The sequence below is a fragment of the Rattus norvegicus genome, chromosome 3 (genome assembly GCF_036323735.1).
Source record: "Rattus norvegicus strain BN/NHsdMcwi chromosome 3, GRCr8, whole genome shotgun sequence".
In the NCBI taxonomy this organism is placed as follows: domain Eukaryota; kingdom Metazoa; phylum Chordata; class Mammalia; order Rodentia; family Muridae; genus Rattus; species Rattus norvegicus.
Window position 1 is genome coordinate 161,165,382 of NC_086021.1, and position 56,649 is coordinate 161,222,030.

A 56,649-nucleotide genomic window follows, 5' to 3' on the forward strand; every position below is an offset into this window, starting at 1 on the left:
ATATATACATATATATATATATATAATTACAAAATACTCTTATACGTGAAATAAAATGGAAAAAAAGTTGTTTTGTTGTTGGTGTTGTTGTCATCAATGTTGTGTTGAAATTTTGTTTTCAGAGACAGGGTTTTTCTGTAACAGCACTGGCTGTCCCAGAACCTACTTTGTAGGCCAGGCTGGCCTCAAACTCTGAGATCTTCCTGCCTGTTTCTTGAGTACTGGGATTAAAGGCGTGTGCTACAGTAAGACTCAAGGCGGGGTTGGGGATTTAGCTCAGTGGTAGAGCGCTTGCCTAGGAACAAAAAAAGACTCAAGGCTCGAAGTGAGTCTTAACTACTGGGAGACCCCCACCCCCACCTCCCAAGTGAAACACAAGAATGGAGTTCGAAACGCAAGAGGTTTATTTTCTGGTGTGTCGGGGTCGACCTTCAGTCCCTCGTGGCAAGTGATTGGAAGGTGACTCCGAGTGGCTATAACAAGCAGTTTTTATATTTTTTAGGGGTACAGGTTACATCAGCAAGGTTACAATTTAAACTTATTGGCTATGCATATTGAATAGCAAGCATACGACATGCATTCAAACTCTATCTGGGACCAGAGGATCAGGTGACTATCAGTCAGTAGTACATTCTGTGGTTTTTCAACAATGTTCCTGCTCCTCCTGAGAACTGTGGGTGAAGAATGGAACTTGGCCTAGCCTTGACTAGAGGGAGGAAGCTGGTACTTGACCTAATCTTAACCTGAGATGGTGGGTGTAAAGCCGGTGAAAGCCCTTAGGGTCCTTCACAGGAACTCCATAACCTACCTACTTTTCTCCCTCTTAATAGCTCTTACATTACAATAAGAACTAGGGTCCTTCACCACCAAGTTCAGCCTGAAAAAAAGTAGTTTTAAAAGAATAATAAGTTTTTCTTTAGGAAGTAGTAGGTAAGGGAGGTGTCCACGTCCAATCTTCTTCACTGGAAGATGTCCAGTGTCACATACAACTGGCTTTCATCAATAGAACAAAGCAAAGATGATGATATCGCATTCCCTTGCCTCAACCCCAAGATGTTGTCTTACTTCTACTCTCTTCCCTTTGGAGGATATCACATAAGGAAGCCAGAACTTATTTACTAGAGAATCCAGATGGAGGAGAACCAAGTATTCAGGCCACAGTAGCAGCCATTTCTCAGATACATAGAGAAGGCTAAAAAGGAAAGCACAGCTTACTGATTATAGATGCAGAATGAGCCCAAACAAAACCATGAACCACCCAAGGGAAATACACAAACTGAAGAGGCAACAAACAAGTGGTTGCCATTTTAACTCACTATGCTTTTGCTTGACATGCTAAGCAGCAGGAAATTGATGTGAGGTTCACAGTACAGTAACAAACTCTAATGGCTCAGGCTAGAAAGCAAGCTCCACCCAAGATCTCCCTGACCCTCAGTCTCCTCATCAGAGCAAAGGGATAGTTGTCTTTTTACGTGAGGATTATGTAGCAAAATGAACATTCTGCATACAGCATGAGGTAATATTCTCAGCTTCTCCTTCAGTGGATGTTTTGCATGTAGGTTCATGTGCCACCGAGGGCACAGGGTCTCCTGGAACTGGAATAACAGATGGCTGTGAGCTACCATGTGGGTGCTAAGAATTGAACACAGGTCCTCTGAAAGAATAAGTGTTCTAAACCACTAAACCATCTCTCCGGCCCCTCATTTTTTTCTTTTTTCTTAATTTGTTATTTCCTTTTTATTGGGGAGGGGGGAGGATCTGGGTTCCTGTAGCTCAGAGTGGACTCGAAATTCCCTGTATAACCGAGGATAACCTTGAACTTCTGATTAACCTCTTAAGTGCTGTAGGACTACCACACTTGGTGTTTCTTCCCCTGGCCTAGGGTTTGAGTTCACGCCCATGCTTGAGTGCTTATCCTTGTTTCTAGAAGTCAGGTGCCACCTCAGTTTTTGAGACAGACTAGGCTGCCTGGCGTTAAGCCCCAGGGCTCCGCCTGCCTTTCTTTCCCTTCTCAGTGCTACCATTATGATCCTGTGCTACCATATCTAGACCTCTCTCTCTCTCTCTCTCTCTCTCTCTCTCTCTCTCTCTCTCTCTCTCTCTCTCTCAGGCTCTTCGGATTAAACCCAGGTCCAAGTCCCAGCTCTCTTTCTCCTCCTTTCTTGGGTCTTTCCAGTCATTGCTATGATAATTGCCAGCTATCAGGGCACTGCAGAGTGCCATTTAGCATGCAAATGAGATTGGAATGAAGGTGGAGCTAATCTGGCAGTAACCTTGGCAGCCCTCCTAGATCCAATAATTTTAGCTAATCCACTTGTACGTGATCTTCTGGATTCAGGCATCCTTGTCCTCAGACATAAACAGGATCTGGCAAGTAGAAATCCTGGTAGGTGGTCTGGTAAGATGTCTCACCTAGTGAAGGCACGGGCTGCCAGCTTGACAACCTGAGTTCCATCTTCAGGACCCAAATAGTGGGAGGAAAAAGCATACTCCCCAAGTTGTTCACACACACACACACACACACACACACACACACACACACACACACACGAAACTTTGTTGTTGTTGTTGTGTTTGTTTGTCTTCAAAATAGGAAAGAAAAGCAATCCTGGTAGTTGAGTCTGCACTGAGGTTCACATCTCAGCCTTGGAAGGTTAAGGCATAAGAATTGCCAAGGGTTTGATCCAGCCTGGGCTAAAGGTATGGTAAGATCTTTTCTTTGGGGGAAAAAAAGGTGTGGGGGCAGGGGTTGGTGGCTGGAGAGATGACTCAGCAGTTTAGAGCACTGCTCCTCTCAGTGAGATTTGGTGGCTACGATTCCGGTTGCAGGGGATCTAAGAGGGGCAGGTGTGCTAAGCCCAGGTAAAGGCCTGGCTTCCGCAAAATGGCCCAATATCCTGTCCACTCTCCTCCCATATTCTCAACTCCTATTTCTCTTAGTGCTTTCTACCACAAAGGCAGCCTTTAAATGTAGCAAGCTCTTTCCTGCCTTGGGACCTCTGTACCTACTCTTCCCTTCCCAGAAGGAGCTTCTGAGCCACTCAATACTTCAGAATTACGTATTATTTTCCTTCACAGTACTTAGGGCTATCTAAAGCTTTAAATCTATTTCACATCTACTTGGGTTCCTCCCCCCACCTCCATAGCACTTATTATTAATTTGGACGCAGGATCTGATGTATCTCAGACTGGCCTCAGGCCAGCCAAGAGCTGGGATTGCAGTCCAGGATTATCAAATTCAATTTATTGAATTAAACTGAGAAAACTCTATGCAAACACTGTACCCACTGAGCTACACCCCCAGACACAGACCTCTAGTTTGTGACTGGTCTCAAGCACACCAGGCTGGCCTCAAATAGCTAATCCCCTGACTCCACAGTCCTTCCATGTACTGCCACTAGAAGCATACATCACCAGGCCCAGCTGGGCAACCTTGGGGTCTCCTTTTTTAACCACTTCAGTGCCCAGATGGGAAAACTGAGGATTAGAGAAGAGAGTGGCTTCTCAGACACCCAGATAATTGTGGATACTCAAGGTAATTGGGATCAAATATAACAGACTGGGAGTGGCCTGTAAAAGGTAGCTGCCACCTCTCTAAAGCCATCAGTACATACTGCAATCCACCATCATTCCCATGTCATGGTGGGGGCAGGAGTGTCTCTTTGGGAGCAGAGGTGCCAGTCAGCTGACAAACTGTGAAAGTGGGGCTGGAGAGGGTGGAAAGCCTATCCCTGAATAGACAGTTATTCTGAGGCAGCTGGGGATAATGGCTGGTACAGAAATAACCCAGCCTCCTCACCCTTGTTTCAGCCCTCACACCTCTGCCCTACCAGAGGTGAGGCCAACACTGAATAGTTTTCAGCAGTAGCCCCTGTTTACTAGGGAGGCTCACAGTCTGATGAAGGAGATCAGTTAGAGACCTCCTGCTGCTAAGTTGTGGTGTGTTGGAAAGCAGGTCCTTAGAAGAAAACACGCCCCCCCACCCCGACAAATGCATACAAGTTATTCAATTCACAAGGTAATTGTAGCAGTTCAAAGAAAGGGAGGTGATACTGTCAAGTTGCGGGGTTATTCGCAGTCTTAGTGAATGGAAACATCAGGAACTTTAGAGAAGGCAAGGGACTAGAAAGAAGGGAAGAAATCTGGCCAAGTTTTTTGTTTTTTTTTTTTTTTTTGGGGGGGGGGTATTGAGTATAAAGCCAAGAGAGAATTTTGAGAATCCACAGGAGAAATTTGAACAAAAGGAGAACATAATCCAGTATGCATAGCAGAAAACTGCCCCGTGTCTGTTTGGAGTAGGAAATGGGCCCAAAAAGAGTGAGGATGAGGGTAGATTGAAAGGTGGAAAACACTATGGTATTCTGAATTGGCAATTCTGGGTAGGATTCCATAGAAGGAATTGGGCCTTGTTCTCTAGAAGGTTATTACCACCTTTTCCTAGACTCTAAACTCTAGAGTCACGGCCTCTACGATACCCAACTTTCGTTAGTCTAAACTCCAAGTTTGAGGGTGGAAAAAAAGTGCTGCTGGAAACCTAAACCTAGACTAGGGGTCCGGGCAAGAGAGACTTCAGCTCCCAGGATGCTTCGCGCGAAAGGTCGCGCATGCTTCGGGACTAGCAGGCTGGTCGCTCTCTGGCTAGGCGTAGTGCAGGAAACACGCCATCTTCGGCAGTGTCAAACCATCGTTTGCTTGATGGGACGTTTATGTTTCGTCTAGTCACCTATTACAGGTTCTGACTTAAATGCGCTTCTCTGTTAGAATTCTATTAAACTTTACGATGAACATTCCATTCTGCTTCCAAGTCAATTACCGAACGCTCTCAGATGACACAGAACAAGACGGCGGGGCCCCGCTCAGTCAGAGCCTCCGAGGGCGGGGCGGCACCGCCTTTTCCGGCTCCGCCCCGCCTCTGATTGGGAGGGGGCTTCCGCTTCCGGCAGCGGAGGCTGCAGCCTCGCTCTGGTCCCTGCGGCTGGCGGCCGAGCCGTGTGTCTCCTCCTCCGCCGCCGCCATATTGTCTGTGTGAGGATAGGGGAGCGCGGCTAGTGCCGCTGCCGCTTCCACCGCAGGTACCGTGGGAACCGCGGGCCGAGGTCATCGGGGCGCGCGGGTGAGCCCAGGTCAAGGCAGCAGGGCGCGGTCGCCCCGCACGCTCTCAGCCGTCTCCCTAGCGGCCTGTCGCCTTTCCCTACCCCCCTCGCCGCACACAGCAGCCGAGGCCCCTGCAGTCCATCCTGGCCGCCTGAGAAGGCGCAAAGCGAGGCAGAGGGACCGGCTGGTGTGAGGGTGGAAGCTGGCTGTCAGACTTCAGTTTCTTGCAGGAGGGAGGCTGGACTGGGCGGAGACTAAGGGACAACTTGGAGGTGGGGTGGCCGAAGGGGGAAGGGAGCTGGGGGCCGCGCGCGGACGCTTCACTGGGGAAGCGCACCGAGAGAGTACGGCCTCCCGTTGCGCGGGGCAGCCGCGAGATGGGCCTTGCTATGATTCCTCTGGGCGGGGCTGAACTTCCTACCTGCAGACCCGGTGCTAGGTGGAGGGGGGCTCGGGGTGGGGTTGTTGGAGGGGAAGGGAGAGGGAAGCACGAATTAGGGCCGAACGGGTGGAGTTGGGCTTGAGGGCTCCTTGGGAACCTGGGTGGAGGAGGAGAGGTATGTAGAAGAAGAAAGGTTGGCTGAGAGTATACATGTTAGTGACCTTTTGAAAGAAGAGGACTTTTGAATTTGTTTGATTTTTGCAGTGTTGGAACAGATCTATATTATTAGGTCGGTGATGGATGAGACTTCTGCAGTTTGTTTTGGGAAGCAAAGTCAAGAGTTGGGAGAATTGCTGTCTTGATTTTTTGCTTTTGTGGGGGAAGAAAGTTGTGAAAAGGTGACAGGTTATTTGGAGTAGAATCGATTCTCTTGTAACTGTTAAATTCTTTTGGAAGGGGCATAGGGGAGAAGAAATGAAAACCAAATTAGGAAGGGAAGATCCCTTCCCAGAACCCCCAGAGGGTTGAAGACCTTATTTTGTTGAATGCCTGGCGGTATAGGCCAGTGACAATGAACTAAACTTCTCTAGGTTCTTAAATATCAGAACTACTGACTTAGCAGCCTGCTGTAGACCTTGTTTTCCTCCTTCTAAGATGGTAGTGTTTCCTAGTTTGTAAGTTTGTTAAGGATTGTACAATTTGTATCAAGTGTTTCCTGGAGTGTGTAGCAGACAGTAAGTGCTCAGTAAGTCTGATTTGCTACTAAAGGGGCTAATTGATACTTCGGAATTTCTCTCATCTAGATAGTTTACTGTTACGGGTCACTTCAGCAATCGTCTTTCTAGTTACTACAAATCAGCAGGTTATACTTGCTTATTAGACCTGAGGCTAAAAGTCCCGGACATATACTACCTCCCCTATATACCGTCTTGAAAAGTTCATCTGCAGTCCTACCAGGGCAAGCTTGTCCTTCTCTGACTTTGAAATATTTGCCCTTAGTTTGTTAATATAGGAGCATATGTAACTTGAAAGAAGGAAAGGTTTGGATATTAGATTAGTTTAATTAATAGTTGCAAAGTTAGGTTACTCGTTGGCAACTTTTCTTTGCAACAAACTAAGCATACCATACCTACTTTATTTTGGCTTTTACGGAAAACAACAGAAAAGCAGATACTTAAGGAGGATGGTGGACCAGTTTCTGGGTTAAATGGAAGTTGGGTAACTAAGTGGCAAGAACCAAGTGGCAACATTTCCACCTTATGCTTTTGGTTCTTCTGCTCTTTGTTGCTATATACTTGCTTTTGTGTTTTTAGGCAAGGACTCCTGTAGTCTAGTATGGTCTAGAGTCCGCCTGTCTCAGTCCTTCAGAAGTATTGGAATTACAGGTGCGATCCACCATACCCATACCCAGTTCCTTGGTACTGACTTTATCCCTGAACATAACATTTCATGTGTGCATATGCATTCCTGTGTGTGTGTGCGCGCGCGCGTGCATGTGTGTATTTTGGACTGGGTGAATATGAAAGCCAGAGGTGAATGTCAGGTGTCCTACTCAGTTGCTTTCCATCTTTTTAAAATTATGTATCTGTGTGGGGGTATGTGCACATAAGTGCTGGTGGCCTAGGAGGCCAGAAGAGGTTTAGAGACTTTAGAGCTGAAATTACAGGCATTTGTGACCTGCCCAATGTGGGTGGTGTGAACTGAACATTCATCATCCTCTACAAGAGCAGTACCCACTCTTAGGTACCAGGCTATGTTTTCGGCCCCCACTACCTTATTTTCTTTTACTGATAGTGTCTCACTAGGTCTGGAATTCCATAGTTTAGCTAGAGGGGTCAGCTAGCCAGCCCCTGGGATCCTCTTGTTTCTGCTTCCCACCTATGCTGGGGTTTTTGCCCCTGGATGCTGAAGATCGAGCTTAGGTCTTTATGTTTGCAAAGCAAGCACTTTACCAGCCCTGAACATGACATTTTTGCATCATAAAGTCATTTAAAGGGAAGGCTTTCTTAGAAATTGGATTTAAAAACTTAACATGAGGTTTGGACTTATAACACACAGGCAGGTTATACCCAACCTACATCAGTGTCCATACATAATCTATAAATATATTGATATACAGTAGAAAAGGACTTTGCAGATGTAATTAATGTTTAGACTTTTAAATATTTTATTTTAAATTATATATATGTGGGTGCCCATAAAGCCTAGAAAAAGGTATTGGGTCTTCTGCAGCTGGAGTTACAGGTAGATATAAGCTGCCTGGTGGGGATCCTAGGAATAGAACTCGGGTCCTGTGAAAGAGCAGTACTTAAGCTTATACACTGAGATCTCTCCAAACTCCAAAAATCTTAAAGTAGGAAATTAGCCTGGATCCTGGCTTAGTCATAGATTGATCACATGGATACTTAAAATCAGAGTACTTTTACCAGCTGGAATCAGAGATGGGTAGATGGGAAAAATCAGGGAAATTTAAAGCATGAGAGGGACTCTATTAGATGTTTTTTTAGAGAAGGCTGAAAAGAGAATATGAGATGAAATGTGGGCAGCCTCAACTATCTGACAGTAAAGATATGGACCTGAATGCCAAGATTTTTCTGTGGAGTTTTTAGCAAGCCAACAGCTTTGCAGACAACTTGAGTTTTGGCCTTGAGATACTAACCTGACCAGGCTTACCCAATTTACAACTTATAGGAATCATAAGGTAATAAATTTGTGATAATATAAATCACTACATTGTTGGTGATATGGTAGCAGAACAATAGAATAGGTTTTGGTACCAGGAGTAGGGTGTTGTATTACCTAAACATAGAAGTGGCAGTGGGAGGAGGTTGGAAGAATTTTGAGTAGTACGATAGAAAAGACCTAGAACAGATTGTTAGTAGGAATGTGGATGTTAATGACTTTGCTAGTGAAGGTTGAGATGGTGAGTTATACATAACTGCAAACTGACAAGAGATGACTGGCCAGCAGGCTTAGCTGAAATTGTATCCATTAGCTGAAATTGTGCCATTATGGAAGGCAGAGTTTGCAAGTGTATGTGCAAATAAACTTAGGGGTTTATTTTTGTTTTGTGCATTTGTTTTTTAAGCTTAGATGTTCTAGCAAAATGTTGAAGGTTCAATTTGCTTTAATTGTGAATATCTTTTAAAGAGAGTGGACCCCTGTGAAATTCATGAAAGCCCCATTATTATATATTCTTTATAATTTTATGCCTACAGGAACAATGCTAGATCCACTGAAAGAAGTAGGAGAAAATAAAAAGGATTGTTGAACTCTCTGAAATAGTGCTGCTTTTCATAAAGTTGGGTGTTTGTATACCTGTGCATCTCAAGTGGAACCAAGAGCCTAGAGGATTGGAACTCAAAACAGCAGAGGATTTTCTATGGGCAATGAAATGGAGTCACTTTGGGTGTGTTTTCTTACATTTATGTTCCAGATGTTTTAGTTAATATACTGTGACCCAGAACATTTTATACCTAAATTAAGTGAAGAGATTTTGTTGTTGGTTTTTGTTTTAAGGTAGAATTTTGCTGTGTATCTCTTGCTAGCTAGAAATTCACTATACCAGTCTGGCTTGGAACTTGTCCATCTTCCTGTTTCTGCCTGCTAAGTGCTGGGTTTGAAGTTGTATATCACCACTCCTGGCTGAGATTCCGGCTTTTCTTTTAAAACTGGAAGTATTAGATGAGACTTTTGGACTTGAGGTTGATATAGTAGTTTGAGATGTTGGGGACTTAACTTGGTATAGGATGAATGTGTTTTGTGAGTAGCACAATGTAAATCTTTGAAGACAAAATGACCCCACTAAAATGTTGGATCCCTCATCTCTAGAATGTTGTTATATGGCCGAAGAGACTATGTAATACCACAGTTTAAACCTTCATAATGCTGTGACCTTTTAATACAGTTCCTTGTGTTCTGGTGAGCCAACTATAAAATTTTTGCTACTTCATAACTGTAATTTTGCTACTGTTATGAATTGTAAGTATCTGATATGCAACCCCTGTGAAAGGGTCATTCAAGCACCAAAATGCCATGACCCACAGGTTGAGAGCCACTGATGTGGGGTTGGGGATTTAGCTCAGTGGTAGAGCGCTTGCCTAGGAAGTGCAAGGCCCTGGGTTCGGTCCCCAGCTCCGAAAAAAAAAAAGAACCAAAAAAAAAAAAGAGCCACTGATGTACAGACTTTTTTTTTAATATTTATTTATTTATTTATTTATTTATTTATTATGTAATTATGTAGAAGTATACCGTAGCTGTCTTCAGACACACCAGAAAAGGGCATCAGATCTCATTACAGATGGTTGTGAGCCACCATGTGGTTGCTGGGAATTGAACTCAGGACCTCTGGAAGAGCAGTCAGTGCTCTTAACCACTGAGCCATCTCTCCAGCCCGATGTACAGACTTTTATTCTGTCTTGTTTTTTCCCTTGGAGTGGGTCTTTAAAAAGCAATGAACCTGCTGGATATGGTAGCCTACACCCTAGTCCCAGCAGAAAAACAAATGAGTCTGAATTTGAGGCCAGCCTAGCTTATGTAAATTAATTAGTTTTTTAAGCAAAGAATTTAAGGACTCCATTCTGTCTTTCTGGGATCTGGCAACAGGGAAATTGTGAATACAGCAGAGCAGCCTTGTATAGCAAAGGGAGCTCCGGCTGACCGCTGTCAAAGGAGCCAGACCTCCATTTGTACAACCAACCATAGGAATTAAACCAACAACCTGAATGGGCACAGAGCAGATTCCTCAGAGCTGCCAGCAAGAAAAACAGCTGGCTGATACTTTGAGTTTGGCCTAGTTGGACTCTCAACAAGATAACAGTTAAGTCTACTCTGCTTCTGACTTACAGTTTGTTGGTAATTTGTTACAGGAACAATTGGGAAAGTTTGTTGTAGTAATTTGTTACAGCAACAATCGAAAACTTTACATTGGCTTTTGCTAGCTTTATTTCATAATGTTGGTGTGGTTGATTTCTAGAGAACAAAGGCAGCAAAGATTATTCATAGAATAATGGTGTGGAGTGGACTTTATGCCTTGTGCTTGATTAAATTGTGTGTTTTGCCTGTACATGTGTCTATGTGCCACAAGTGTGTCTAGTGTCCACGGGGACCAGACAGGGTGTTGGTTCTACTAGAACTGGAGAGAGTTCTAGATGGTAGTAAGCTACCATGTTTGTGCTGAAGATTGAACTGGAGTCCTCTTAACAACTCAGTCATCTCTCAAGCCCTTGGTGTTTAAATATTCTTTTCCTGAGTGAACTTAGATGCAGTATGAAGAAGGGAGTAGATAACCTGCGAAAATGCTGGTTCTAGTGCTGAATCACTTTGGTAGGATCATTATAAGTTGATAGTTGCCCATGTCTGTAAAAAGATAACCCTGTATATTAGAAGAGATAGAAATAGAATGCACATTTCAGTGAATTAATGAGACACACTGTGGTCTATTCTTTTACATTCGGCTCTAAGTTGTAACTATTATTTTCTGTTTTTGAGGTTAGATTTAGCAATCATAATTACAAAATGTAGTTTATAGCTTATGGTGTGTGTGCGCGCGTGTGAGTGTGCAAGAGAAAGGATCTTATTTTTCAGCCCAGATTATGGGTGGGGATCTTACTCTTTAGCCCAGATTTTCCTGTAACTCTCAATGGTTCCCCTGCATCAGACCTCCAAGTGCTAATGCTACACATGCGATCCACCATGCTCTGCTTGGCTTTGTTCTTCAATAGTGTGTTCAAGTTGGAATCATTGAATGCAGCTGACAAAATAAATTTTAAGATATGAGGGACTTTTGAGGTTACCTGCTTAGGTTTGGTTTTTAGACTTTACAGTAAGGAGCATTATCTTCTAAAGGGTAACATACATCTCTAGAACTAGACAAAGAATCCTGGTTGAGGCAGTAGTCATGGCTTTGGAACTGTATTCTCTGAGCACTATAATAAAACACCTGGGACTATATATAGTTAGTTCTTTCTGCCTGCTTCTTTGTGACGATTAATTGAGGGACTATATTAACAGTTGAACATGTATGCCCAGTATAGTAACTGTTTATAACGTATCAAGTTTATATAACTTGACAGCTTGTGTGTAAATATTTAGTTGCTGAAACTTAGATCTGATGTGAACTGCCATTGAATTTGCTAAGGGCTTAGGATTTTCAGCAAGAATTAATAATGCTTGTTATACCTGATAGTTATATAATATAAAATATATATAGTATAATTTAATATTATATAATTACATCATTATAAAATTATATTTTTTATATAAAATTATATGGTGGCACGCGGATTCAACCCTAGTAATTGGCATGCAGAGGTGGGTAGATGTCTTGAGAGTTCAAGGCCAGCTTGGTCTACATAGTAAGTTCCAGGACAGCTAATGCTGAACAGAGAAACCCGTCTCCAAACCCCACCACCACCAAAAAAAAAAAAGCCAGCTGGATTTATTCCTTCTTTGGTTGTCACAATTCACTGGGTGACCAGGGCCATGTATCTTGCACAAGAACAGTGTTGACTGCTTAAGCCTGAAAGGTTTTTGGTTCCTGAGATGGAGGATTTCAAAGTGGCATGGCTTTTAATTGTTAAATAATGGATACCCACACCCAACTCCACACCAGGGGTAGGCAGGACTAGAGAGAATGTAGGCAACAGCTTTTGTGTTTATTTGTTGTATGGTTTCACTATGTAGACCAAGCTGACCTCGGACTCATGGCAGTCCTGCTGCTGCTGCCTTTTGAGTGCAGGAAATCGGGCACAAACCACTGGCCAGTTGGTTTGTTCTCTTATTATTTTCTAACTCATTCATCCATTCTTTCCTTTGTTTGTTTTGTGATGGGGTCTTGAATGTGCTGGAATTAAAATTTTTATTAAATTTTATTAAATTATTAAATTAAAATTTTTCACCAATCCTGGCTTATGTGCCACTGGGGATCGAACCCAGGGCTTCATGCAGCCTAACAGCTATACCCCATTAAGAAAAAGTGGCAGCTGCTTGGATTATAGATGAATGTTACTGTGTTTTTGAGACAAAAATCTCTCTATGTACCTGACTGATCTGAGAGATCTGCCCGCCTCTGCCCCGAGGGCTAGGATTAAAGGTTTGTGGCACCTTGTTCCACATTCCTTCCACTTGTTTGGTTGTTTGGTTGATTTTTTTTTTGTTTGCTTTGCATATCTCTTGTAGCCCAGGCTAGTCTCTAGTTCATTGTAGCAGAGGATGACCTTGAGCTTCTTTCTGCTTTGTTTCTCCATCTCCCAGTAATGGGCTGATAGGCCATTTTATTTGTGTCACTTCTCAAATGCCCCTATTGTATCTGCTCTTTTAACACTGTGGTCTTAGGAGCTTTTCTAAGTTGTTTTTATTAGCTGAAACATTTTAGTCTGCTTAGAAAAATAAACAGCTGGGATTTTTTTCCCTATAGAATATAAAGAACTGTTAATTCCTAGCAAATATTTAAATATTTTGTTCCAGATAAAATTCAACAGTTGTTGACCAAACATGTTATAGAAATAAAGGATTGATTCTTTTACATTTGAGGTGATAGATAATTACAACATTGCAAAATTAAGCCAGGAGTGGTGTTCTATTGGCTTTTGCAAATTCTTGGTCTTTATCCTTAGATTTAAAAAACAAAACCTACTTAACAACAGTTGCTATGGTGGGTAAGCGCTTTTTACATTTTTGATGATGGTGTTTTCTTACATGAAAAAATAGTGGTAAGATTTTAGGATTAGTATCCTGGGTAGAGGAATCTTTTATAATTTTTATGTGTCAGGTCTCAAATACCCTTTGTTCTTTTAGCACTGGGTTTTTTGAGTTTTTATTAGCTGGAAACATTTTAGTCTGCTTAGAAAAGTGAGCGCTTGGAATTTTTCTAGTTATGACTAATGCTCTAATGGGCATTTCTCAATTTAGCTGTCTCATTAATGTTCTGTAAATCTTAAGAAAATCATCCTGTTAAAAAAGAATGGGTAGGAGCCAGGTGGTGGTGGTGGTGCCTCTAATCCCCACACTTAGGAGTCAGAGGCTGGTTGATCTCTGAGTTCCAGAGGCTACACAGAGATCTCACCTCAAGGTGCAGGGAGGATAGGTGGCCTGGAGAGATGGATCAGCAGTTAAAAACAGTGGCTACTTTTCTAGAGGGCCTGAGTTCATTTCCCAGCACACACATAGTGGCTCACTACTATCTGTAACTCCAGTTTGAGGGCATCTCATGGCTTCCATGAGCAGAAGATAATCTATGGTGGTTTGTGCCTATGAACACAGCACTGACAAAAGCTTAAGCTGTAGGACCTGAGATACAGGCCAATCTAGGCTACATGGTAGGTCCTGTCTCAAGAAAGATACTCCCTCTAAAACGGGGAGGGCTGGTTTATTAGAAATTTGTCTTTTTTTTTTTTAATCAAAGGAGCCATTTGGACTAGTCATATTTATTCAGTAGTCCCCAAAGGCTTACTATAATTCTGGCAGGTACTATACTAAGGCCCTCTAGGTACCCTTACCCTCAACTTCACAATTGGCTGGCATTTGTCATAATAAATATACTGTGTCTAGGCTTAATTTATTGTTGATGCTACAGGGAACTTACTATGTGCCCTGGGTATAATTTGTAAGACAGCTGGAATTGGATAGGGGAGAATGAGATTTAGAATTAGCAGAAATCGCTGGGCGGTGGGTTCACTAGGGGGCTTGTAGGAAGAACCTCTACTTCTGGAGAGTTGAGGATCAACTTCTCAAGCTTTGGTTTTGTCACCTCTGCAGCTGAAGTAGTAACACCGTGGGAATGACTTATTAATCTCCAGTTTCTTCATCTGTAAAATGGAGTTTGTGCCCTATACCTCAGAGGATTCTTTTTAAAGATTATTAATGAAGTCACCACTAATATCATGTCATTGCTAATATTGCTATACCCTTCTTGGTTTTCATTTTTGGATGCCAAGAGTTCTTACTTGTTAAAGAAACTTTTGGCTTGTACATCTTGTTTCTGCTGTGGCCTGCTGGTCGAATAAGGTGCTGAACTAGTTTAGGTGAGAATATGTTAAGTCACATTCAGTATGTGATTGCTTTAGTTACCTGGGTCCAGTATATGTTGTCTAGTTTTGACAGATCTAAGATTCTTCCTCTTGCAATTTTCCAAGCTCTAGGATTCCCTTACCTCTAGATTGAGTTCATCTTGTTTCAGACTAGGAAAAGTTCTAAGTTTGTTCATCTGTAGACACATTTAAGAAGTATCATTTTCTTTTAAAAAGTTTTTTTTTTAATTATATCTGTTTGTCTATATGAGGGTATGTGCAGGCGAGTGTAGGTGTCCTAGGAGGACAGAGGAATTGTACTGTATTCTACTATGGAGGCTTTATAGCATCCTTTCCATATCCCTGTCTCTCTTGTTTCTTTCTATGTTTTGGGGGTTGGTTGGTTGGTTGGTTTTTCAAGACAAGAGTTACTCTTTGTAGCCCTAACTGTCCTGGAATTGGTTCTATAGACAAGCCTGGCCTTGAACCCAGGGATCTGCCTGCTTTTGCCTCTCAAGTTCTGGGTAGTGTGTGCAATCATCTCTTGGCATGAATCTGTTTTTATTCTGAGTGTTTTGTTTTTGCAGTCCTGACTGTCCCATTATATACACAAGGATGCCCTCAAACTCAGAGATGAACTGCCTCTGCCTCTTGAGTTCTGGGATGAAAGGCATGTGCCACGACACCTGGCTTGTTTTTGAGTGGACTTTTTATATAGTTCTGGCTGGCCTGGAATGTACTGAGATCCTCCTGCCTCAGCCTCCAAACCCTAGATTAGATTGGATGCATACCACCAGGCACCTGCTGCTGCACGCACACACACACACACACACACACACACACACACACACACACACACACACACACATTCAGTATAGGTATTCTGTTACTGAGGTACATACACCTTTGACCCATTTTTGTTGACTCTTTTGTATGGATGCATACTTGTGCAATGGTGTTTGAATGGAGGTTAGAGAACAACATTTGGGATATGCTGTATGGTACCCAGGGATTGAGTTCAGTTTGTTATGCTACAGGTGCCTTTATCCACTGAACCACGCACTATAAATCAGACTGGCATAGTTAATTTTTCAGTGGAATTTTAATGCATTGTCTTTCTGGACAGTTTTCCTCCCAAAATACAGCATTCCACATTTTTGATGTACTAAAGACTATTCAGGTATTATTCCTAAAGAACTTCAGTATCCACTGGCTGCTACCTAGGTTCTTGTTTAGTTAAGTGTAGTTGTGTTCATGGCTTTTGTTTCTACCATCATATAGGACAGTTTCTTGAAAATTTGTTGCAAGATAACTTGTACATTTTTAAAGTGAAGACTTTGTGTTAAAAGCTTCTCTGGGGGGGGGGCGTTGGGAGGGGAACACCCATAAGGAAGGGGAGGGGGGAGGGGGATGTTTGCCCGGAAACCGGGAAAGGGAATAACACTCGAAATGTATATAAGAAATACTCAAGTTAATAAAAAAAAAAAAGAAAAAAAAAGCTTCTCTCGGGTTGGGGATTTAGCTCAGTGGTAGAGCGCTTGCCTAGGAAGCGCAAGGCCCTGGGTTCGGTCCCCAGCTCTGGAAAAAAAAAAGCTTCTCTCACCTCAGAACCACCCCATCTCCACCTCACCTTACATCTCATGTAGCTCAAGGTAGTAGTTTTAGGGTTTTACTTTTTTTTTTTACTTGTGTGTTTTTTGTTTGTTTGTTTGTTTGTTTGTTTTCTTTTTTGAGACAATCTCACTATGTATCCCTGGTTGGCCTAGACCTCACTTTATAGACCAGGATTGGGCTTGTACTCCTAGATTCTGCCTGCCTTTGCCTCCCCAGTGCTGGGATTACAGGACACCCCTCTCCGCAACAGGACAGTGTTTTGGTAGCTGTTAAAAAAAAATCGCTTTGTACCTAGTACTCAGGAAGCAGCAGAGGCAGGAAAATCTTGGTTTAAAGCCAGCCTGGTTTACATAGAGAGCTTCAGGCCAGGTGAGACCCCATCTTTAAAAAAAAAAAAAAAAGCAAAACAACAACAAAGCAGTCAGTTTGTAGAATTTAAGGACCTGGTATTGAATTTAGTATAAAAAATATATTTAAATCTTAAATAGACTTCCCACCTGTTCCTTTCTATTTAGTGTTCTTAGAATAGAGGGAGGGAGCAGAGGTTATTTAACCTCTGAACCTGAGAGTATGCATTTCATTCCACAATGAGTTCCAGAGACATTCAAATGATAACAGTGATATTGTAGATGTAAGTGCTGAGTTCTACTTTAGTTTTCTGTCCCTAGGCTCCAGAGAATGGTGGTCAATGGGATCAAGTTTCACACTAAGACTCATTTTGCCTCTGCTGTCTGAACAGAAGATAAAATATACAGATAATGATTTTTCTGACCATCAGTTATGTCTTTAGGGTAACAGAATAACTTGGTTTAAGTTTTTTTTTTTTTTTTTTTTTGGTTCTTTTTTTCGGAGCTGGGGACCGAACCCAGGGCCTTGCGCTTCCTAGGCAAGCGCTCTGCCACTGAGCCAAATTCCCAACCCCCATAAGTTTGTTTTATGTTACAGATACTTCTGTGTTTTCCGGTTCTTTTTTTTTGGAGCTGGGGACCGAACCCAGGGCCTTGCGCTTCCTAGGCAAGTGCTCTACCACTGAGCTAAATCCCCAACCCCTACTTCTGTGTTTTCTTTTCAAGCATTAATACCGTATATCTTTTAGTTAGGACTAAGAGCAGAAGGCACATTTGTATGCTAGAATTGTAATCTAACGATAAATACCCTGTAGGGTCCCTCCGTCAGTAAGTTGTGTTATTGTGAACCTTTATGAAGTTAGGCCTTACTTTGTAGTCCTGACTGTCTTGTAGTCTTGCCATCATGCCCAACTTTAAAGTAATTTTTTTAGGGAGGTATCTGGGTATCATCCCAGATCCATATATATTTGTTCTATCACTGAGCTACATCTATAGCTTTATAAATATTATATCCTAAAATCAGACCCTTAGTAGAACCAGAGAAAATTTGTTTTGAATAGGAAGTTTTCTTAGTTCAGTATTCAGTTGAAACTTTGAGATTTGAAGGTCAAAGAAATCCAGGGAACTCTCAAAATTTAGTTGTTGGTTTTATTAATCTTGTTTGTTTGTTTTGTTTGAGACGGGGTTGTGGGGGGGCTCTCAGATAGCCCTGGCTATCTTGAAACTCACTCTGAATTCCAGGCTAACCTTGAAAAGAGATCCACCTACCTCTGCCACCCAAGTGCTGGAATTAAAGGAATGTAATGCCACACCTGGCCAAGCAAGCCCACTTCTTTCTTTCTAATTACATCCATCTGTTTACTGTGAGGATGAGGGAGGCACATGAGCCCTGGTGGCTCTTTCCTTCTTCCATGTAGGTCCTGGAAGTCAAACTTGGGTGCATATGGTGCACATATATCCAGGGAAACACTCATACAGAATAAAAATTGTTAAGAAAATATAATAAAGGGGTAGGTGTGGGGTGCAATACCTTTAATTCCAGCACAAAGGCAGAAGGAGGAGGAGCCCTTAGACTGCTATGTAGACTGTCCTGGTCTACATAGCAAGCTCCAGGACTGCAGAAAGACCCTGTGTCATAAAACATCGTCATCGTAGTAATAAAAAATGGGGCTGGAGAGGAGGCTTAACAGTTAAGAACACTTGTCCTTCCAGAAGACCGACCTGGGTTTGAGTCCCAGCAGCCACAGGGTACCTCTAATTCCGGGGGACCCAGTATCCTCTTCTGACTTCTGAAGGCTCTAGGCACACATCCAGAAAAACACTCATTCAAATTAAGTAATTTTTTTTCTTTTTTTTTTTTTTTTTTTTCGGAGCTGGGGACCGAACCCAGGGCCTTGCGTTTGCTAGGCAAGCACTCTACCACTGAGCTAAATTCCCCAACCCCAAGTAATTTTTTTTTTTTCCGGTTCTTTTTTTCGGAGCTGGGGACCAAACCCAGGGCCTTGCGCTTCCTAGGTAAGCGCTCTACCACTGAGCTAAATCCCCAGCCCCAGTAATTTTTTAAAAAATTATTTTTTTAACAGGTGTGTGTGCACATGCATACCCATGCATGACATAGCATTTTGTGAGGCTAGAGGATAACTAGTTTTCTTCCATGTATGTCCTGGGGATCAAACTCAGGTTTTCAGACTTGACAGCAAGCTCCTTACCTGCTGAGTCATTTTGCTGCTCCCTCCCTTACTTAAATTATTTCTTAATTTGTGACAGGGTCTCGTGGAACTCATTGCTCACAAATTCACTATGTTGTTGATGGTGAGGTTTTTGGGGTTTTTTGGTTTTGTTTTAGTTTTAGTTATAGCCAGGTGTGGTGACCCACACTGGTGGGGTGAGCAGCACAGAGGTAGGTAGGTAGATCTCAGTTTGAGGCCAGCCTAGTCTATATAGTGATTTCCAAGATACTCAGGGGGTGACCCTGTCTCAAAAAGAAAATAAAAGCCTGATTATTTTCCTTTTGCTTATGTGTGTGTATGTGCATCACATGCATGCAGTGCCTGTCGAGGCCAGAAGAGGATGTTCAGATTCCCCCAGAACCAACATATGGTTGGGACCCTGACAGGTGGGTGCTGGGAACCCAGGTCCTCCTTATTTTAATTTCTCTGTTTGTCTTTATGTCTCTGCTCTGTATCCAATGCATTCAATGTCCCCAAGGTCAAAAGAGGGCTTTGGATTCCCTGAAACTGGAGCTACAGATGGTTTCGAGTTGTCCTGTGAATGCTATGAATGGAACCTGGGGTTTCTCTACCACTGAGCCATCATCTCTCCAGCCTGACCTTGAGCTTCTAATTTTCCTGCTTCCACCTCCAAGATACTATAGGTATAGGTGGGTCATTGAAACACATAGCAAACACACACACACACACTCACACACACTCACACACTTCTTTTTTTAACTATAAAGACCTTGTTTCTTGGGTCTCCAGAGGCTACCTTAAAATAAGTTAAAATGTATTTATTTCTTCCCCTAGTCTTCTCCGTCTTGACTCTCAGCGTGTGTAATGAACTTCATTTACCCATTAGACTCCCTACCGTACAAGACTTTGGCTTAAGTCAGAACAAGATTTTAATCTTCAGGGATTAACAAAGGGCTTGCAGCTTTCCTTGCTTGCTTTTTTCTCTGAGTCCTATTTTCTTTCCACTCTTAACTATAATTTTACCGTTTCCTAGTCAGAGGACCTAAGAAATACTACACAATGTGTCCAGCATATCTAAAGCCCCTGGACCACCCCTAGTGCCACTTTTTTTTGCTATGTGGCAGGAATGCTTTTCAAGACAGGGTTTTTGGTTTTTCTATGTAGCTCTGGCTTGGAACTAGCTCTGTAGCCCCGGCAGGCCTTAGACTCAACAGCTCACCTGCCTCTGCCTTGCGAGTGCACCACTATGCTGATCCAGTGTCGCTTTTATACAGGAAAAAAGGCAAGCTGCTTCTGGTGATTGATTTGCTTTTCTGGAGGTGTCTGTGTGCTAGGCAGGCGCTTAACCAGTGAACTCTATCCCCATTTCTCATGCTTTGTTTGATGGGCAATAAACAATATTTAAATGGACTAAATAAAACTTTTGTGGTATAAAAACTAGTTTCATTTTTTTCAAGTTCTGGTGTTATCTTTTGTTTTAAACACTAGACAATTCTTCAACAAAAATGACATTAGTAGGAATATGTAACCCAGCTTTTGTAGTTATCGCACATTGGACCATTTCTAAGGTTCTTAGTTTTAGTGGAGTTTTCCTTTAATTTTATTTTATTGAAGAATCGGTTATACAGAGCCATGTAACTGGCTTTGGTGTGGTCAGACTTTATTTAGTAAGAAAGATTTTGAAAGGTTTTTCACAGATTTGTTTTAGGCTAAACTTCAGGCATTAAGACTTAGCAATGTCTTTTGGTTGTTTTAAGGCAGTGTCTTGTTTTATAGCTAGGTGGCCTCATTTCTTAATGATCCTCCTTCCTCAGCCTACTGAGTGCTGGAATTAACAGGCATGCGTGTGCCCCCCCCCCCCCAAGTTATGTTTCAGAGTCAGGCTGAGTGAGGGTTTTGGATTGTAGATACAGTGCCAGGGAATTGTTAGTTACTAAATGGTTGGGAAGGTGGTAATTTAGGATGATTCAGATGTCCTTAAGGTCTAATTTACTGTGCAGTGGTTATAAAAACTGACCCTCCAGATAGCCAATACTCATGTGCTTTGTTAACTTCCAAATAAGCTCTTTTTAAAGTATGGACTGAGAACATAGGTCAGTGGGGTTAAGGGTGCTTGAAGCATGAAGACCTGAGTATGAGTCTCCAGCACTTACATAGAAAGCTAGGGGCATAAACTGGGCAGTGGGATTGCATAGCTTTAATCACAGCAGTCAGGAGGTAGACGTAGGTAGAGTTTGAAGTCAGTCTGGTCTACAGAGCTAGTTGAAAAACCAAAAAAGGGAGAGGGGCAAAAAGAAAGAAAAGGCTGGAGGGCTAGAGAGATGGCTCATGGATTAAGAGCTCTTGCTGTTTGTTCTTCGACAGGACCTATGTGTGTCTTCCTCAGTTTAAAATTTGAAAGGTTATGTGAGACATGGTTCTTGACTTGAGAGAATTAAAGATCCAATAAGAAAATAGGATTTGAAGACTGAGTAGTAATGTGGAAGTTTGTGGCAGGAAGCAGAGAATTCCAGCTGGGCATGGTAGCATACACCTCAAATCCTGGCCTCAGGAAGCCAAGGCATGAATTTGGAAGTTAAAGCAGAAGGAAGATACAGAAATAAAAACCTGGAACTTCAAAAACCAATCAACTTGACTTTGAATCTTACTTTCTTTTGTAGTGGGTATTCTTTGGTTAGTCTGCTGAATTTCTTTAGGCTGTTTTGTTTTTTGTAGTTTAGAAAAGGTAGATTAGAAGGTAATGTTTGGGGCTGGGGATTTAGCTCAGTGGTAGAGCGCTTACCTAGGAAGCGCAAGGCCCTGGGTTCGGTCCCCAGCTCCGGAAAAAAAAAAGAACCAAAAAAAAAGAAGGTAATGTTTGCTTTATAGAACTGTTTGAGTTGGGCTGGTCAGGTGGCTCATTGGGCAGAGGTGCCTACTACTAAGTCTCATGACTTCTGTTTGGTATCTGGGACCTTTATGATAGGAGAGAACTAGCTCCTACAAGTTGTCCTCTAACCTCTACACATGCACTGAGACATGTGTACGTACACACACACACACACACACACACACACACACACAATGGATATTAAGAAGAATTTCTAAGACAATTGGGTATTTAAAGCTGAGAACATCTTTTAGCTCTAGACTTCTGATTTCTAATTGCCCACTCAGAATTTCCATTTGAATGTCTTAAAGCCATTTTAAATTTACATCCAAAACCCATCTTGTGAATTTTTACCTATCCAGTACATGGTACCAACAATGTATTCAAATAGAAATGAGTTACCTCCCATTTCATTTTCCTCTACCCAGAGCTGTTTGTTATACATCAGTTCTGTGCCAGAGGGTTTCTCAGCCGTCTGTGCTGCCTGTGCTGCTGCAGCCTAGGTTGAGCTGGGTTGGCCCTTCTCACTTAGGTATCATAACAGCCTCTGCCTCCTGAACCCTGCATATTCTCAGTCTCTCTCTGCTTGAACTGTTTAGTGAACTCTCTCACCAGTCCACAGGTAAGTCTTTAAGCATTTAAGTTAGTTCATGCTTGATTAGCCTTGTGTTCTCCTGCCTTTACAGATTCAGCCAGTCATGGATTGAAAAACTGTGTTCAGAAAAACAAGTTAAATCTGTACTGAGCAGGGAGAGACTGTTACTGTCTAAACCATATATTCTAACAGCTTTTTATGTAGCATTTACATAGAACTGAGTATTATGTACATTAAACATTGTATTATAATCTGGGAATAGTTTAAAGTACACAGGTAACAAGAAAATTCTGGGTTTTTTTTTTTTAAACAGTCTCATTAGCCCCTGCTAGTTTTGAACTGTCAGTCCTGCTCCGCCTTCATAATTGCTGGGGTTATAGGTATATGCTAAGATACCTAACCCGATATCACTTTATAAGGACTTGGAGTTCCTTCAAAGTTTGGTATTTGCTGGTAGTCGATCCTGGAGCCAATGTTCTGCAGAAGCCCAAGGGAGAACAGTAATCCAAAACCTAATTTCACTTTTTTTTTTTTTTTTTTTTTTGGTTCTTTTTTTTTCGGAGCTGGGGACCGAACCCAGGGCCTTGCGCTTCCTAGGTAAGTGCTCTACCACTGAGCTAAATCCCCAGCCCCCTAATTTCACTTTTTAGAGTGGATTCCTGTGTACATGAGGGTTAGCTATAAGAGGAAATATATGAAGAAACCAAACCAGTAGTTGAGAAACTTGGTCTGTTTTTGTTTCCTTTTGTTAGGTTTATGTAATATACATGTAGAAGTTACAGAGGTGCGAGTGAGAGGTGTTTGGGTGTTCAGATATAGATCATCTGGGTTTTCATGTCCTATTTACCACACCTCTGTTTTTTCAACTCTCTAAACCCCAATCGTTAACTGAATTTGCAGCACCACAATTCAAAAACCCATATTACTCTGATACTCTAGAAAAGGCCAGCCATTGGAAGTTTATGTGGATGTCTTTTTTTTGTGAGAGATGATTTGCTGACTTACAGACAGGATCATCCTCGCTATGTAGCATGGACTTTACTTGCCGTGATTTTTCTGCCTCAGCCTGCTAAGTGCTGGGATTACAGGCTTGTTCCTGCACCTTCATTGGAGGCTATAAACAGTGAACTATTAGTCCTGTCTTGTCTTTGCCTCCTGTGTGCTGTGATTAAAGGTTTACAGTTTGGTTGTCCAGTTTGGAATGTGCTTCATTTCTGTTGCTATGATAAAATATTCAAATGGGGGGTGCTGTAGAGATGCTCAGTGGTTAAGAATTCCTAGCACCCACATGGTGGCTTACAAACAACTCTAACTTAAGTTCCAGGGGAACTAGTGCCCTCCTGGCTAACTGGACACCCGCCATGCATGTGATGTATGTGTGCACAGATGTACACACACACACATATACATATATATGTGTGTGTGTATACAATATATATACTGTGGGCAAAATATAAATACACATAAATTTAAATGTGCTATTTTTGTTGGATTTTCAAGACATGGTTTCTCTGTGTAGGCCTTGCTGTCTTAGAACTTGCTCTGTAAACCAGGCTGGCGGAGAACTCAAGAGTTCTGTCTACTTTTGTTTCCCGAGAGCTAGGTTAAAGACATGCACCTCAAAACATCTAAAAACAATGTTTATAAAGAAAATTCCAAAAAAGAACAATTTGTGTGAAATAGTTTGCTTTAGCTTATAGTTTGGGGTTATAGTGCATCACTCTGCGGGAGTCCCTGCAGCAGGAGTTTAAAGCAGTTAGTATATAAAGTCTTTTAAAGCACCTCACACAAGTCAGGACCCAGTGCCTAGGGAATGGTGTCCACAGTGTCTGTCTTAAGACATTTCTTCACAGACATGTCCATAGACCAACCCTGTGCAGATAGTCCTTTATTGAAACTTTTATCAAAGGACTCTAGGTTATGTGTTTGTGTGTATGTGTTTTGCCTGCATTAATGTCTGCGCACTGTGTGTGTGCAGTGTCCATGGAGAGAAAAGAACATTGAATACTCTGGAACAAGAGTTACAGATGGTCAGGAATGTGGGTGTTGGGGACCAAACTCAGGTTCTCTGTAGGAGTAGTGAGTGCTGTCAATACTGAACCATTTCTCTCTAGCTCCTTCAATCCCCTTCCTCCCTCCCTCCCTCCCTCCCTCCCTCCCTCCCTCCCTCCCTTCCTTCCTTCCTTCCTTCCTTCCTTCCTTCCTAAGGATTTATTTTATGAGTATGCATGGTAACCATGTAGCGAATGTCTGATGCTTGGAGCCATCCTTTCATTCTTAATTTTCTTAAAAAAAGACTTGTGTGAATGGAGGTCAGAGGACAGGCCATTTCTTCCATAGGTTTCAGGGATCCAGACCCAGGTTCTTAAGATCTGTTCTGACAGCACTTTTACCTGCTGAGCCCTCTCCGTGGCCCTTGAAGCATAATTTTCTCAGTTCTTTTTTTTTTTTTTTCTTCCCACATGAAGAGGAGAGGAATAAAGATCAGCCATGAGCAGGTGGAGGAAAGGGGGAGGGGAATGGGGAGAAAAGGGACAGGGACAAAGGGGAAGAGGGTAAGAGAGCAGAGAAGAGCAAAGAGCAAGAGCAATTTTCTTAGCTCTTAATATATTCTAGATAACAATCCTTTGTTGGGTGATATTAAGAGTGGTGATGGAGTTTGAGTTGATTTTATAATAGGTCTGAGATTGGGATTCAGTTTAATTCTTCTAAGTGTGAATGGATAAACCCACTATTTTAAACTTTTATTGGAAATGGTCTCAAAATTAAATGAGACAAAGATAAATAGTATGTGGCACCAAAATCGTAGATAAGCAGAATAGATGATACTCTGGAATAGACATTTCTTTGATTAAAATGATAAAAATGGCCAATAAACACATAAAAGGGTAGGAATATCCCTAACCTTTAGGGAAGTGCAAGTTGGAATCAACACTTGGGTGGCAGAAGTAGGAAGATTATAAATCCAAGGCCAACCTGGGCTGTATAGTGAATCCCATGTCAAAAACCCCATCCAGTAGTGGACTCTAAAGCCCACCCTGGGTGGAAGCAGCACACCCCTTTAATGCCAGCCCTTGGAAGACAGAGGTCCCCACCTCTGGTAATCTGGGAATTCCAGGCCAGCCTGGTCTGCAGTTTTAGGACAGCCAGAGTTTCAGAGAAACCCTGTCTCAGAAAACCAAAAGACCAAACAAAACAAAAAACCAACAGATTACCACAAGTCAATAGTTCTGAACTGCAAGTCAACAGTTGTGAATTGATGGCAAGGTTTCAAATTCTACTGTGCCCATGTGTATAGCAGTATTAGTCACGGTAGCTAAAATGCTGACTCAGATCAAGTGTATGGGCCAACAGATGAGTAGATAAGCAAAGTATACTGCATAAATGCATAGAATATTATTCTCACTCAAGGAATGAAATTATAAGGCATGCTAGAGGGTGAAGCTTGTCGTTGTACTAGAAAATAGACCAAATGTTGTGCAAATAGAGAAGTAAAGCTGATTACAAAATATGGGTGTTTATTTTCAATGGGCACACAATTTCTGTTTGGAAGTTTCTAGAAATAGGTAGTGAATTGATAGCTGCACAAGATTATAAATGTAACCAATGCTACTAAGTTGTATACTTACACATGACTAAAATGATACACTTGTATATTTTTATATTAAAAATGTCTGACAGTGTATAAGATAAATGAAAAAGAATACTGGTGTCCTAGTAGCTCAAGTTGCCCTTTTATGGTTTTGGTTCATTTTGTTTTGGTTTTTGATTTGGTTTGGTTGGTTTGCTTTTTTCTATTTTCTTTTTTTTTTTTTTAAGATTTATTTATTTATTATATATAAGTCACTGTCTTCGGACACACCAGAAGAGGGCATCCGATCTCATCACAGATGGTTGTGAGCCACCATGTGGTTGCTGGGATTTGAACTCGGGACCTCTGGAAGAGCAGTCAGTGCTCGTAACCGCTGAGCCATCTCTCCAGCCCGCTTTTTTCTATTTTCAAGACAGAATTTCTCTAACAGCCTTGGCTGTAATGGGATTCCCTTTGTAGACTAGGCTGCTCTGGAACGCACAGAGATCGACCTATGTTTTTGCCTCCCAAGTCCTGGGATTAAAAGTCTTGTGCCACCACACCTAAGTGCCTTTGTAAAAAAAGATTTGTTTTATGTATATGAGTACACTGTGGCTGTCTTATAGCCACAGTCAATAGCCACTGAGCCATCTCTCCAGCCCTTTAATTGCTTTTGTGTGGGTGTGGGTAAGTGGTGTGTGCTTTGCTTAACTTATATCTCTGTGTGCACCAGTACACATATTTGAGGGTGCACATGTATGTACAGTTGTTATGGTGGCCACAGAATAAATAACTTTGGGTGCTTTCTTAAGAATACATTCATGGGCTGGAGAGATGGCTCAGCGGTTAAAAGCGACGACTGCTCTTCCAGAGGTCCTGAGTTCAATTCCCAGCAACCACATGGTGGCTCACAACCACCTGTAAAGAGGTCTGATGCCCTCTTCTGGTGTATCTGAAGACAGCTACAGTGTACTCACATATAATAATAAATAAAAAAATCTTAAAAAAAAAAAAGAATACATTCACTTCCTTTTTGAAACAGGATCTTGATTTGCCTGGTGCTCACTTTAGGGCTGAACTGGCTGGCAGCAGAGTCTCAGAAAATTTTTAAACTTATTTATTTTCTACACACACACTCACATACACACACGAACACATACAGGCACTCACGCACATACACACTCACACTCACACACTCAAACACACTGTGGCTGTCTTGCTGGGATTTGAACTCAGGACCTCTAGAAGAGCAGTCAGTGTTTTTTAACCACTAAGCCGTCTCTCCAGCCCAAGTCTCAGAAATCTTGACTGTGTCTCCCCCAGCACTAGAATTACAGGCATAGACCACCACAAGTAGCTGTTGTTTTTTGTTTTCTTGTTTTTAACCAAGAATCTGGGAATTGAACTCGGGTCCTTGTAAAGTGCTTTACAGACTGAGCCATCCTTCCAGCCCCTACCCAATGTAATATTTTGTTGTATTTTCTCATTTATGAGTGTTCTCTTCTGTATATGTATATACACATGTGGGCATACCTAGTTATTTCAGGAAAAAATATATATCCTAATGTATCAACTTCATTAGTATAAATCTTTAATTTGCCTCTGTCTAGTTTTGTCAGTATTATTTATGTTACATCTTCTTCTCTGTGACACAATAGTTAAGGGAAGTATGCTGTGTTGAGTTGTCGTGTCTCTTGCTTTCATTTTGGGTTTTGGTGTTTTGCTTTGTTTTGTCTTTTGGTTGTGTGCGATGGTGGTATTGTTTTGACCTTGGCTGGCCTGCATCCTATGTAGACCAGGCTGTCTCTTGAATGAAGTTAGGCATTATGAACCAGAAAACTACATATGTCTCTCTGAAGTTACCACATGGAAGGCCCAGTGTGTTTTCATTACACGGATCAGCAAGTGTTGTAGGGATTTCAGTGGAGGAAGACAGACGTCACGGAGGGTATTTGATTTGATAGCATGGTTATAGAAGTGTACTGATTTTGCCTAGGCTGGCTTCTAAGTTGATAAATAGTTAGGGCTAACCATGAATTTTCTACTTCTTCCTGTGCTTCGTATGTGCTGGGCTCTTTTCTGAAGTTTTTTTTTGTTTTTTGTTTTTTGTTTTTTTTTTTTTTTTGGTAGTTAGTTTGTTTTGTGACATGGTGTCCTGCTCAAGTTGACCTCAAACTCTATATAGCTGATGTTGACCTAGAAATCCTGGGCCACCTTCTAAGTGCTAGGGTTACAGGTGTCTGCTGCCACACCCTATTAGCAGTTTTTATTAAGTTTGTTCCTATAGAAAGTACCAATTTCTGTTTTTAAATTTGAAGTCAAGTTTATCTTAATATTCTGTATAAACAGTGGCGTTGCTATTGCATCTACTCAGTGCTCTTTTTATCTTCTATGCTCTCTTAAAAAGAATATCCAAACATTACTTTCAGATTACAGGCTACTCTGCAGAGTTGATTAGGTTCAGTATCAGTTCTAGCACAGCTGGGATATTTCGGCACAAATTATATTTGAGACCATTATTAGTAGTAAAACAGTTTTCTTGGCAATATACTTTGAAAAATAATTTTTTGTTTTTTGTTTTTTTTTTCATTTTGTTTCTGCAGTGTGAAGAAAAAGGGTCTGAAACAAAGTCTTATCAACTTCTGCTTTTAAACACAGTAACTGCCAGATCTTCCAACATCACGTTCAGCTTTGTCCGTCAACCTGTCTGACATGTCGGGACCCGTGCCAAGCAGGGCCAGAGTTTACACAGATGTTAACACACACAGACCCCGAGAGTACTGGGACTATGAATCACATGTGGTGGAATGGGGGTAATTATTTCCATTTACTTTTCTGCTCACCCAAAGTGATAGACCTTGTAGATTTACTGACCGTGTCAGCAGGCCTTCCCTGAACTTCCAAAGCTCCAGGACAAGGGCAAGCTTGTGATTTGGCAGCCCAGCGTACGTAGGCTGGCAGGTAGATCACAAGGGTGGGACTTGCCTGGGCTTCTGAGGTAAAGGCAAATGTGGTTCCTCAGCACTGAAAACAGGCGAGAGGCTGAATCACCAAACTCTCATCATATATAGCATTTTGGGGATCAGAGTTCTGCCCCATAGTGATACTAAAAGATGAGAAACAGGATTTACACCATCTATCCTTCCCATGTGTCCATCCTAGACCTGTGACGTGCATAGGAATGTACTCCAGTTGCATTCTCAAGAGCTGTTGTTTTCTACCAGATGAGAGGCTTGTTTGAATGTTTGCATTTCCTGTATGAACATGACATTTAATTGAAGAGTTGTCATTTTTGTGATAAAAAGCATTTGATAGTTCAGTACAAAGTAAAGCAATTTAAAAATTGTTTTATATATATGCATACATACACACCGAATATAACTATATACATATAACTGACCACATTCTATAAATGTAGAAACCTGACATGAGCCACATGACTTTGAATTATAGATCAACCTGAGCCAGCAAACTGTGTTTCAAAAATAAATAAATAAAATGTTAACTCCCATAGACTATATTTTATATCTGACTCCATGTGACTTTCTATACTCCTAAGTGGTTAAAACTGTCCCTGAGCTGTCTGTCATAGCACATGTTTTCCACTCTAGCACGCTGTGGTATTTAGCAGCAAGCAATTTTTCTGCATATATCTCTTGCCTTAGAGATACCATCAAGAACCATGGTACAAACCAATAAATGTTTTCACTATTTGATAATCTTAACAGTTGTATAGTGTCACAGACTTTGAACTCTAGGTATACCTATATTTACTACAGAAGTCTTGAGAATCTTGTCTTCAAATCAAGTGGTTTACTCATAGCTCTGCTGAAATGGCACTAGACAGCCCTTTGAATGTTTGCATGGTGCTGTTTGCTTGTTTGTGTTAGTTTATAAGCTGTTGTATGAGAGAACTCAACAAATAGAAATATTTTGGATAATACTAATATTGTCCATTGTTCTTAGTTCATTTTTTCTTTTTTCTCCTTTTTAACTGCTTGAGAAAAATGAATGGCTGATAATGATACATACTGTATTATAAGAAGAAATAGAATTTAGCTCCCTATTACTTAGCATTAAACCAAGGGCCTTATAGATTGTAGGCAGATACTCAACTGCAGGGTTATATCTCCAGTCTCCCAGACTGCCCTCAAATATGCTGTCTGGCCCAGGATGACATTGAACTTACAGTATTCCTGCCTCCACTCTCCAGAGCTGGGATTGCAGGTAGACACCAGCATACTCAGGTTATATATGCCTCAGGGATTCATGCATGGTAGAATATTTTAACTAAGCTACCTCTCAGTCTTGTTTTTCATTTTATTTTATTTCATGGAATGTGTGTTAAAATTATTACACGTTTTTTATTTGCGAGGAGTCTGCATGTGCCACATTTGGGAGCTGGTTCTTTCTGTGTATTGTATGGGACCAGAGAGTTGAGCTCAGGTCTTCTATAACAAGGGCCTTTACCTTCCTAGCCATCTTACAGCCTGTATTTATTTTAAAATTTACTTATTTGATATATATGCATATTTTGCCTGGTGTCCTCAGAGATCAGGAGAGGGGGGTGGGTTCCCTAGAACTGAAGTTTACAGGTGGTTATAAGCCAGCATGTGGATGCTGGGTCTTCCCTAAGAACAAGTTGCTCTTAACCACCAGTAAGTCATCTTTCCAGCTCCATTTTCTTGGTGGGAAGATAAATTTTGACAGATTCTCATGTACTTAGGATGAACTTAAACTTCTGATCATCCTGCTTTTACCTCCCAAGGACTAGGATTTGTTACTATAGGCATGTGCCACCAGCCCCACTTTAGTTTTATTTTGAGATTAACATTTTTGTAAGCTTAATAGGCTGACTTTGAATTTATTCTGTATCCTAGGCAAACTCTAAATTTGTTATACTCCTGCCTCAGCCTCCCAAATATCTGGGAATAGGTGTGTACTATTATATTTAGTAGAATTACTAGTTGCCTTACTGGTTTGTTGTTGTTTGCTTGCTTGTTTTTATACTGAGCCTTCATTTTGTAGCCCAGGCTAGCCTCAGATTTGCTATTCCACTTCCTGAGCCTCTTTAGTCCTGGTATTACATTTGTGGACCCCTGCAACCAGCCAGGCCTTTAAAGGAACAATGTTTATTGTTAATTAGAGCAAAAGCCTCTAAGTAAGCATCAGGGGAAGAAGGGAAGTATTAACACACCTTGTTATTTACTCTGCCTATAAGCTCTAATGTTTTTATTTACTACTACTACTACTACTACTACTACTACTACTACTACTACTACTACTACGTGTACACTGTTGCTGTCTTCAGACACACCTGAAGAGGGCATCAGATGGTTGTGAGCCACCATGTGGTTGCTGGGAATTGAACTCAGGACCTCTGGAAGAGTAGTCAGTGCTCTTAACTGCTGAGCCATCTCTTCAGGCCCTCTAATGTTCTTATTATTTAATAGAATGTAGGTAAAAGCGGGACCCCTATGGTTCACTATTTCTAATATGGTTGCAAGCTTTATTACATATCAGATCTTGTCCTGAAGGACAGGTGAGAGATCATACATACATACATACATACATACATACATACATACATACATGGAAGCAATTTTGTAGAAAAAGGTCTGATAAGAAAGGGCTGCTTCCAGGTATATCTGTAATACTCTTACTCTTAATCTTTGTTGAGTTCTATTAAGTGTCAACAGTGGACTGGGTAGTATGAAGCAAGAGTACATACAGATCTGTTATTGAAGAGGAAGTAGCATGCTGTTGGAAACAAACATACTAAATCCCAATACAAGTTATGTGCACAGTGCCATTAGTACATAACAGTTTGAGATTTAAAAATAAATTTGAGGGGTTGGGGATTTAGCTCAGTGGTAGAGCGCAAAGGCCCTGGGTTCGGTCCCCAGCTCCGAAAAAAAGAAAAGAAAAAAAAATAAAAATAAATTTGAGAAAGCTTAATAATAGTGATTGTTGTTGTTATTAATATTAATGCTTTTTGAGACAGGATCTCATATAGCCTAGGCTAGCTCTGAGCTTTGTAGCTGAGGATAGCTTGGAGCTTCTGATACATACCTACTTAATGCTAGGAATATAGATGTGTATCATAATGTCTGGTTTACATGGTTCTGGGGATTGAACCTAGGGCCATGTATATGGTGCCAATTGAGCCATAGCCTCAAATTTTTCTGGATTTTTTTTTTTTTTTTTTTTGGGTTAATGTAGCATTTGGAATACCTCTTGTGTTACATCTGTTACCCTGTAATAGAGTTGTATGTCTCTTTTTCTCTCCCTGCATCGTGTGTTTTCCTTTTTCTCTTTTTTTCAGAGTCATCTGTAGCCCAGGCAGTCAATAAGCTTTCTATAAACAGACCAGGATGACCTTAAATGTAGATCTTTCTGTGTTCACTTACAAGGCTGGAATTACAAGCATGTACCACCATGTCTGACAAAAATACAGTTTTAGAAAATTGAAAATTTGGTATTTTGAAATCATTGTCATTTTGTTTTTTATCTCTAGAAATCAAGATGACTACCAGCTTGTTCGAAAATTAGGCAGGGGCAAATACAGTGAAGTGTTTGAAGCCATCAATATCACAAATAATGAAAAAGTTGTTGTTAAAATTCTCAAGGTGAGTATAAGAAGAGAAACAATGTCGTTATTTGGAATGTAGAGTATATACACATAGATGCCTTATACATGTCACTTAAATATTTTTGTTTCTGTAGTTTAGCTTGCCCATTATATTGTGTGAAGTCAGTAGAGCACCTGATCTAGCTTTACAGATTAAACCTACAGGAGAAGGGATCGTTGGAATGTGGTCAGAGAGGGGAGTAAAAGCGCAGACTCCTCTTCCCAAGTTTGCAGTGTCCGTGTCCTGTGCTTTTGTTATCAATAAGCAAACCATTTTCTCTGCTTTGTAAGGATAAGAAAGGCAAGCAGATGACATTAGTGCGGGTAATGCGTCACCACCTGAACTTCATCCATGTGGATAGTTGGGGTTAGACAGACCTGGAAGTGCGTGCCTTGTCAGAAAGAGGAACTGTCCTGAGCATGTGTGCGGTGGTAGAAGGCTTGCTTAGAGTGTGGAGATCTTGGGTTTGATTCTTAGGGCTACGAGAAAGGAAAAACAGACAAAATAACAGATTGGAAATTAGTCAGAAAAATGCTTTCTATGCAAGTCTGAGGACCTGGTTTCAGATCCCAAGTAACCACCTAAAAAGCCAGACATAACAGTATGCACCTGTAATCTCAGTACTGGGGATGTAGAGACTGGAGTGTGCCTGGGACTTGGTGGCTAGGCAGGCTAATCAGGAGACTTCAGGTTTAATGAGAGACCTTGTCTCAAAAGGTGGAGGACTAGCAAAGTGGTAGTCCATCAGGTAAAGATGCTTGCAGCCAAGAATGACAACCTCAGTTTAGTCTCCTTAAGTTATGCTTTGATCTCCATGCGTATGCCATGGGGTTTATTGAAAAGTAAATAAATGTTATGTTATGACAATATTATGGAGAAGCAATTGAGATGTCTAGTATTGACCTAGCTTTTACATTTCACGCACATGAATACATACACATGCACCTATACACACCCTCCCCTACAAAAGGAGGCAGTTGCTTCTTAGCTGCAGGTGACTAGTGTCATGTTAACAGTGCAATCTAGTGTCTCTTAATGCTTTCTTTTGCAAAGAGAATCTAGAAACCCATATTTGCATTCTGATATTTTAAAATGTTGACTGTAGAATGAAGAGATGACTGGGTGGTTGAGAACAGTAGCTGCTCTTTGGAGAACCTGGCTTTGATTTTTGATTCCTAGCCATGTGGCAGCTCATAACCATCTTGAACTCTAGTCTTAGAGGATCCGATGTCCTCTTCTGGCCTCTGAGGATATCAGGCACACATGCACAAATGTGCATGCAGGCAAAACCCACATACATGCATACATGCAAATTTTAAAATAAATAAATTTTTGTTCAAGGTTTGAAATATCATACAAGTCCTATTTAGCCAGCGGGCTGTCAGTGTGCAACTTCCATTAGTAGTTGTTTCCATGCACTGGCTGCTGACCATACTGTCCTGGAGACTCACCTCATAGTTCTTAGCACAGAGCTGTCTGTCGTCGCTACTGAGAAACACCTTCCTTGTCTCAAAATTTTTTAATGGTAGTCCACAGGCAAAACAAAAATGTGCAATAGTTCTAGCTATTAACCATTTTAAAAGACATTACATTCAGGAGGCAAAGCAGGAACATTGGTATGAATTAGAAGCTACCTGGTCTATAGGAAGACTTTACAGGAAGGAGTGAAGAATACCCATTCTTTTTTTTTTTTTTTTTTCCGGAGCTGGAGACCAGAATACCCATTCTTTTCCCCTAATATATTAAAAGCTTTGTTTTAATATTATTTACTTATTTTGAGACTCTAGAAATAAGACAGTTTCTCAAGAGTCAATTTTCTATCTCACAGACTCGGGGAATGAATCTCAGTTCAGCAGTGTTGGTAGCAAGTGTCTTTATATGCTGAGCCATCTCTCTGGCCCCACTGAAATTTTGTTTTATTTTGTAACAGAGCCCTAGATGTCCTGGACTTCATTTGTAAACCAGGCTAGCCTCAAACTCAGAGATCCACCTGCTTCTGCCTCATGAGTGCTGGGATTAAAAGTTGTGCCCCTCCGTGTCCAGCCCAAAAGATTGCCTTTTTTTTAAAGATTTATTTATTTATTTTATGTATATGAGTACACTGTAGCTGGAGTAGAAATCTTCTTTAGTGCCTACAGAATGCCTGACAGTGCTAGAAGAAGGGATCCTGAGAAATCTGTGACCCGCCTACCCATCCTTCCTTCCTCCCTTCCTTCCATATTTATTTATTTTATGGATGTAAATTAATCTATACCAGAAGAAGACATTGGATTCTGTTACAGATGGTTGCGAACCACTATGTTATTACTGGGAATTGAACTCAGGACCTCTGGAAGAGCAGTCAGTGCTCTTAACCACTGAGCCATCCCTCCAAACCCCCCCCCCCCATATTTTCTTTATTCAGGAAGCTTATATAGAAGTTTTTTTTGTGTTACTGTAACTGTGAGATGTACTAGGAAATACATTTTTATGATACAGTTTTACTGTTTACTATTTCAGCCAGTAAAAAAGAAGAAAATTAAGCGTGAAATAAAGATTTTGGAGAATTTAAGAGGTGGGCCCAACATCATCACACTTGCAGACATTGTGAAAGACCCTGTGGTAAGTACAGTGATTTTAGCAAGGCCCATCAGGGATCCAGTGGTGTTCAGCCCAAAGCACAACTGACTTGTCATCACCATTTAATGTTTTAAAGTGTTCTAAATCAATTACACATTGAACCAGCTTAGGTATGCACACACATTCATGCACATACATGCATGCACAAAGTCTGTTACTCCTAGAAGACTGATAACACTAAAAGCCAACTGTGTTATCCCAGTTTGCAAACCGAAGCCTAGTGCCAGTAGGAGAAAGGTATGTGGTTGGGCCACCTGGAGCATTGTGAGATTTCAGCTGTTTGGAGAGTTTTTCTTCAAAATGCTTCCAAAAAATAAGTGTGGTAACGATCAGCATGACAAGGTTCTTAGTACTGCAGCAAGGGCTGTCACATCCCTTACACAACACTCAAGCTGAGAACTAAAGCCACCAGGGCTGCTACTAACATGTTTCCTTTCTCCCCCTAGTCTCGAACCCCTGCCTTGGTTTTTGAACATGTAAACAACACAGACTTCAAGGTATTGTTCATAACCATTTAAAACTGCTGGATTTTTAGATCACATAGAGAGTCTTGGGGATGCCAGTATAAAAAAACCTCGCTTTTTACTTGTTTTTATTAGTGCTAAAGTAGTGTCTGCTTTCCATGTCTAGATATTTACATCTTACCACATTTACCAATCATTTATCAGTTTCTGCTGGTGTTCAGACTAGTGAAGGTACAGTACATGTCGACTTTAGGGAACCGTGTTCGAGAAAGAATATATTGTTTCTATAATACAAGGAGTAGCATATTCCATAAGATCCTTAGGAACTGATCCTTAGGAACTGCTACTCTTTTTCCTTACACTTGTGCTATTGGATTTGGGACCCAAGTCTTAAGAGTTTAAAGTGCCTGGCAACTCAGCTATCACTGAGCTGTACTCCATTTCTCTATGATATCGATTATTAGAAAAGATAATGGGAAAAGGTCATGTAAGATTTTGCTATAACACAAACATGTACAATATATATCTTTGAATGCAGATCCTCAGGTGGATCTTATTTGAACAGTTCTCTATTCTGGTATGGTATTCAAGAATGGAATACCTTAAGTACACATTTATAGTGTTTGACATGTAAAGGTGAAGCTGGTAAAGTCTTTTGGAAGTGAGTTTTTGGAGTAGAAGTAGAGAGCATTTGAAAAACAAATCTTGGGACTGTGGTCAACGAACCAGTCCTTAGGCGAAATTATTTAGGGCCAGGAAGTTTTCATCTCAGCTTTGTTGAACTATTTTATTTTCCTTTAACAGCAATTGTACCAGACGTTAACAGACTATGACATTCGATTTTACATGTATGAAATTCTGAAAGTGAGTAATTATAAGTATTAAATATTTTTAAATTGATCTTTTCTTTAGAAGGTTATTTGATGGTAGAGAATCCCGGGGGATTAACTTTGTAATGTGTGTTGAAAGCAAGTGGTTTCAACAATAGTTTAAAATGTTTTTAGTATTAGACTCTTGGGTAAAATCTCTGTTACGAAGTAGGGTGCAATAGAACTGTAATTAGAACATATAGGTGTTGTTCGACAAGGCCCTACTCTGAAGCAAGGCTGAAGTCAGTCCTGCCCACGGCCTATCTTGTTGATCTTTGTTTCCCAGCCTCTCACATTCTGGGACTCAGAGTTAGGACCCGTCACACCCAGCTTTAGAACACCTGTTTTTATTGTAGTTTTTATTCTGTGATGCATGTCAAACAGATACTTCAGCAGTTACCTGCATCCCCAGCCCTAGAATGCCTTAAAGCAGAGTGGAAATGATAGTTGAAAACAGCTTTTGCTTACACACTGGCTGCCGATTTACTTAGGTTTCAACAAATGACACTGGCCTTGAGATATAGAACTTACTGTAATCCCAGTAGGAGGACTTTCACATGTTCAAGGCCATCCTGGGCTACAGTGGTTGTCAAGAAACAAACAAATGGGTTTTTAAAAAAAGATTCTTAGCTGGTAGCTAAGGTGGCTTTTACCTTTAATCCTAGCACTTAGGAGGCAGAGACCAACTTGGTCTTAAAGCAAGTTCCAGGACAGCCACAGTTACACAGAGAAACCCTGAGCCAAGAAAATAAAAAGAAAGACTCTTGAATTCAGCCCTCAGATGGTCATTGTTGTAAGGATTGTAAATTTCTTCTTAGAGATTACTGACTACAAGTGTACTTTGATTTCTAAAGTGGGATCACAAGTCATCTCACCATTCAGTAGTTTCAGGATTAGCTTTATAAGGTGGGGAGATGCTTAGAATTGGATAGTTTATGATAATCATAGGCTAATACCACAATAACTTATTTAATTTAAAGCCTCAAAAGAAAGCTGGGCATGTTCATACATGCTGTTGATCCCAGCACTTGGGAGGCACATACCGGCTTTTTAAACAGTCTGGTCTACATAGTGAGGTCTAGGCCATCTAGAATCATAGAGTGAAACACTGAATCTGGTGCCCCCTCCAGCAGCATCAAAAGATTGTACCTGTACAGACATTGTTCGTCTTTTGGCTCGTGTGGAAAGTAGGATGTGTAGGTGTAAACATGTTTGTCCAGCCCTACAAGCTAGAAATCCAGGCTATCCTTCAGGAAGGACAAGAACTTAGCTAATGGCATTGGTTGACAAACTCAAAGGTGTGTTGTTCCAGTCCCTTAATTTCAGCTTACAAACTATTTAGATTTGATAGATAGACCTAGATCAGGAGCTGGCAAATTTCTTTTTCTTCTTTTTTTTAAAGATTCATTTATTATATATAAGTACACTGTAGCCGTCTTCAGACACACCAGAAGAGGGCATCAGATCTCATTACAGATGGTTGTGAGCTACCATGTAGTTGCTGGGAATTGAACTCAGGACCTCTGGAAGAGCAGTCAGTGCTCTTAACCACTGAGCCACCTCTCCAGCCTGGCAAATTTCTTTATAGGGCTGAAGTCTTTGTCCTACTGTTCATCTCAGCTGGTATAGCAAGAAAACAACCATGGAGTGTACACATATAGGTATGGTGGTGTGCAGATGAAATATTCATATAAGCAGACAGTTGGTTATTCCCCCTCTGCTACTAAAGAAATACCTGTCTTTAAGTAAAATGTTGGTAGGCTAAATTTTCTTTTGAGAGGAATGTGTAGAGATAATCAAGGCTCTGGATCAGAAGTTATGCAGTTATACTTTCTGAAGAGAAAGGATGCTCAGATAAATGAAGAGCAGTACACACCTAGAATCTTCAGCTCTCAGGAGGCGGAAGTTTAGGGTAGCCTGGGCTAAAACATTGCAAAACCCTGTCTTTGAGAGGGGGGAAAAGATTTTGTGATTTGGGTCTCAGAGCCCTGAGTGTGTTTGACTATGTGAACTAGTTCTCAAGGAATAGATGAGAGTGACTGCTCTACCTAATTCTCGGGATTGTTGTGAGGCTAGAAGGAAAACTGACATAGAAAGTAAACATCTAAAAACAGTAACTCATGCAAGTGAATTTTCCTTTCTTACAGGCCCTGGATTATTGTCACAGCATGGGGATTATGCACAGAGACGTGAAACCGCATAATGTCATGATTGATCATGAGCACAGAAAGGTAAAGTAATAGACATCAAACTCTTATACACGTGATGCAGTTAGTACATCTCCATAGTATATGCAGCGCAGGCATGCTTAGCTATAATGTCCAGATTTTTTCTTAAAAATAATCAGTTTTTTAAATGATTTTTTATTATTTTAAAAATGATTTTTATTTATTATTTTTTATTATTGTGTCAAAGGAAAAGTGGGAGTGTGTATATGAATGAGTGTGGACACGTGCAGGTGCACAGAAATCAGATGAATACTTTGGTGTTATGATTTCTTTCTACCATGTGAGTCCTAGGGCTTGACCTGAGCTCATTAGGCTTTGTGTAACACTTCCTAAACCATCTTGGCAACCCAAGTCTTACTATGTTTTTCAGGCTATCCTGACATTCAGTTTTTTAAGTTGCCCAAGCCTACCTCTCACACAGTTAATACTGTTGTGCTTGTTGGGGATTTAGTGACTTATTCAGTTAATACGCTTTCTGTGACTATACCACAGAATAGGGGTTTTGAGGCTGGAGGTAGGAGTGAACAAAGTAGATAAAAATGTTTGTCTCTAAAGCGTTTGTCTGAGTCATTCATTCATGGAAGCCTCCTTGAGATTGCTCTGAGTTCAAGGCTAGCTTGGTCTACGTTGTGAGACAGACCTTGTTTCGGAGACATATTGGAAAGGGAAGGATGGGGGGGGGAGGGTCAGGAAGAAGGCGGTGACAGACAACAGGAGATACTACAGTTTTAACTAAGGGGCATGCTGTAGTTGCTGTGATGAAAATCATGACTAAAAGCAACTCAGAGAGGAAGGGTTTATTTCAGCTTACAGTTTCACAACATTCCATCACTGAGGGAACCTGGAGGGCAGGAGCTGATGCAGAGGCCACGAACAGTGCTGCTTGCTGGACTGCTTGCTCATCAAGAGTGTACTACAGGCTTGCCGATCTGCTAGTCTGGTTGGGGCTTTTTCTCAATTGAGATTTCTTCTTCCCAAATGACTGTAGCTTGTGTCAAGTTGAAATGAAACTAGCCAACACAGCATAGAATGATATTCTGTGGGGTTCCAATAGAAAATGACACTCTGGGAGTACTGCAGTGGACATAGCTGTGCGATGCCAGAAAAAAAATATACCAAGAAGAAAAAGAATTTTTCTGTCTGAGTAAGCTAATAATTAATTCTACATTAGACACTAGCAGAGTATCCTCTAATTCGATCCAGTTTTAGCACTTCCTCCCTAGACATAGCAGAATCCTTCAACTGCCCCTTCTTCCCTGTTAAATGCTTGCAGCAAACCCCAGGGTTTTCCATCTATGCTTCTGAACAACTGCTATAGCTTGACTTCACACAATCCTCTGGTTCAGTTAATTTGCTAGAACTTTTAGAACTTAGGTAAATAGATTTACTGGTTTGTTCAGAGTCTTACAAGTGACAACATGGTAGTTGCTGAGGATAAGGCTTGTGGGGAGTTGTGTTGTTTCCATTCTATGTCCTAGCAGGCTGCTTTCTAGGAACTGCCACAGAGCTGTCTAGAAGCTCCTTGAACTCCCCTGTCGTTTTTGTCGCATAAATGTAAAATGTGAACAGCCAATTAGCAATGTGGTAGGCTCAGTGGGAGAACAAACAAGACTAGACTCTTCACATTCTTCCTTCGTGTGATATAAAAGTCCCATTTGAAAAGGGTATCTTCATATATGGTCTGTGCCAGAACAGATTTTAATGTAAGTTTCTCTGATCTAGTTTAGAAAAGAGAACTCACTTTCTATTGTTTAATGGGTAAATGAGTACCTAGCTGGAGTTTTGTTCTCTAAGGCCTATCCTAGGCCAGACACTAAGGCTGGGAATAGAGCTCAGTGCCTAGGAAGTAGCAGCGCATACAGAAAAAAGACATAACTTTACCCAAAAGCATGTTTATCATTTTAGGAACTTACAAAGTCTGCATTGTGAACATTCATGAGTCAGAAACCATGGATGAAAAACACTATTATTTATCAAAATCATAATCTCCCAATATGGCATGGTGGAACAGCAACATGGATAAAGTTGAGATAGAAAGAAAAAGAAATGAGGTCAGACAGAGGAAGAGAACCTGAAAGTCATAGGTTATACATAGACCTTTTCTCTTAAGGTGGTGAGCAGGAGCTATGCAGAGTGATAGCATGTACGCTGACCATGTGTCAAAAAATGAGGATGTGGGGCTGGGGATTTAGCTCAGTGGTAGAGCGCTTACCTAGGAAGCGCAAGGCCCTGGGTTTGATCCCCAGCTCCGAAAAAAAGAACCAAAAAAAAAAAAAAAATGAGGATGTGATGATACTGTGAGGTGCTGGCAAGGATGTGGGCGTGAGCACCTGACAGAGGATTCCTCCTCAGGAGCAGTCCAGTGTTGGAATGGCAGCAGTTCAGAGAAGCTCTAGTTACATGTCACTTGTTCTCTCTTTTTTCCCTCTTTCAGCTTCGGCTAATAGATTGGGGTTTAGCAGAGTTTTACCATCCTGGCCAAGAGTATAATGTCCGAGTTGCTTCCCGATATTTCAAAGGTCCAGAGCTACTTGTAGATTATCAGGTAAGAAGAGAATGTAAGTACAGTATTATTCATGTGCTTATTTTGCACATAATTTGTAGAAACATCAGTTTGTGCTTTGAGTAAGATATTTGTCCGAAGCTGTCATTTTTTTGGGCAAGATGTAAGCTACATGAGCTGTCTTTTTGTGTGTGCTAGTGTTTATGGTTCTAAATTTACGTAAAGCAGAACCAAATGATACCCAGAGATTATCTTGATAAGATAATGTAAGATATGTGCACACTTTTTTTTTTTTTCCGGAGCTGGGGACCGAACCCAGGGCCTTGCGCTTCCTAGGTAAGCACTCTACCACTGAGCTAAATCCCCAGCCCCGATATGTGCACACTTAATCCAGCTTCTAGGAGACAGGTTCGAGGCCAGCCTGGGCTACATGAGATTCTTATAAAAAGAAAGAAGCACCTTTTATATGTCTCTTCAGCTCAAATATAAAGAGTAGCCCACCTACCCACACACATTCCAGTTGTATCACAGATACCCTGGTACTCTGAAGGCTGATACAGGAGGATTACCACAAGTTTGAGACCTGCCTTGTATGGTAGAGTATAAGACTCTGTCCTAAAAAGTGAAAAGTGGTAGGTGTGACAGATGCTTCATAAGTTAAAAGCACTTGTTGTTCCTGTAGAGGGACTGGGTATAGTTCCTAGCACCTACATGGTGGCTCATAGTGGGCTACTTCTGTCCTCTGCAGACACCCAGTATTATGCAATACACATACAGACACAGAGGCCAAACATTCACACATACAATTAAATCTTCAGATTTTTTTAGATTTATTCAATTTTATATGTGCGAGTACTTTGCTCAGTTTGTCTGAGTATCACATTTGTGCCTGGTGCTTGAGGAGGTAAAAATAGGGTATTGGATTCCTCGAAACTTCAGTTACAGATCTTTACATGCTGCTGTGTGGGTGCTTGAACTCTGACCTGGATTTCTAGAAGAGCAGTTAGTGCTCTTAACTGCTAAGCCATTTCTCCAACCCCCAAATAGATGTTTGGTGGGGTTTTTTTGTTTTTTTGTTTTTTTCCGGAGCTGGGGACCGAACCCAGGGCCTTGCGCTTCCTAGGTAAGCGCTCTACCACTGAGCTAAATCCCCAGCCCCTGTTTGTTTGTTTTTATTGAATAAAAAGATTTACTCAGTGTTCTCAAAGAGTTAACCAAATAGGGTAACCAAATAGGAGATCCTTGAATTTCTTCAAATAGTAAAATTGCAGGGTTTTCTTCTGCAAGGGACAAAAGCAGTTCAAAGTACTGTTTACAGTTTGCTTTAAAGCTGAGTTGAGGAAGATAGGTAGTAGCCTCAAATTACTGTCCTTTGCAACTGACTACAACAGATGCATAGGTCCACAGCCAAACATGGGACAGAGCTTGGAGACTCGTATGGGAGAGAGTTGGGGGGAAGGATTAAGGCTCCTGGAAGGGATAGGAACTTCACAGGAAAACCAACGTCGGCTAACCTGAACCCTTGGGGCTCTCAGAGACTGAACCACTAACCAAAGAGCATACATAGGCTGAAACTTGTCCTCCCACACATATGTAGGGAATGTGCAGTTTGATCTTCTTGCGGGTCTCCTAACAATTGGAGCAGGTGCTATCTAAAGCTGTCATCTGTTTGTGGATCCCATTCTCCCAACAGGATCCCTGACTGGCCTCAGTGAGAGAGAATGTGCCTAGTCCTGCAGAGGCTTGGTGCGCCAGGGTGTGGGGATACCCACGGGGGTGCCGGGGAACCTCCACTTTCTCATTGGAGTAGGGGAGGGGGAGGATAGATTGGGATATTACGTGAATGAACAAATTAATGGGGGGAAACTGAGTTGAGGGGCTGAATTAGCTCAAAAGTTAAGAGCACATACTTGTAGGTCTAGTTTATGTTCTCATAGACACCGTAATTCCAGCTCCAGGCAATCTAAAGCCTTTCTGGATTTGTTTTGGCAGGGGTACTTTATTTTCACTCACATGCACATGTCACACTCACCCCCTGTCCTAAACACAGAAACACATTTAAAAAAATCTTAGGGAGAAATTAAACGGGATTCAAATTAGGGCTGGCCATGTAGCCTAGTGGTCAGCCAATTGCGGAGTATGCTCAAGGCTCGAAGTTCCATCTCTTCTATTAAAGAAATGCCAAATAAGCCAGTAGGTGAAAGAAGTGTGTTATTGGTGTTTAACTATGAGCAAAGTTATTTTCAAGTTTTTTTTTTTTAATGTCTATTTTGGGGGGGAGGGGCTCTTAACCAGCTCAGCAGTTAAGAGCACTGACTGCTCTTCCAGAGGTCCTGAGTTCAATTCCCAGCAACCACATGGTGGCTCATTATCATCTGTAATGGGATATGAAGCCCTCTTCTGGTGTGTCTGATGAGAGCGACAGTGTACTCACAGACATAAAATGTCTATTTCGTATTTAGAAGTGACAGCGTGGGGATACATGTGATAATGATGTTTTCTTTAATACAGATGTACGATTATAGTTTGGATATGTGGAGCTTGGGTTGTATGCTGGCAAGTATGATCTTCCGGAAGGAGCCATTTTTCCATGGACATGACAATTATGATCAGGTGAAAACATGTTACTCCCATTAAGAAATTTACTGACCTAGTGTAAAGATGGCCAGATCTGGAAACGCATTAGAAACTTCAGTGGGTCTGGGTTCCTGGTAAGTTCCAAGCCAGTCTGGGCTACAGTGTTTAAAAACTGTTAAAATGTATCCAGATGTGGTTGTGCATTTCTTTAGTCCTAGCACCTGGGAGACAAACAGTGTATGGGTTTCTGAGTTCTGGGACTGTACCGTGAAACCTTGTTCCCATCCCTGTTCCCATCCTACTCACCCAGCACTCAGCAGGAGGAGGTGGCAGGTCTCTGAGTTGAAGGCCAGTTTGGTCTACACAGCAAGTTCCAGGACAGTCAGCACTACAAAGAGTGCATCTGTCTCAAAATTCAAGAATATAAAAAAAAAAAAATTGATGTAAAGTACAGTTGCCATACACACCTCACCTTCCTAGCCCAGTTCATAATACATAATATCTGAGAGTTCTCTACTTGTTCAGCTAGCTTTAGTGGTCCTTGAAACAGTTAGATTTAACCTTTTTTGGTGGTGGTGGTGGTGGTGGTGGTGGTGGTGGTGGTGGTGGTGGTGGTGGTGGTGGTGGTGGTGGTGGTGGTGGTGGTGGAAGAGGAAGAGGAGGAAGAAGAGGAGGAGGAGGAGTATCAAGACAGGGTCTCTCTGTACAGCTCTGACTGCCCTAGATAGAACTCCATCTGTAGACCAGGCTGACCTCGAACTCACAGAGACTGCCTGCCTTGGTCTCTCAATTGCTGGGGTTAGAGGTGTGCACCACCACCTCCTGTGTGCGCACACATCCTTTTAGTGTTTGCTCTTGCTTCTATGTGAAGAGAGCATGGAAATTGCTCAGTAGCAAGCCCAGAGACTGGATGGACAGCTTAGACACCGAGAAGGCTTGTTACACTGGACAAGGACCCGGGCAGTTTCCAGCACCCACAAACACCTATAACTCCAGTTCCAGATGAACTCGTTGGCACCTAAAGTTTAAAGTTTGTAGCTTTTTGTCAAGTGCCATACAGGACTGAGGGGTACAGGGTGCAGAGGAATGAATACCTTTAAATAGCTCATTGTCCGTAGTTAAATCCTTCAATAAAAGCAATTGAAAGTGAATTTAATGTAAATGCAGAACTATGTATCACAAGTTCTAAAAGAAGTGAAATTTTACCCTTACTACACAGCAAAATTTGAATTAAACATTATGGGGTAACATTATTTGTAGGGCATATTAGTTTATTTAACTCACTTATTAGTTGCTGACTTGATTATGTTTGTGGTATGGGTCTTTTTTTTTTTTTTTTTGATATTAGTTGGTGAGGATAGCCAAGGTTCTGGGAACGGAAGATTTATATGACTATATTGACAAGTACAACATTGAATTAGATCCACGTTTCAACGATATCTTGGGCAGGTAAGTTACCCCCACCTCCAAAGTCTCTGGTTTTGGCATTTGTCTTTTTGTCTTTGCCAAAAGTGCTAAGGTGTCTTGTCTGGTGCTATAGGATGTGGTTTGAGCACACAGGATAACACTGGATTGATGGTCATCTGTCTAGATCCTCATAGAAAGGCCTGAGTATGTGAAGGTTATAGTCAGGGTTCCTGTGACGGGAGTTTAAGTAAATGTAGCATTTAAGTAGAAGACTACAGTTGCATCATTCAGATCTCTCCTGTTAACAGTTGACCTCTTTGTAAGGAGCAGGACTAGAGAGGAGAGTAGACTCGTCTGCTGACTGCTACCCAGCAGTGCTGAGGAGCCAGAGTAGGAAGACACTGGCCACTTAGAGGAGGACATGGGCTTCCTGATGCAAAGGCATTTATTTTTCTGCCAAGTGCCAGAATTGCCAAGAATGGAGATTGGGAAAGAGCATTGGCTAGCTCAACTACCTGTCTGCTGAATAAGAACATTAACAACCTAAGAATCACCTGAAGTATGTTTCTTCTTCAAAGACAGAAGGCCCAGTTTTTTCCTTGAAGCAATATTGTAGTATTTAATCCCAATCCGAGGTTTCTGCCCCACCTTTCATCATTTAGTTCCTGGACACACACAACCTTTTAGCACTAGAGCTGGGCAGATATCTACCGTCTATGCTATTAAAATCTATTTTCTATTAATATAAGTTGTCACTTACAGCCCCCAGGGCAATGTTTTCTTGACTCCCAACCCATGGCAACTTTCTCTTCCTCCTCACCTTCTCTCTCATGGTTCTCCTGAGACCCCCCCTAGGCCCAGGAACCCTTAAACCCATGTATGTTTCTTCTGCCCAGCTATTGGCTGTTGGCATCAGAAATAACTTGAGGGCCAGGTCGCATAGTGTCACTTAGGTCTATGTGTAGACTGTCTTTCTGGGGTAACCAGGTCTTGAGGAACCAGTATTAGCATTATAATACAAGCAGCATCAGGCCAACACACTACAGAGCAATACTATCATTGCCAGTTACTTTCTGTCTGTGGGTGTTACCCTCTGTAATACAGCAGTGCTACAAAGCTGTTCTTTGGATTTTATTACGTGACTGTTTGTTTGACTTCTGTACCACCTGTGGCCCATTTCTCACTTCTAATTCTGCCTTACAGACACTCCCGTAAGCGATGGGAACGCTTTGTCCACAGTGAAAACCAGCACCTTGTCAGCCCCGAGGCCTTGGATTTTCTGGACAAGCTGCTGCGATACGACCACCAGTCTCGGCTCACTGCAAGAGAGGCCATGGAGCACCCTTACTTCTGTGAGTCCAGTTGTGGTTTACTTCACTGTAGACAGTGAGGTGAAGGAAACCTTGTAACCAAGATTCTGGACTGAGTGTTATAGGTCAGACCTGGAATAGATCAGCTCCTATTAGTCTACCAAGAAGTTACTTTACCCTTTCTAAGCCTCATTTTCTTCAGATTAGGGGGCACTGACAGCAGTTGCCATGCAGAATTTGGGGAAGCGGGCTTGGGATATAGGCAGTGCCAGAACGCTCATCCAGTATATGTGAGGCTTTCCGTTTAATCCACATTACTGCCCAAATAAAGAAGTACATGATAATGCTTTATGAGGTTTCATTGTTTTCTGTATATGATGGTTTGTGCCTGTGATTTAAACTAAGTTTACTACAAGTCCAAGTCAGATTGGGCTGTACATAGTAACTACCAAGCTAGGCTGGGCTATGAAGTAAGCATCTATCTAAAAAGGTAGGAGGGGTTGCAAAGATTCTTGTCTATGGACACTTATTTTCCTTCTGGTTTGACCTGGTTGAGTAGAGTAGGTCTTGATCTGACCCACCTTTTTACTAATCATTTGTTGGAGAGGGCTAGAGAGGTTTACAAGTCTTACTATTGTGTCTATGTAAGGTTTATGGGTATATAGCTAACTATACTTTTGTGAGTGAAATGTTACTCCCACCATTCTAGACTTACAATGCTGTTTGTTTTACTATTGCATTGTTCCTTGAAGATAATGCAACGATTTTCTAATTAGTCTGATAGCCTGTTCCCCATTCCACTATATCTGAAACACATGTGGGATGAAAATAAAGTTCATGATTGTATACTGTCCTACACAGGCAGATACCTTTGGCCCACTCAGTCCTCTGCTTTGGACTAATTCACTAATAATAAACTCCTGTCTTGGTCAGGTTAAGTTGTATTGTCTCCATTAAACCTCCACTTAGCCACCTTCATTTTTAATTAGCTGTATAGTGGATATTTACTTGTCATCCTCCTATTGTACTCACAGTTGTTTTAGCTACAGTTTGCACAGGCCATGTGTATATTACGTGACGTTTGATTCATGGTGAAGGGAGTTGCTGCTTTATGTTCTAGAAGTAGTGATAGAGTATAAACCAAAGGCAAAGATTGAAGATAGCTACTCTTATTTCTCCCAACTAGTTTTGTACATTAAGCACAACAGAACCAACCTTATTTATCTGTTTTCTAGACACTGTCGTGAAGGACCAGGCTCGAATGAGTTCGGCTGGCATGGCAGGGGGCAGCACACCTGTCAGTAGCGCCAATATGATGTCAGGTTGGTGATTGGTCAGTTCTCTTTTAGAAATTAGAAGAAAGTTACTGTTCTTAGTTTCAGTTCCCTTTTTGTGCCTGATTTCTTATATACCTCCTCTTCTCTGTGAGAACGCTGCGTGCATTTGGGTGGAAGGCAGAGGTCAGGATTGTTCAGGAGCCGTCCACTTTGCCTTGTTGAGCTATTTTATATGTGTGCATGTGTACCACAAGCCATGGGCTTGCTCCCTTGGGACCTACCAGTTAACTTAGGCTAACAGGTTAGAGAGCCACCAAGGATCTGTCTTTTCCCCTCCCCAAGCCTAGGTTTACATGGATGGTCGGGGTAGATAATCTCTGCTGCTAAGTACTCTGGGTACTTGGAATGATACTGTCTTGTATCAACAGTGTCTCCCTTCAAAATTCTAGTATTCCTACAGTAAAGTTCTTGTAGAAATTTGAATTCCCAACAAACCATAAAGAGCAAAGAAGTAAGTAGGTAGGTAGGTAGGTAAAGTCCCAAACAGAAATCACTGCTTAGAGGCCAGAATGCACCTTTTTCTACTAAGTGACCATTGTAGTTTGACAGTTGGTTAAAGTCCTATGCTGTTCAGCATGGTAACAACTGCCTGCATGGCTATCTAATAAAAACTCAGTAAAAGTAGTGTTATGGCCCCAGTCCTCCTAACCACGTTTCAAGTGCTTGCTCACTGTGTCTGGCCAGAAGTCACCCTTTGGGAAAGTGGGGTGCAGAGCAGAGCTTCTAGACTAGACAGTGCTTTCCTAAACAGACTGCCAGTGGTGTCTGCATAATTGTCAGCTGGCCGCTAAATTCATTATTAGAACTTACAGTATTTTTTTTTTACAATATTTACTTGTTTGTTTCATTTATGTATGTACATGAGTGCCCTGTATAAAAGACGACTTCAGATCCCATTACAGATGGTTGTGAACCACCATGTGGTTGGTGGGAATTAAACCCAGGACCTCTGGAAAAGCAGTCATTGCTCTTAATTGCTGAGCCATCTCCCTAGCTCCCCTAGAACTTATAATGTTAATGGATTCATACAGATTAAACTTTGAAGTGTGCAAAATATGGCCAAGAGAAGTTGTAAAGAAAAATTATCATTGTGTTAACTTTTGGGGAAACATCATGGGAGAATTGGCAGCTCTGGTTTATGTGTTTGGTGTCTGTCTCTGGCTTCCCATTCTCTTTCAGGGATTTCTTCAGTGCCAACCCCTTCACCCCTGGGACCTCTGGCAGGCTCACCCGTGATTGCTGCTGCCAACTCACTTGGGATACCTGTACCAGCTGCCGCTGGCGCTCAGCAGTAATGACCCCATCTGTCTTCTGATGCCTGGGCAGAGGTGGGGACGTCCACCCTCTCCTTAATGCAGCTTGCGCCTGGTTGGGAGGGGTGAGAACACTTCAGAAGCACCGTGTCTGAACCGTTGCTTGTGGATTTAGTAGTTGAGTCATAAAAAAAATTATAGGCTGATTTTCTTTCTTTTTTTTTTTTTTTTTTTTAAAAAAAAAAAAAAAAAAACTTGGACTTTTCATAACTCAGGGGATTCCCTGAAAAAATTACCTGCAGGTGGAATATTTCATGGACAAAATTTTTTCTCCCCTTCCAAATTCAGTTTATCACCACTAAAGAACAAAGATAAACTGGCCTCGGTCCCAGCTGCTGTGTTTGGGTGGAGATTTTGTCCCCTTCCCATGTTGCTCTCCCCACATTGTACACTCTTGGGGCTTATATCTCATGTTCTTCTCCAGAGAATATAAATTGTAGTTCATCACGGGAGGATGGGAGGGGAAAGGTAGGGAGGGCCCAGTCCGTTCTGTACACTGTCCTGCTGGCTGGCCACTTCATCTCTTTTCTCCAGGACTGCATCCATGGCTCATTCCGGCTCTGGTGGAGGTGGGTCTGTCTTAGATACATCAAGGTGTTAAAAGTCTACCCAACTTGCAGACAGATCCAAAAGCTTTTTTTCTGAACGAATCATGTCTTACTAACCTAATCCTAAAAGACTAATTTTAGTTTAGTTTTCGTTCATGATACTTCCCTTTCTGGGCTCCTACTTTGGTCTTTCCCTTTTCATCTCCAGATATGCCGTGCTTCATAGCTGGTAGGAGAGGGAAGACAAAATCCTTTTCGGTTTTCTTTGACTTGGCCATTTTGAAGTCAGTTAGTTAGTGGGCATAATTTATTGCTTTTTAAAAAAGAAATATTGTCCATATAAGTTTCATGCTAGCATTCTTATGCGCTAACGGGTGATGTGGCCACACTGGGTTCATTTTAAGCTTTGTACTTCTCCCCCTCCTGCCTTGCCCTCTTCTTCACATGCCATCTAGTGAGGGGCCCTGCTCTCAGTTGTAAGTGTATTTGAGAGGCAGGAGCAGAGCCACTATCTCCAGTGAACCAGAAATGGTAGACCTGTAATTGTGGGAAACTATCAGTTCTCTTGTAATGGCCCTGCCATCCCTTGCTGTGTGTATATATAATACTTTGTCCTTCATATGTGAAAGATCCAGTGTTGGAATTCTTTGGTGTAAATAAACATTTGGTTTTATTTATCAAGGTTAGATTTAAGTTCCCTGTGTAAAGGTCTCGATGGGTGGGTGTCTCACATTCAAACCTGAGAGGACTACAGCCCATGCCATGGAAGCTTCCCAAGGCCCTCATTTTTATACACCCCTCATTTGACCCATGGTACTGGGCAGGGCAGAGAGGCCTTAAAAAAAAAAAAAAAAAAAAAAAGCACCACAAGCCAAAGCGTCTCTGGGGATTAAGGATCCTTTGCCATAAAACTCATTCTGTGTCTCAGCATTGCAGGGATTGGGGATAGGAGAAGTCGCCAGTTTTTGTGTGTCTGTGTGTGTATAAAGTGGACTTCCCACTGTAATCCAACCACCTAAGTTTATCAGGTGCTTCACTGAGGAAGCCTAGTTTTTTAAGCACAATAGCAAAACATCAGCTCTGTATTTTCTCCTGTTACTTCATTACAGTAGCTGCCTGTGGGGACTAGGAAAAAAATCTTCCAACATATTTTGAGGCCTAAAATCTTAGTTCCCCATTCTCCTACCTTTCTAGATTCATAAGCCTTTCTCACCTGGCATCATAGATAAAACATAATTGTTTGGGAAGTTGAATTGAATTAACTTGCCTAACTTTGTAACCCATCTTGGCTTTAGTGACTTTATCAAGGTGGTGGCTTTAGCGAATGTAAGGATAGAGTAGAGGATGCTAATGCTTTCCTTACATTTCTCAGCCAGAGCGAGAAGTAAAGGAAAACCTGACTGCAGAGTGACTCTTCTCCTTCTGGCCACTTGCAGTGACTATTTATTGTACTTGATTCTTGTGTGCCCTAGCGTGCTGTGACGGTCACCATTTTGCATTTGTGCAGAGCTGAAAGCACCAGGTGTGCCAGAGATGCAGTTTGTGATTATGTTTGCACTGGATCGTGATTTGAACAAGACACCTAGACTGATGAATTCTTTCTTTTGAGGTGGAAAGGAAAGTTGTGGATCAGGACTCCACACCCCGCTCACAGCTCAGAAGTATAGGTGTGTCTGAGACTGGTGTGGACAGCTGTAGGTAACTGGGCCTCCTCACACATCAGACCTGTGCAAGAGCTGAGGGTGAGTGCAGAGGACTCTGGAGTGCCACCTAAGAGCCTTTTAAAATAAATCAAAGCTTAAAAGAAATAAGGAGTCACTGCAGAAATGTGGAGAGTTTAAAAGATCTGAATGGGTTGGGGTAGGGAGGGTCAGGGTTTACAGAGTAACAACTTCTGTGTTGTAAATTACCTCATCTGTACACCTTGTATTGGGACACTATTTCTCAGCACTTCCTGTGTCTGTATTGCTTAGACGGCGGGATGGATGCCAATATAAAACAGCTGTGTTGGCAGTTACTCTAAAGTATTTTTTAACTTTGCTTTGAAGTGTGCCCTTCCTCTCTTTAAGTTTAAAGTCAGAATTCCCCTCCCTGATTTATTGGTTGTAATTGTATTGTAATTGGTATGACTAAGACATAACTGTGCTGGGAAGAAGTTGTGCCATGAAGGTCTTTAATTTTTTTTTTAAATAAAAACATTTAAACCAATGAAATGTCCATGCAGCCTGAGCAATATGCTTCTCCAACCGACACCGTGTGTAATGAAGGATGGCTTCGTTTTCATAGATGTTAGGTGGGAGAAATTTAATATTGAGGGAGGAACTCTGAAGCTTTGGCATTGAAATATAGTAGAAGGGATGAAGTCCTATATTCATTCATGTCCCGGTCACACACATGCAGGCATATCACATATGTTTTCCGAGATAGTCACACCTGTTAGACTTAGGGGCACTCTGCCTGGGAGAAGGGAGAATAGAATGTATGTCAAGTGGCTGACCCTTACCTAATTCCTCTGGTCCTCTGATAGTGAAGGTTAGTTAGTCCTCAGCAATTCACAGTGCAGAAGCCCTTCCCTCCTCAGAGGTGTTTAAGGGAAGAAGAAACTAAATGTTGTCTGAGGCCTTGCCTTGCTCACCCAACACTGATTTTTAGAACTGAGTGGCACTTAAAATTTGGAAGGACTGCGAGAAGAGCTTGTTTGGGGGTTTTCCGTTTGATGAGCAGTGTTACAGTCCCTGTGGAGACACACACTGCCTGTGCTGATGAGCTCATGGGAACATCTTGGGCAGCTTATGCCACACAGAGGTGTCTGACTCAGCAGCTGAGTGCTCCACACAGACCAGGACACGTTTGCTTCTCATTCCGTCTTTGTTATCAGAACTGGAGAATGCTAGTATCCTACTAAATTTCTCATTTGCCTTATAAAGTGTTCACTGCATAGGATTTTACAGCAAATCCTGAAAACTGGTTTCGTCATCATTGTCTACAGATTCCCACGGCAGGTTTACTGCCGTACTTTGACGTGGGTGTGCGTGATTCTTCAGTAAAGGGTTTAGTCATGGATCCTTGCCTGCCTCCCTGCTGGTATTTTCTTCTTAGTGTTGCAATTTTAAGGAATGTTCCTAGCTGTGGATCATTTGTGCTAAAGAAGCTGACTTCTAGGACCATGTCTCTCCTGTTTTTTGTCCTTTGAGATACGGTTTCTGTGTGTAACTGTTGTGGTCTAGGAGTTGCTCTGCAAACCATGCCAACACTGAGCTCAGTCAGAGGGGTGGGTTCTTGAACACATACCCTAAGACTGATCAGACTAGGGGCATAGTTTAGAAGAAATGTCTGAACTATGACAACAGACATCTTTTTCTGTTAGCTTATAAAAGAAAAAAAAACCCACAATGAGCTCATATGCAGGAGCTGCCCTACGGTCAACCGTTTTAATGGTGGTCAAGCCATTTTAGATACAACAGTTCACATATTGACCTTTAATTTGATGGGTCCTACATAAACAAAGCTTTACAGAATTTCTTAAGATTAGCAAACCTCAGAAAATAACTGGTGATATGGTTAGAATGGTCCTGTTCTGAGTCAAGTCTCTTCTCTGTGTCAATGACTGGCAGGCATGTTTCAGCAACAATGTGAAATAACTGGCAGGCATGGAACAAAATGGCCACAGCTATTCTGATTGGTGGGGTTGGGGGTCAGACCATAGCAGTAACAGCCCTGGCTGTCCTGGAACTCACTTTATAGTCCAGGCTGGCCTCAAACTCAGATCGACCTACACTTCCTCCTGAGTGCTGAGATTAAAGGCATGCACTTCAGCACCCACCAAGAACCATTTCTTAATTGAAGAAGAAATTAAATTGATTGGATTATTTTATGGCGACACTTTTTTTTCCCTCAGAAGGCTCTTCTTGCCCCACTCATCTGAGGGTTCTCCTTAATTCTATTATTGCATTTCTTTCTCTTTGTGCCACTTTTCTTGTGTTTTTGTGTTGATGTCATTGTCTGTCCCTCACACATACAAGTCATCTCCCTGGTGACCTTGCTTGTTTTACTAAAACCCCTTTGCTAAAATGTTGGTAGACATCTTCCAGGAGTGAAGAAGGCTGAATGGAATAATATAGTGCCTGCTAAATGGCTGGAGATAAATCATGACAAATGGCATCTCAGGACCTTCTTGGGTTTGTAGCTGTAATGATAAGCCACAGACCAGACTGGATCACTGGGACAAGACAGTGTTTATTTAAGGAGCCCAAGTGAGTTAGTAGTGGAAGACTAAGAAGTGAGCCCAACCGACTTAGTAAATTTAAACATGGGTTTGGGGGTTTTTGCTTGTTTGTTTTTGTGGGAGGTGTTTTTTTGTTGTTTTGTTTTGTTTTTTGGTGGGGAAGGAGGTTGGGAGGTTGTTTCTGAAGTAGGATCTCTCTAGTTCTGGTTGTTTGAAACTGGTATGTAGACCAGGCTGGCCTTAAACTAACAGATCTACCTGCTTCTGCCTTGAATGCTGGGATTAAAGGTGTATACCACCACACTTTGCTCAGAAGTCTTTTTTTAAACACCTGTATATAGTAATATTCCAACTGTTCTCTAGCATCAGAAGGGAATCTGGTTCTGGAACTCATCATAGCACACGTTGTAGACTTTGTAGCCTTTCTTTGACCCTGTGAGAAATTTAACCACTTCCGAGAAGTGACCTGGCAAATCACTGCGGGTGCCCTGCATTTTAAACAGAATTTCCACAAGTGATTTTATTGTAAGACATTACCAACATGTCCCAAGACATAAAGCTGTAACAGATCCAGAGAAGAGCAGCTACCCAAGTTGAACCTTAATGCACTGGGACAGGGCCCCTGTTTGCCTTCCTCTGTACAATCTCCTGTCCCAGAAGTCCCAGTACTTTACTCTGTAAGACTGAAAGGTACCCGTTGTGTAGCCCGTTGTAAGATGCCAGGCGTAGGTGCCCACACAGTTTTAGGCTGTGGTAGACTGGGAGCAGTGATGTCTCCTTACCTTACTGTGTACCTGTAAAGTACGCATATAGGAAGGCTGTAGGTCTCTGAAAAAACGTTTATAGAAGATGGCAGTGACATCTCTACTAGAAAAAGTATCAGTTAAGTGGGGCAGGCTTCCACCAGGTCAGCCAGATCTCTGATTTTCCCAAAGCCCAGAGCTCTTTGCTGTCTTCCTGTATTTGCTCTGACACTGTCACTCTGTCCATAGTTGTAGGGATTCTTCTTCACCACCATGAAATTGCCCTTGCCCTGAGCCTTTCACATAGGCTCCTCTAGAATGGCTGCTCCATTTTTTTATATTTGCAGCAGAAACCTAGAGAAATGAGTGTAGAAGCCTATAGCCCAGGTGGTCCTAGCATGTAACGTAGCTCAGACAGACCTGGAACTTGCCTGTAAGCCTTTCTCAGGTCCCCGTACTGAGACTACAGTTGTGTGCACTCTGCTCTTCCTGGTCCTGATTATCCCGTACAAGATGTCACTCAACATGAACCCGTTTCCATCCTCAATAACTCGGAGAGATTAGATGTGAACTATTTTTACATATCAAATAAAGGTTACATACATGGAATAACTCTAGCTGGTCCGTTTTTTTAATGCCTAGAAAATATTGTGGATGATGGCTCACTTTTGAAGCCTAGCATGCATAAGGCTTGGGGTTCTCCCTCTAGCACTGCAGTAAATGAGTCAATTCATTGTGTTGGAAAGTTAAAGATTTCCAGTCAACATGGTAGAGGGGACTAATTTATATACACACTCACTGCCCATAAGGCCTATAGCATACCACAATTTACTTTAAAAGAGAAGGGAAAAAAGGGAAAGCCCCACCTTTCAAAGGAAGATACAGTTTATCCTGAAGGACAAGTGCATACTGAAAACTAGATACAAAGGACCTCAGGGGTAGAGACAGAGACAGGGCCTTTCAAAGGAGAAACCGAAACAGTCCCCTGATATTTGTAAAGGTTGCCTCCGGGGAAAACATTTGGAAGAAAACAAAGTATTAACTATAATTGCCTCTGGTAGATAGCATTAGGATAGCACAGGAAGCCCTACTAGGAAAAAGCTGTTAGACTATTCTATGCCTTCTTTTCTGTTTCCTGAGCTGTATGAACAGTAACAGTTGTGCTATCAAGGAAACCCTGAGCCTCTTTCTGTTTTGCCCTAACAGACTGTCTTTCTCTCGCTTTTGCTCCCACTTTATTGTCTTGGACTCCTAGCCTTCTAGGGCAATCACTCTGGACTGAGATTTATTCTCAGGTGGATTGGGCATCAACATTTGGGTCAGGTTCACTTTGTTCCAGGTGGTTCCTTCTGAGTCACATAATGAAACTAGCTACCTGGGACCTGTTCTCCATGGTAAACAGATGAAGCCACATAGGCATGTTGACACAAGTCATCAATCAAGCCCATTGTTGGTGAGACAAGGATATATACATCTCATGTGTGCTATGGGAAGTAATGTGGCAAAGGGTATGGTATCAGTCTTATAAGGAAGGCAGTGAGGAGTCAAGACCCATAGTGTAATCAAACCATGCTGTCTCAGCAGGAACTGAAGACCTTTCATCATTTGAAGTATCCGAAAGTCATAAGTTGCATGAAATGTAATCATTTGTCCCTTGTATCCACGAAGGATTTGTTCTAGAACCCCATTTAACCCCAGGTACCAGAATCTACCTAACCTTGAGTTCCTTCTCTAAAATGGCATTGTAGTTAATCTTGTACATTTCCCACATACTTGTAAGTCACTTCTGGATTCTGTACAAATACAATGTAATGTCATGGATATGTACTTTTTTCTTTTGGGGGGGGGGGATCGTTTCAAGACAGAGTGTCTCAGAGTAGCCCTAGCCATCCTGGAATTCACTCTGTAGATCAGGCTGGTCTCAAAGTAACAGATCCATACCTGCCTCAGCCTCCCAAGTGCTGGCATTAAAGACATACAGCACCAGTGCCAGGCAACTGTGTTCTTATTTAGGGAAAATGACAGAAGTCCTTCAATCCAAAGCTAATATTTTTCTTTTAGGGGACTTTCAACTCTCAATTGAGTGGATACAAAACATTATATATGTATTTACCAGAAAAATCTTGTGCTTTATTTTATTGTGTTTATTTTTAAAAGGTTTATTTTTAACTATGTTGTTTATGTGTCAGTATGTGTGCGTGA

At 41.6% G+C, this 56,649-nt stretch overlaps 1 protein-coding gene across 7 annotated transcripts; it reads left to right on the forward strand.

The window, feature by feature from the left end:
• Positions 1 to 4,913: 4,913 nt before the first annotated feature.
• Csnk2a1 (casein kinase 2 alpha 1) lies at positions 4,914 to 51,692 on the forward strand. 7 transcript variants are annotated; one of them, XM_063282998.1, is made up of 14 exons: positions 4,955 to 5,072; positions 18,995 to 19,062; positions 28,276 to 28,485; positions 32,190 to 32,301; positions 34,804 to 34,905; positions 35,370 to 35,420; positions 36,192 to 36,251; positions 38,404 to 38,487; positions 40,919 to 41,029; positions 43,499 to 43,600; positions 44,913 to 45,013; positions 46,175 to 46,323; positions 47,517 to 47,603; positions 48,798 to 51,692. In XM_063282998.1, exons 3-14 carry the CDS (start codon positions 28,385 to 28,387, stop codon positions 48,911 to 48,913), a joined length of 1,176 nt encoding a protein of 391 aa, XP_063139068.1. In that variant the 5' UTR covers positions 4,955 to 5,072; positions 18,995 to 19,062; positions 28,276 to 28,384; the 3' UTR covers positions 48,914 to 51,692. The 7 variants fall into 7 exon arrangements, with proteins under 7 accessions (XP_006235282.1, XP_038960040.1, XP_006235283.1 ...); NM_053824.2 differs by having other exon boundaries at positions 5,010 to 5,072; positions 28,331 to 28,485; positions 48,798 to 49,066; XM_006235220.5 differs by lacking the exon at positions 18,995 to 19,062 and having other exon boundaries at positions 4,914 to 5,072.
• Positions 51,693 to 56,649: the final 4,957 nt, after the last annotated feature.

Bases quoted from the DNA above. Each gene is read 5' to 3' on its own strand.
- Csnk2a1 (XM_006235220.5), top strand. From the start codon at position 28,385: ATGTCGGGACCCGTGCCAAGCAGGGCCAGAGTTTACACAGATGTTAAC. The intron at 41,030-43,498 runs GTAAGAAGAGAA...TCTTTAATACAG, and splicing joins AGCTACTTGTAGATTATCAG to ATGTACGATTATAGTTTGGA. The intron at 47,604-48,797 runs GTTGGTGATTGG...ATTCTCTTTCAG, and splicing joins TAGCGCCAATATGATGTCAG to GGATTTCTTCAGTGCCAACC.